We start from the raw sequence: 52,863 nt of genomic DNA on the forward strand, positions 1-52,863 counted from the left end.
TGATTCACAATATAATATATATATATATATATATATATATATATATATATATATATACACACAGTATATATATACAGTATATATACTTTTTAATGTTTGTCCATGAGATTGCAAAAAGAAAAGGCTGGGCTGTTTATAGAATGCACCAAGGTTAAGAGAGTCAATAAAGAGGAATACTGTAAGTGTATTGAATTTTCTCCGTATTGTTTACTTTCAGTATTCCTGTTAATGTTTTGTAAGGTCATATTGTCTGTAATTGTACATTTTCAGTGAAATGCGAATATTTCAACGTGAATGAACAAACAGATGGGGCTATATGTATTTTCTCATGTTCTGCTCATGTGTCGATTGTTGCACTAATCGTTGCTCTTAAACACCAAATTGTGGCTTAATGGTCACAATCAGGCTAATATCACAGAGATGCCATGATATTTATGCTATAAATGCCACCTGGCCTGTCTTCCTCGCAGTTGCCATCCGGTGGCCACGCTGCGAGAGAATGTTTTAATAAGAGCAGATTGAGACATGGAGGAAGTAAACATTAGCCATCTGGAAGCACGATCCAGCATTCAATGGTCCCCTCATTTAGTTTGACGTATCGATTAGTTATCTCTTATTCCGAAAAAAGGTGTACATCCGACACACACACAACACACACACACACACACACACACACACACACACGCAGCAGCAGCAGCAGATCAGACTAGACATTATATAAAGCTGTTTACTGTGAAGCATGTCTGGACTATCTCACAACTTGTCGTCATAATCTTCACAGCCCTTATCACTCACGAAGTGCCACGGTACTATTGAGCTGCTCGCCTGATATGGCACCATAAACACAGAACAGGAAACATCTGACGTAATATTTCTTAAACAAACATCAACTACTGTCACAGTACATCCAACCTAATGCGGCAAAATCCAAACCACCCAGGTCACAGTCTATTGGGTCTGACAGAAAGAATGACAATGTAAACCATCTGATTTAAAAATATAATTTTGCCAGTCCAATATAATATTTTTATAATTATTATAATTTTTAACAGTCAACTGCACAAACAGCAATAACCTTATACACCTGAGCTTATGTGATTATCTATAATGTGTAACAGGTCTTTTGGGTCGGTTGCTGTTTTCCACACTACAGTATATAGTAGTCATTATGAAAGCTTGTTTCTGCCATGGAATAAAAAAAAAAGTAAAAAAGGTACTTGCGTCCTTTTGTCTTACAATTTTGAGATATCAAGTGAGAATTGCAAAATATAAAATCAGAATTTTGAGATATAAATGCAGAATTGCAAGACGTTCATAAACTCGCAAATCTGAGAAGAAAAGATCAAATTGTGAGCTATAAAGTGGCAATTACCATTTTTATTTTTTATTCTGTGGTCAAAATGTGGTGATGTCGTCAACTCAGAGGGAAAAAAAGTCTGAATTGCGAGATATAAACTCAGAATTGCAAGAATATCTCACAATTTATATTATATTATATATACATTATATTTTTTTAAAACTTGTATTTTTTTATATGAACATGTTCATTTTTTAACCTTTTTTCCATTCATGCAAAACATCTTAAAACATACAGACATTTTAATGTTTTGTACTGTTTGTCCTTTATAGTTTTTTTTTTTTTTTTAGTGAGTAAATATATTTATCTTCTAGTGCACTGCTTGTGTATGGCTAATGGAGGATATGATGTCTTACATTATAAGGTATGTCAGAACAAAAACACCTTTAACTTTCTGTCTTCTGGCTCTCAGCGAGCTTCAGAGGAGAGTATATCTAAATTGATCTCTCCTCTGTGGCTCGTTCATTAAAATACAGTCAAAGTGTTTGTTCCGGGTTTGTGTGTGATGCTGATTGGTCTTGAAAGGCAGGAAACCTGCGAACAGATGAAGACATGGTACAGTAATTTGTATTTTTAGTCACGGTTGCTGGACCCATTTGCTACTAATTAAATCACATACTTTATTTACCCAGCTAGCTACTTTTGGTTGTAAGTGTCTAATCTAGTTAATGCAGTTTCAATAAATAAATGTCTTCAGAAAGGAAACATTTTATATGAATGTCTTTGAAAATATCACCAGAAAGGCTACAGTTGATGTTTATTATCAGGTTTAAGCAACAGAAATCAAGAGCATGTAGTCTAGCGGTAAACATGAGGCAACTTTGTATTTATTCTCAGTTTAATTGCTGTCATTTAAAGCCACGGGCAACTAAACTTGCCAAAGGCTCTACCACTCCATATCCATCTGTAAATATTATTTTAGACAGTTTAAAAACAACTTGCATATGAGTAGACAACCTTAGCAAGAGCTTTTCAAAACTTGCTGGATAATGCGTCATGTGGTGGTGTTAAATTCATGCTGATGTTTATGGCTGTTTACTCAGAAATGCACCTGGCAATGTTATTGACCAGTGAGAAATAAACCCTTATCATCTCTGAATAGGTTTCTATAGGAGTTTCTATTTAGAGAGAACTATGTTCACATATCTCTAGAGTTGCCTTTTAAATAGATAGATAGATAGATAGATAGATAGATAGATAGATTGGTAAGATAATATCTGATAAGCTGTTAAATGTCTGTAAAATGCAAAAAAAAAAAAAAAGGTTGGATAAAAATAATAGTGCTGACCAACTGAAACAGTCCAGTTTAAGTCCTGCTCACAGATGTAAATAATTTTTACATGACAAATAAGCATAAATTTGGTGAAAGAAGTTCATATCATTTAGGGATGCACCGACTTTTTTCAGAATGAGTCCGATATCGATACTTTCATTTTTGGTACTCACTGATACCAGTACCTGTATTTTCACAGCATTTGTAGTTTAAAAAAAATATTGGCTACAGAAACAAAATAATAATAATATGAATCATGTTAGTTGGCTTCATTTAGCAAACAGATATTTCCTTCAGTTACTTCCACAATTACACCAGTTAAAATTTATTGTATAAGCTTTTGTTACTTTCACTGTTCATTTTAATGGTCCATTAGAGCTGCTCCATTGTCACAAAACGTAAACGCAATTAAAACATAATCACAAAACGTTTTCCTAAAATAATGCAGGGAACCACTCGTTATACATTATACGAGTACGCGCATACTATTTTGGTGATGTAATTTGCATGACGCGCACTGTACGTGGACCCTCGCGTAAAATACTGAAATATACTTTGGCCTTTAAAGCAAGCTAAACATGTGCAGCAAGCACAGGTTTGTATTGGTGCAGAATGAGAGAGACACTTACAGCCTAGCACATTTCACACAGGCTGCTAGTTTCACTTTTGCTTTAAATAAAGTCGTGTATGCTTTAAAGTAAACGTTGTTTATAATGAATGCACCTATAATTTTTGTTTGTTTTATATTTACAATTTAGTTTTAATCCAAATGCATGCGCGAATGGAGCGAACAGAAATCAAGATCATGTAACAGAAGTGCGTGCTCTCGGACTCTCTCTCTCGCTCTCTCTCTCCTTACCGTCAAATAACTTTATTAACTTGTGTGGAAAGAGTACTGAAAATTTGTACTTAAGTAGAAGTACTGTTACATTGCTGAAATACTCAATTAAAAGTAAAAGTACTGGTGTCAAAACAGTACTTAAGTAAAAGTACAAAGTACTCCTCTCAAAAACTACTCAGAGTACTAGTTACTTTTTAGCCAGCGATATTTAATGCTTACAGCCTAGCACATTTCACACAGGCTGCTAGTTTCACTTTTGCTTTAAATAAAGTCGTGTATGCTTTAAAGTAAACGTTGTTTATAATGAATGCACCTATAATTTTTGTTTGTTTTATATTTACAATTTAGTTTTAATCCAAATGCATGCGCGAATGGAGCGAACAGAAATCAAGATCATGTAACAGAAGTGCATGCTCTCGGACTCTCTCTCTCGCTCTCTCTCTCCTTACCGTCAAATAACTTTAGTAACTTGTGTGGAAAGAGTACTGAAAATTTGTACTTAAGTACAAGTACTGTTACATTGCTGAAATACTCAATTAAAAGTAAAAGTACTGGTGTCAAAACAGTACTTAAGTAAAAGTACAAAGTACTCCTCTCAAAAACTACTCAGAGTACTAGTTACTTTTTAGCCAGCGATATTTAATGAATTACCAAAAAATATTAATTAATATCAAAGTGGATATTATATGTTAATATTAATATAATATGTGGATAATAGCTACTTTGAACAAAACCCACTTTTATCTTATTGACGAAGTACGTGAATTAGTCGTCATGATACAGGAATTTCTAACTTCAATACCTTGAAAAATATCAATATTGAAGTACCCGTGAACCGGAAGTTGCAACTGACTTCAGTGTTGTGATGTATTTCCAAGTGAAACGGATTATTGAATAAAGGGTGGGGCTTTATTGTGGTGCACCTCCACTGCACCTCTTACTCATAGCAGATTCACGGTTGGATAGGAGTGGTTAAGAATATCTGCTTGTTACGTCAGACATCACGCTTCACTGCTTCTGGGTCCTAACACTCTGCCAGACGCCCCAAGAAAACACCAAAACTGTGCATATACACACTCACGATGTCATGTAATACTGAAAAATTATAACCCTAACCTTTATCTCCATACTGAAATCCCAGATGGCCTGACAGTGATTCAGCTAAAATATTAGTGTCTGAGACACTGGGAGCACAGCAAATTTTTAAATGCTCAGCTTAAATATGTAATATTAATTTAATAGTGCTCGAATACTACTATCTCAACAGCCATTTAAATGGCTGTTGAGATAGTAGTATTCTCAAGTGAAACAAGTAGAGGCTTGGACCCGGAAACAGCAGTCCTTACATCATGACCTAACAAGAGGATTCTCCCCAAGCCGTCAAACTGATGTCATCAGAGCGAGAACGCCATTCCAGAACGGAAGCAAATTTTCAGTTTTTGATTAAAGATTACGACGGCAGACAATTTTTTTTCCCAGTGTATTGACTTGCATGGTTCAATTGTTCACCACTGTACATGTGGAAGAATTGACAATAAAGCAGACTTGAACTTTGAACTTGAACTTTTGTTTTCAGGACGACTAATCATTTTCAATACCATTGGCAAAACTACCACATACTGTATACTGCCATATAGATATTTTAATATTTTATTTTTTAAACTATTTCAAGCTTATTATTTCAAGATTTGAAATTGGTTTAATCCAAGTCTTCTAAAAAGACACATTCGATTTATATGATGAACAGATTTTAATATAGGCTTTTATTTACATAAATATAAATATTGATCAATTGCCATTACAAAAATCTCAATCTTAAACGTTTGCTCATTCTGTATATTTGTGTCTTTAAAATAGGGTAACTGTAAGCACAAGCTTACAGCAGGAAAGCTTGATTTCAAATTTGAAACTGAATTGGATTTACAAAAAATGACAAGTACACAGTCAGTAATAAAATTATAAAACAAATGACCTCAATTCAGTTGTATTCGAAAATATGACACTGAATTTTTATAGGCAGTGAATTAAGAGCCATATATGTTGTTTATTTAGATAAATGGAACATCAGATGGCTTTGACCTGTAATGACAATGTAGTGATGCAGTTAGGCAGACTAAGATATTTATATGTACAAATCAGACAAAATCCCATTCCAAAACATTTCTAGCATAAACTTGTAAAGAAATTAAAGTTCCATCTTTGATTGTTGAAAGACTTTCTGGTGCATTTCACTTACAGCCAATACAATATCCAGTAGGATTTTCATCGGTCAGGCGTGGATCTATTCTGAAGGTTGATAACTTTTGACAAAATTTAATCCAGGAGCAAAGAGAAATCATTTCTACTTTAAAAGCACAGAGAGATCGCGATTGCACACAGTCTGAGTGCGCACAAGCTATATCGGAGTGTGAGGACATGCAGTTCATTTGTTAGGCCTATTTGAGAGCTCGAGTACAATTTTCTGCGATTACATGACTGTGTTCTCATGTTACAATAAAGCGCTCGCCACATTTGTGCGGGAATGATTAAAATTATGCGGAATACCTGCAATCCCGCGCGGACATTCAGACTCTGTAATCGACAGGTGGCGATGCATGTCAAACTCACTATCGGAGAGGAAAGAGAGACGCAGCTTGTATCGGTGTATAGGCTACTGTGGAAAATGAGCAATGGAACCGTGTCAGATATTTCAGTATCGGTATCAAAATATAGATATTTATGATAACACTACCATGTAGTTTGTTCCTCCAAACTTTGAGTCCATAAATTACGCTGAGCTCCCTCACTGTCCAATCAGTTCTTCACCTGCTGCAGCGGCGCTTTTCCTGGTTCAGATATCAGTTCAGGGCTTTTATAGGGTATATGTCGAACATCACCTGACCAAACCCGGAAAACAGGTCTCATTGCCAACTACTTAATTACAGTAGTAATTAATTGAGTAGTTGTAATTCGTTACCTCCACCACCGCATTTTACTTACTTGCTTTTGAAATATCCGACCGAACTACAAACTTTCCAGTGATGTCTGTGAGATAGTCACTCGAAAAGCTAGCGCATCTGTGCCGCCACGCGCTCTGCTTATCAGCTCGCGCACATCCGCTATACAGGCGTGGATATTGAATGTTTAACATTATATTATTTACTTACATGTACTTCATAGACATCCTTAATCTCTAATATCTCCATTCTACTCTCTGTTGTTCTGTTGTCGATGTTTCTTTTTCTGGACATAGCTCTATTCACAAGCTGTATGGTATCGGCTTTTGGTATCGAGGCATTTTTACGAGTAAGATCACGAGTACAGGATCGCAGTATTGGGCCCGATACCGATCGGTGCATGATGCATCCCTAATATTATTTGTATGAATGGCTTTTTGTATATTTATATATATTTATATAACTAACAGAAAGGGGATCCAAGTGCTACCAATACAGTACATACAGTGCAAAATCTTATTTTTTCTGTCTAATCACAGTTTGTCTTTATCATTTATTTATTCAACAATCAGTAACTGTTAAATAAATGTTTTCACTTGAATAATATTTCAATAATTGTATAATTTAAACAGGCCAGAATTGTTTGTGGTTTATGAGCATTTGGCTAATTACCTCAGTAATAGTTTTATCATGCTATTATATGTGATCTCTGCTAGTGTTAACCTTTAAGTTTTGCACAATGTTTTGATTTACCAAAAAAAAACAAAAAAACTGGTGACTTGCCAAATAAGTGTGTAGGTGAACATAGTATTTATACAAAATTCTTTGGGGTTATACAGCTGCAGTGATTATTTCCTTTATTTATAATATGGTATGTGCTTATCTTAGAGTTTATTTAAAATGCCCAACTTTTCAGTTGTTTGAGACTAAACATGACATGGATAAGAACTTGAGCTTGGATTTATGATTTAGTTAATACTTTGAATGGTAAAATCTATTAAAATCTATCAAACGTTTTTGAACCTAAATGTTAAACCCTTTTATTTAAAATAATAATAATAATAATAATAATGATAATAATTGATTTCAAATAAATTCTTAGTTAATTGTCTTTTTTTGCAGTATATATGCTGATGATTTCAGTAAATTATTGCTACATTCTAACCTTTTTAAGCCTTTAAATCTGATATTGTCTTATTTGTACTGTTAATGGTCCTCTTTCACATGCCACTTTATCATTTGTGTTCATTCAGGTGCAGTTGATCTTTCATTGTTCGAGAGACCTTTTCATCCAGGTCTAGAGTGATAATCTTCCTGTTCGTTATACAGGAGAGGATGACACGTTTTAGCAAGGTCCTAAACCCCCCGTGATTCAGCCACTTGATCCTGCTTAATGCCATTGGCACTCCCACTCAAATTTGGAGATTAAGCCTCTTCTGATAACAAAGAACAGATGATGTAAACAAAAGCCTCCGTACAAACCAAAACAAGCATCAGTACATCTTAGTTTTTGGAAGAGGTGGACAATTTTTCTCAAAGCTTGGTTTGATTGGCATCCATTGAGCATTGATTGTTTTACCAAAACACACACTATCAACAATCTCTCAGCCATAACGGAAGTGTTTATTTCTCAGATTTTCTTTGATGTAAGAGAATATTGTTTAATGAAAGTTTGTGCAACATAGGCCATTAATGGTGATATTAGAAAGCTTCATTGTGTTTCAAAAGCTTCAAATATTCACTTGTGTGAAATTCCACAAACAGTTTTCACAATTTACCCCTTTTTCTCTCATCCTCCAGCTCTTTTGCTCACCACATTTCATTTTTCTCTCTCGCTTTCTCTCTTTCTCCCCCTTTTATTAATAAAGCTGTGTGTAATAAAAAAATAAAAGGGAACATAGATGACAGGGATAACATGAATTTCGGCAGACATTTATGGCACACAGTGTGGCAGATCTGGCTGAATGCCTGTGGCACAAAATGCAGCTGAATTATTTTTGGTTTTCCTTCTCTCCGTGCGTTGTTTATTACCTTTGAGTTATTTTCTGAGTCCAAATGAGTCTAATTGCCAATTGTTCTCAGTATTCTCTAGATGAATATATTATTGGTGTTGGAAAAGCAACAACAATATAATGTGATATTGTGTCCCACACACAACATAACACGCTAACACACATGAAGACCAAAATAAGAGTGAAAAACAAAAGGATATTTGTAGAGCAATCAGTTCCACTATGCATAATAATGCTATAATATGTCATAATATGTAACATTTTTAAGAAATCAGCCTCTTACTATATTGTTATTATAGTCATAGCTAATTATATAGTAAAGTATCATGGATTTTAACATGGTTGGACTGCTGTATTGACCAATCAGCATCCAGGACCAGGACCATGTGCAAAAAAAATGAGCACAAAATTATATTATACTACTGAATTATGCCCTTTTCCCATAGGCTTTAACAGGTTGTTCACCCGAAAATGAAAATTCTTTCATCATTTACACTCCCTCATATCAAGTCAAGTCAAGTCACCTTTGTTTATATAGTGCTTTTGTGTCAAAGCAGATTACAGTGTTAATCAGGAAAAATGTGCTGATAAAAGGACAATAGAAAAGAGTCAGTTTTTCGGTTAAAGTCAGTTTATTGTTGATTCAGTGATGTCATCATCCATCATGTCATTCCAAAACTTTATGACTTACATTCTTCTTTGAAAACAGTTTCAGTTCCCATTGACTTACATTGTATGAAAAAAAAAATTACAATGGAAGTCAATGGGAACTGAAACTGTTTTCAAATTATTTCAAATATCTTCTTTTGTGTTCCACAGAAGAAAGAGGGTGATTAGATTACAGAATATTCATTTTTGGGTGGACTATCCCTTTAAGGATGCCAACAGATTTCACTTTGAATTCATTTACCTTCAGCTAGCAGGGCTGTAGCCTAAAGACACAGTTTGTTTCCTTTGCTATGTTGTTGTTGTTTTTTTAGGATGTTGAAAGCTTACCCAACATATCAGGTTTAAAATCCAGACAGATGAATGCTTATGGGTTTGCTATCTGTCAGGAAACACTGTCGGACTGCAAAAACAAAACAAGCTTATACCTGACAAACAGGCCCAATTTAGCTGCTCTCTTCTGTTAGTAGGAGTGGGATTTAGTGAGCAGATGAGACCTTGTCAGAACAAAGAACCAAAGTACAAACCAAATTTGCAGTCCTGCTCTTGGCTGCACTTTCAAACACAAATGGGCGTATACAGTGACCATTACAAGTCTCTAAACACAACCAGTGCACTTTATGTTTGGTAAATGAAGCATCTGGAAGTCGTTAAGGTGTTTGGTTAGGACACACAAGGGCCAGGGTGGCATTAGTCCACTTAGGAGGTCCACCCAATCTTAGTTGTCTTAGAAACTTGAGACGAGGTTAAGGGTGAGCAAATGATGACTGAACTTTCATTTTTGGTTGAAGTATTAAGGATACTGTCTCATAAACTTCATGCAACCTCTCTCTTTTACACACACTGACACGCAGATGCAATTAAGCGGAAGTCACGGTGCCTCACCATGTCATCAAAGCAGTGCAAAATAAATGGATGAATAAAGAGTTAAACCAGGTGCAAACCTCTGAGACATCGCAGGGAATTCTTTTTTGTTTGTGACTCGTTCCAGTCTTTCGTCTGTAACCATCTGCTAAAGTCAGTAACTGTGTAGTCCCTGGAGCTATGTTTATTCAAAGCCTCTATTTTGCATCTCTTAAGACATGTTTTGTTTTCTGCACACAGCAATGAGATGATGAAGCTTGGGGCTTCAATTAAATGTACACTTGTTCCCTTTTAATTATTTAAAATATTTTAATACATATTTTAATTGTATTACCTAAAATTATGCAAAAACCCCTCATATTTTTCTTTAATTTTTCTCTCTTATGCACATGTATTCCATTTTTTTATTTGTATTTTTTTTATGTATTTAAAACAAAATTTCCTTAAATTAAGCAACAATCCTGCATATTTTTGTCTTCTTTCTTTCTTTCTTTCTTTCTTTCTTTCTTTCTTTTTCTTCTCTTATGCACACTTGTTTAATTTTTTTTTTTTTACCTACAATTAAGCAACAGCCTCTTATTTTTTGCTCTTTTGATTTCTTATGCAATTTTTTCCTTTTTTAAAATTCATTTAATTATTTTTAACATTTCTTAATGAAAATACCTAAAATGAAGGAGCAGCCTTTTTTGTTGTCTTTCTCGTTTCATCATAATCATGTGAAATTTACATCGCCAAGCTTGTTGCTTTGTTTTTTACACACATATGAGACCCAACAATTCACTTGTTCCATTCATTTATTACGTTTAGTTATTTAATTTAATTATTTTAATCAATTTTAAACTACCTGAATTTCAGCAACAGTCCTAATCTATTTGTTCTTTCCCCCCTTTTTTCAGCTTTTTCCTGACTCTTTTTCTGTTTTCATCAGAGTGCTGTGAGATCAGAAACTGTATTTTCTTAACTGCCATAATTATAATTTCTTGTTGATGAGTGCATATCAGGCTTAAGTAAATGTTCACTTGTTCCATTTTTAAATATTTAGTTTACCTTATTAAATATTTCTTTATTTTTTTAATTAAACATTTACTTTCCATCTGCTCTCTCAGATACACACTTGTTAAAAATATTGCGATTTCACGGACACTTGTAAATGCATTTAATTCTGAGCTGAGTGGCAGCATAAGAGCAGGCCTGCTGGTCCAGCGCTGTTGTCTCTTGCGGCTGTGTTCTGATGCACGCACTTCACTGAGAGGCTGATCAGCAGTCCACCTCTGCTCCTTTTCCATTCCATTAACATTTAATGCTGTCATCCCCATCCTCCGATAAGCACGTCTCCCCCACACCGAGTTGATGAAGGCCACTCACCCACCACACTTTCTGATACTCTTTTATTTGATCGTATGAATGCATTATTAATAGATGGAGAGGGAGAATGGGTTTGGAGGTGAAATTAAAATGGATTAAGTTTAATGAGTTCCCATGATCTTTATGCAACCATCCAAGTAACACATGGATCAACACATTATTTTTTTTTTTTACAATAAAAAGATGAGATAATTATAGTGCCGGACCCATGGCAACATGGTTACCATATTATGTGTATTTTTCTTTTCTTTTTTCTTTTTTATGCTCTCTTTATCTTCTTTCATCAGTGAGGTGAGGTTGGAATCTGTCGTTTCAATTACTGTGGTGATTATGATGGCGATGGGTAGCCTCGCTCAAATCTCCGCTCGACTGATTTCTGTGGTGGTGGTAACAGTGTCCAGTGGTGGCACACTGCCAGCTAACATTGATTCAGATAGGCCTGACATTTTAGCCAGCGCTGTGCCAAAGTGACAATAACAAGGATGCCCACATGTGCTTAGCAGAAGGCTTTAGAGGTTGATTTGGCATTGTGCTGGTTCTCTTCTGTGTTTTTAAGGGAGGTCAAAACGGTTCTGTTTAGAGCAGGAGTGGATGCTGAGAATCTAAAACTCACCAAAAGTCTTTTGTTATTCAGCCTCCCCCATAGCGGGAGCACTGTGGCGTTTTTAAACCTCTCTCCTCTATTACTTTCCCAGAAATACAGTACTTAGAGTGGAAGTGTTATTTTATTACATTTTAAAATACATTATTAGTTTAAATGATTTAAAGAAATAGTTCACTGAAAATTGACAGTTCTGCCGTTCCAAACCCGCATTACATTCTTTCTTCTGTGGAACACAAAAGGTACATTTTTGAAGAATGGCTTGAATCAGTACTTGGGTCAAGTGAATCAGTACTTGGGTCAAGCTCCAAAAAGCACCATAAAGATTGTAAAAATTGTAAGCATGACTCTTTTACTATATTAAAAGTCTATTTATGGTGCCTCAAAACTTGAGGAACAGAATGAAAAGTGTCTAAAATGAAGTGACTGTTCCCTGAAAATCTTCACATATGCTCTAGCTCTTTTCGCCTTAATTTTAAGAGAAGTCGAAAATGTTTGATGTGTGAATGAATCAGATCTTTTCAATAACTGATTTAATCTGATTCACAATATCGGTCTGAATGGCTAATTCATTGATTGGATGGGAAGTCATTGGATGGGAATTTTAGTGAATAACGACTTAAATATCAGTCTGCCAATCACGCAAAGGCTACAGAAGTCTTGGAATATAGAGTACAATTCAAAAGGACTAATTTTATGATATTTTTATTTGATGTTTTTTCACTTTTTAAGCTTCAAAGCACGAGTGTCTATTCATTGTAATTTCATGGACAATAATGACCAGTACGTTATTCAAAATATAAACAGACATGTTTGGAACAACATGCGTGAGTAAATTATTTAATGTGGTTATATATGCATAACAACATGTCAGCTAATTCTAGATTGGTTTCCATTCATCTGTCTGACAAGTAGTGGATGGTGGAGGAACCTGTTTGAAAACAGTCATTAGTTTTGCAGTTCTTTAGGGTGATACTAGTGGTGCAGAAATGACACACTTTAGCTCTGACTTGATGGCTACTGTATTTGTCCTGGCAACACTGGGTGATGTGGTGTCGTAAATGTGCCAGTGTTTGTTTGGAGAGCTGATCTTTCCCAGCACTGTGATTTATGAATTCTGGTAGAACAGTACTTTGATATTTTCATGTCATTTTATCACGCAGAAGAGGCATGATTGGACTATTGGCTGACAACAGAAACCATGTAATGCCCACTGAACACTGAATGAACAGGACAAATATGCTCTGAAAAACACTTTACCACTTTAACATGACCTTTAACCATGTTGGATCATCACAAAATAGGCACTCTCATCAGTATAAGCAAACAGCGTCCCTGTATATGGATTATTTCCAAGAATATTTCCAATGTTATTTTGCAATACTGTCAGACAGTGTGCATTTAAGAACCTCAGGAAACTGGCAACTTTTTTGATGAATAAAAATAAATAAATAAACAAACAAATAAACAAAAAGCCTTCTTGCTTTGTGGGTGCATGCTGCTTTGATGAGTCCTTTTGTGTGCGCTCTGTGTGTCAGGCAGGCTATGTGAGAAGAATGTGTGCTCTCCTCCCAGCAGTGTGACTCGAGCATCCATTAACCATTCTTAATCACAATAAGAGCTTCCAAATATTCTGAACATTGTTGGGAGGATGAAAGGAACCTGCGGGACTATTATTGCCAATGTTGTAAAGATGCCCCACCCTCAAGGGAGAACATCTCAGTTTACAGTTTGCATCAAGGTTTGTTTAACTTACATTGAGGGAAAACATGGGCACGATGCAAGTTGTAGAAAACAGTACTGACCTCCTCCGATTGTTGTGCATTTACTTAAATTCATCTACACAGGAAATGAAGAACGACACGCAGTGTCTTTTTTTCACTTTTTTTTTCCCAAAAAATATTCCTTTCACTTATGTCATAACATCACAGTACTGTAAAAGCACTTCCATGTTCCCACTGAGAGGAAGTGCAATTCATTTACAAGGTCTTAAAGGAAGTGCTATCGTAAAACAATAGTGTCAGTATAATTTTTTTTTCTCTGTGTGTGTGTGTGTGTGTGTGTGTGTGTGTGTGTGTGTGTGTGTGTTTGAGTGTGTGTATGTGTATCCTTGTGGGATAATTTGAGCCAGAATAAAAATGAGAGCAGATATTTAAAGAGTACACACAAAAATACTAATTCCATCTTCTCACCCTCATGTCATTCTAAACGTGAATTTCTTGTCGGTTTTGGTTACCTTTTGGCAACACTTTTCTTAAATATTAGGGAATATAAAGCTGTGGCAAATTCAAAACAGATCACGCCCCTTCACATACAAAAATCCCACTCTTTTTGCCTTTTCATGTCTATTCATGTCTTTGTATTTAAAAAAAAAACAGGACTTTTTAAAGTCCCGATGTCCTCTACGGAGGACATGGCATAACAAATGAATAAAATATTTTTCAAACATTTTATTTTTCAAAATATTTCTTATGCTCTAAACAATGTAATGACATGACAAAATACTAAATTCACAAAACTGTTTTTTCCTGGTAGTCAGGAGGATATTGCGGATTATGGACTCATATTTTGGCCAGAAGTGACGGTTTAAAGATAAAACACCTTAATGATGAATTTGTTTTATGAAAATCCTCATCACAAGACATTAATTGATGGTTTGGAATCGTGAAAAGATTTATTTTTTTTTTTTTATTAAATACTTGGACTCTCATTCTGACGGCACCCATTCACTGCAGATGATCCATTGGTGAGCAAGTGATGTGATGTTACATTTCTCCTAATCTGTTCCAATGAAGAAAAAAAACTCATCTACATTTTTGATGGCCTGTGTGTGTATGTGTGTGTGTGTGTGTGTGTGTGTGTGTGTGTTTTTTTTTTTTTTTTTTTACTTTTCCTGAAAGAAAAATAATCTTTAAGATGTCCACAGACTTTTCAGAGCAAACTGATTATTAGTTATGTTGTTTTGTGTTCCATACTTAGTATCTGTCCTCAGATTCTGAGGATATATTCAGCTGTGAAAACAGATTGCACGCAAGCATCTCGAAGCAGTAGAGAATGTGTTTGTGGTCCTCAGTACTTCACAGAGCATAAAGATAAAGCAGGACAGCCTGCCTGCCTGCTAGCCGTGTACACACGGACACCCTGCTGTAAATCAATTATGCCGTTTAAAAGAACAGGCTAATGTTTCCCTACAGTCAACTCCTTGGCCTTCTAAACATCCCTGTATGGGTAGCAAATATTTATCTTGTTACCATTTGCTCCAATTAAGAGGGAGAGCTCTCATTTGATAGTAGCTAACGATCCTTCTTTCCTTCCTCTTTATAAATGATGCAAGCGAAAGGAAGCATGTTATACACGTTGCATGTAATGAATTCTGTGTCAGTGTGACAGAGCACAAGTACAGTTAAATATCTTCTCGTTACTATCGTTTCATTTTTCATAGACATAGATATTCCTAAAGCTACTAATATTGTGTGAGTCTGTTAAAGTATTAAGCATAATAATATTGTGATTCATGTAACGATTAATTGAAAGGGAAAGAAGAATCAATATCTCCCTCGAAAGGACTTCATTTGATTTTTGCACCTCATCTCATATATTGAAATTACTGACATCCCATAATTCCATTCCTCCGCTATCTGGATCAACTACAAATCTCTCAGCACTGCTGAATCCGGTCCATCTGTGCAGTGTCACTGTAAATTAAATGCTCTGATTACAGGGTCTCACCGGACTATTAAATATCATGCAGTTATCCAGCTCAACAATGATAATGCGGATGGACAGGAAGAGCTGTTTGGGGCTCCGCTGACAAAGTGAGCAATTTTTGGATCTATTATAGCAACATGTGGTATGTGGAATGCCATCTGACCTGAAGTCTGATTTTAATTTTACCCTGACATTGATAGTGAGCAGGATCAAGCAAAGCCAGAAGCAGTGACTACTACTGCATCGTTATTAAGTGTCTAATGAGACTTCAGTATGAAGTGAGTAATCATGTTTTCACGTCCGTGGAGATGTCATAATCATCATCATCAGGTCTGTTATTTACTTAGCAAGCTAAGTCGTGTTCATTTGCATTTGCAAATGAGCAGTCTAGCCAGTTGGGACATTCGCTGAAATGTTCCTAATTATTTAATCGACTTCAGCTGTGCTGATTTAAGCCAATAAGGCCAAGGCAAAGTCAGTCATAGGTAGTCATATATAAAATGTGTCTAAAAAAAGGACTCTTGTTTCTTGTGTCTAAACAATTACAGACAAATCTGAAAAAAAATATCACACATGTGTTTGTGCTTTAGGAGGTTATAAAATGAGGCTAAAATGTTAGCATGATGTTAGCTCTAAACTGCTGGATGATAGTTTGTTAAAATGGTAGGAGTGGGTAATTTGAGCCAAAGGTCCTGGGGTAAGTTGAGCCAGTGGCTCACCCCTTCTTATGATTTTAAAGTATTATTTTATTGTAATTCTGCAGCAAACATTACTTCGATTTTGTTCTGTAAATTTTAAATAGGCCTTGTTTATGAAAATTGGCCACTGAAGTTTTTATGAAATTGTATTTCCCTGCAACATATTTATGAGTGGGATGTTGAGTACTATTAGCCCATTTCTGTAAGGTCAGTTGCAGTCTGTTTTTTTTTCTTTCAATTCTTCAATTTGAACTTTTTGTTCTGAAATGGTTAAATAATTAAAATAAATGTCTTCAGAGTTGTGAACTGTTTCTTTAAATAAAACTTTTAAGAAGTCATCCATCCATCCATTCTATTATCTAAACCTATATGTCCTTATTAGGGTCATGGGGAGCTGGATCCTAACCAAAAAACTGGCTCAACTCACCCCGCTCTCCCCATATATATATATATATATATATATATATATGAAATACAACTTTTGAATGATAGTATATAATGAATAATCAAATCCAGATGGGAGTAAAAAAGGAAAGTTATATTCACTGTCTAGTTGGTTGAATTTAATCATTGGTAAAGCATAACAGGTATGAAATAAAAGTTGCGTTATAAGCTGTACAGAGATAATATTGTTTTACTTAATACTTATTTGTGGTTCTGACTATTCTTTAGAAATCACACAACAGAATCAAAGCGTTAATATCAAATTGAGTAAATGCATTTATTAAATTAAACATTTAATTTATTATAAATTGAACACAATGAATGCATTAAATTTATAAACTTCAAAGGATTTGCATGTCTACATGTCTACAAAGTTGTTCCCACATAAAAGGGTTTAATTTTAATGTCTGTCCAACACTTTCCAACAAACCTGATCTGATACCAACATCAAACTATGCTTTAAAAGCAAAATATAAACTTAACCTTACCTATCCCAAAACTTAGCCTTTTCTAATCTAAGTTCAAATGTGATCTTTCAAACAGGATGTTTTTGCCTCGAGAAGCCAATTTAGACTCTGTCAAGAACCTGTTTGTATTGGGATTGAAATGAAAACGATGCTCATATCTGTCCAGTTCGGCATGAGTCAAAGATGATTTGCGTCCTTTCATCTCCTCACGAAGAGGTGCATGAGTCACAGTGGCATATTAGTGTTTCCTTGGCAATGCAATATCTTTATTAGAACAGGAAGGAACCGGAAACATGGTTATTGGTCTCATATCACCTTCATGTTCTGGGCAACCCATAGGAACTCACAGACCTTGAAACGTATTTTCTTGGAAACTACATTATCTAAAAATCCCCTGTCCAGAGGAACAAAATGTCAAAGGAATGGGGAAGAACATCTTGAGTCTTTTGCAATCTCTTCGTAACATTAGTGTTGGATACCAGGACTGTTGATCATGTTCAAAAGCATTACCCTTTATTTGTCCAGTACATTTTCCAGAGATATTGTAATTTGTATATCAAAGTGTTTCTTATAAAGTTTAAATTTACTATGCACTTTGACGGCCACATTTCCTGTCCTTAAAATAGTTTCCTACAGTTTGCTTGTTACAGTTACATGTACGAGTGGATATATTGCAGAGATTTTGACAACAGCTAGGCTCGACACAACTGATGAGATCAAATGGCATGGAGCGTATATAAATTCACTAAACCTGAGAACAGCATAGGACTCATGTATAAGCTATATACTTTCTGATGGTTGTAGACATTTAGACAGATAAGGAGCAGGAGGGGTCTTGTTGTTGGAATATATTGTGCAATAAAAAGGAACGATCTATTGGTCATCAGTCAACCAACCATGAAGCAAACAGCCGAAATTTGATGCCAGGCAAAGTGTTGTGTAGGCACAGACTTATCCTGACATGTGGAGCTGTGAAACTGCAAAAAATGTTTTGCTGGATATACTGCCAAAATAAATTGGCTAAATAAGTGTCTTAATCAGTTTATTTTAATATCTAAAATATTTACTAATCCATTACCAACTCTTTTTTTTCTTGTTTAAATAATTAACCTCACTAAATTTAGTTTGATGCTTACAACTAAATAAAACTAAAAGTTATATTCTCTGGAATCTGAATTCGGCAGTTTTTCTTATGCATAAAATCCAACTAAAATCCAGCTAACAGGGAACATTCTCAGAACTTTTGCAAACGTTCTGGCAAGGTTCTCTCAAATTTATGAACAAACATTCTTCCAATTTCATTAACAAAACATTTTAAAAGTTCTCTGGTCTTTAATAATGTTCTCAAAACATTAGTAAGAAAACATTATAGATCATTCAGAAATGTATTAGTTGGAAGTTTGTTTTAATTTTTTTTTTTTATTATTGTTACTAGTGTCAGAACCTTCAGAGAACATTTAAAAGTAACGTTCCCATATTGATAAAAAATTTAAATGATAAAATCGAACGTCCCCTTAACATTCTCTTGTAATGTTTTTAAAACATTTAAAAGACTGGTCAGTTTGAACATTCACACAACATTCTGAAATAACGTTTTCATAACTTAATGGTAACGTTAGCGAAATGTTTCTAGGACATATTTTTGTTAGCCTGAAGTTAGTCGCAGCCTCAGACGTCACGCCCACGGACCGATTCATACGGCCCACAAAATTGGAAACACTTTGGGAGTTTCGAAGTCGTCATCGGATTGGTTGAATTAGACAGGATTTCCGGGAGACGTGCGTGTCGCGTTCTTTAACGTTCTGCCTGGAAACAAATATGCCGTGACGCCAAACCCCCTCATGTTAGAACAAAGCCATCGTGTTTACAACTGTGACAATGAGCGCTTTTCAGGATCAACTAAACGCTGGATTTTCAAAAGTATGTGAAATATTTAAAGTTCGCGACACAGAATCTTTAAAATACGTCCAAGAGATTTACACGCCGGTCTGTTATTGTGGGGACATTTCCACGCCCCTAAACATGACGCGGCACAAAACGAAACATGATTGGTTGCCTGATCTGTCAGTCATATGGCCTCTTGGGCAGTCCTTGCCATTCAAAGCGGCCAAGGTTCCCAGACCTTCTGCCGTCAGTCTGAAGGTCTGGCTTCACGAGACTAGCCTGAAGCCTATTTCAAAGACATTAGAGATCCTGAGATAAAGAAGTTTAGAACTTTTTGCAGTGTTCATTAGTTTGTCTACAGGGTCTGAGTGTTTTCTTGAATAATACATGCGTCAGGTGAGAGAATTACGCCACCAGCACAGTTCGGTGATTTAGAGAGAAACTTTCTCCCACACAAGGGAAATTGCTATTTTAATGTCTAGCTTTCCTTGAAATTCCCCCATAGATGGCTTTCAATATAATTTCAGTGGTTCGTTTATCGCTAGCACTTTGATTAAACCATTTTTCATTATTTTACCCACCAAATATTAATAACAAGCTGTATTTCTTTCCCTGGCACAATGTGGCATTTTAGACCACATGATATCGCATGCACAGGAGCATCAGAACCATAATTCCACATGATCCATTCATATGTGAGTCACATCCACGGTTGTTAGTGAGAGCTTTAAGCTGCATGGCATGTGACAGGAGGTTAATGGAGGAGGACTACTTGACATTTGAAGTCTGTCATTTTAACACATGCCTTTACCTGAGAAATTGCCAGGTCCTTAATTACCAGTAGTAATTTCCATCTTGCCATATGTAAGCACAAAATCACCATAGCAGGAAACTGGATAGGAATATATATGTTGGTATTCTGGAAAACTGGTCAATTGCAAGTGTATACAAAGGCTATGCAGTACATCTGTCATGTTACAAATGAAAGAAGTGGTGAACTTTCTGTTTCTAATAATTAATCTTTGACTATATTATAATAATTTTCTAATTCAGGATATGATCAATGATTAGTAATTTTGAACGAATCAGCTGAGTGAAGGATTTAATGATTCCCTCTTAAAAACAGTGACAGTGTTCGAAATCGCAAACCCTCTGAATAGGTACGTTATTTAAAGAAGTAATAACATTGTGACCATTAAAATGTATGTTCTATATAATATGAATGCAATCTGGACATATTACATTCCTTATTTTATCATTGTCATGTGACCTACCAGTGTCAGTTGCATCACTTCACTGCCATTCACAAATCCTAGGGGGTCCCAGTTGTTGTCAATGTTCCAGTGAAATCGCATTCCGGTGGGGGAAGGTTTGGATATTGACCCTTATATTTTCATTTTGTAATCTTTAGGTGTAGAATCTAATCTAATCTTTACCTCCATTTAAACCATGTAGGTTATGTTCTATTTCCTTATAGAGTTACCATACAATAGCAAATAACTCTAAAGGAACTCTAAAGGAGTGTTCATTTTAGACTCTGCATGCAGCAACACTCTGACATGAACAAAAATATACACCACAGCTATTTATTTTCCTTTTTACAGACTTCAAAGGTGAATTACAGACCTCTACAGCTGCTGCTGCTTTTGCAAAGGCCAGACAGAAGAATTTCACTCTTTGACGTGACCTGACAAGTAGCCATTAGCTGAACTTTTGATAGATGAACTCATCAGTATGCAGATGAATGACCTCCAAGCAACTGACTCAAAGCCTGAGGAGACAAGGTCACCACAAAACCACTCACCTCAGCTAAAAGAGTCTAAAGAGGTCAAAATTCAACACATTTAGTCTTCTTCTGTACAGGAGGCTTTTAAAGTAGTCTATGAAACATGAGACCTTAAGGTTATGCAAACGACGAGATCAGAAAGGCTATGACGCACCAAAACCCAGTAAGCAAGAAAAACAGTGGGAGATCTAGGATTCAGCATGACAAAGAAAATATAAAGCCAACACTGGAAAATTAGATTCCAGTGGGGGTCCAGTGATGTGTAATGGATTAGATAATTACATCTGAAATGGTACACACTGATGAAATATGAAATGGTTTTCAGTTATGTGGAATACGAGAGGTTTAATGTAATGCTTCGTATGAGAAGTATAATGTGATCAAATATGAGGTATAAATGAATGCTTCAAAATATTCAAGGCCTGTTAATCTCTGTCTGCATCAAGAGCTTTTGGAGGGGCATAACACTGCAGTTGTTTATGTATTCATTTATTTTTATACATATGCATGAACGAATGGGTTGCAGCATACGTTTAAGACGTGAAATTACTTCTGAATAGATCCATATTCAAGTTTAGCAGACTGTTTGTTCAGCAAAATCTTTCTCATAAGCTGCTTGTGGTTTTTTTGGTCAAGGGATCTGTTGCTGTTGTTGTGGGTTTTTTTTGTAAATATTGTGTTGTGGCAAATGTTGGTGGTATTACTTCTGAATAGATCTATGTTAAAATTATGCATCTGTAGTCTTTGAGTCTGAAATAATCAGTTTCACAGATAATGCTGGAAAAAAGGTAATGTCACTGATTAATTTTTATAATGGCTAAACCCATTGTGTTTCATATAGCTAGAGATGATTAATGTATATATTCCTGTTTAACCATGAAATTAAACATGCATAAAATATCAATATTAATCTTGTTTGACAGAAAAGTCTATAATTGCATTTCATGTATGCATCAGTATTCATTGTTGGCAGTTCATAGTCACTGAAGGATAAACAGTACAAGGAACACTTAAGAAATATTGACATTACAGGCATTTGCTCTGACTTTCAGCTCAGATCCTTACTGAAAAAACAAAACAAAACAAAAAAAACCTTCTGCTTAAATCAACCTAAGCTGGTGAACTGGTCTCAGGCTGATCTGTTGGCTGCTTTTAAAGGAGGTTTTGTGGACCTTTCAGCTGACTCGGGTTGGGAGACCATCTTAAACCATGTATAAAACCAGCAATGTTTTAGTCTGTATGATTCACATTTATATTTGAAAGTGACTTACAGCTGTAATTATATTCTAGGTCATTCATCCAAACTGGATCGTCCAGTGGCATTTAAAACAGGACAATCTCTTTGACTGACCAACATAAGATTAAGGAGTGTTTGAGATCTGATTGAAAATGTTTTTTTTTTTTCATTGATTTTGCAAGTCAGTTTAGTTACACTGAAATTACTGTGCCTAAGAAGCACAAACTTGCATTGCCAAGAATCATTTAATCACAGTAGCCCAAATCCTATTTTATTGAGATTTTCAGAAAAAAAAGACAAAAGATAGGAATTAAAACTCACTTGTCCATGAGCGCTTGTCACCTGAGCCCCCTCTTTAGTAGACGGTTTGCTTTGCAAAACCTTTTTCATAAGCCACCTTTTAGTCAAAGTCATCTGTTGTTTTGTTTTTAAATTTTTTATGTGTGTATATGTATGTGTTAATTTATTTATTTATGTATTTATTTATATGTATACATATGCATGAAAGAATAGGTTGCAGCAAACGTTTAAAGGGGTCCTATTATGCTCTTTTACAAAGTCTTGATTTTGTGTTGGGGGTGTACTAGAACAGGCTCTCATACTAGGTTGTTCGAAAAACATTATTTTTCACATATTTTACATTATTACAACACCTCTCTCCCCAGTCTGGCATGAACGGCTCGAATAGTTCCTGAATCAAATGAAGGCCCGCCTTCTGAAATACGAAATGTGCTGTGATTGGTTAGCTGGGCCAGTGTGTGCTGTGATTGGCTCGACTCGGCATCTGGTCGGGAAATGTCATGCCCCTTACCACAGCCGCCTACTGCGAGCTTCAGTGTAAATATTGCGTCAAAATCAAATCAATTTGTGCGTGATCTAACCCCGGATGATTGTAAACACTCTAAGTTCGTCTGCCTTGGGAAAGCTAGCGTGTCTCCGACATAGTGATAACACTCATTGCCTTCTCTAGTGCAGCTCAACCAGGTCTCGTCCCATTCGTCGATATTTGTGATATCACAAATCCCGGAAAATATGCGTTGTAGTCCAAACGAGTCGTTCGTTGTAGTTTTTGAAAAGTGATTTTTGTTCAATAAAATATCTCCTTTTGAAGTGGACTTTGAGCTTTGTAACTTTGCAGATCTTTTTTATGCTCAAACAGCAACATTACAGACTAACTAAAGTTGAAAAAGTGAAAAAGCATAATAGGACCGCTTTAACACGTGAAATTACTTCTGAATAGATCTTTTAGAAATAGAAAACTTTTTCACAAGCCACTTTTAAGTTTTTGGTCAAGGTATCTGTTTTGTGTGTGTGTGTGTGTGTGTGTGTGTGTGTGTGTGTGTGTGTGTGTGTGCATGAAATATTGTGTTGTGGCAAATGTTTAAAACGTGGTATTACTTCTGAATAGATCTATGTTAAATTATGCATCTGTAATCTTTGAGTCTGAAATAATCAGTTTCACAGATAATGCAGGACAAAAAAGGTAATGTCACTGAATTATTTTTTTATAAACCCATTGTGTTTAATATAGCTAGAGATGATTAATGTGTATATTCTGGGCTTATTCCAAAATTACATTTTCAGCGATACTATGATTTAGGCTAAGTGTGATTTGATTAATCTCTAGTATATGGCTTGTTGCTGCAGATTAGTCAGAGATAATCATGTCTTAATGGATTTGTACATCCATGGTCTGGCTTTTAGCACCTGAACGGACCTATCAGCACTCTCTCGTCCGAGTCCTTTTCCTCCCTTGAGTTTCTTCCACAGCTGTCCACAAGAAACCCATCAACTCGAGCTTTGACGGATAGAATAAATTGTTGCCTAGCAACACTGGTTTGAGATTTGTGAATGCCAATGAGGCTTTATTGTTCATTCATTGCAACATGGGAATGATAGAGGTTAACCATTAATTTTAGGCACAGTTCAGGCTGAAACATCTGCTCAATCTCCCATCCTACAGTATATTATAAGCACACTAGGTGAAGTGTTGCATGGCACTCAGAACTCAGAAATAATCCACAGAGAACGCTCGCTGCTTGATTTCTTAACTAGCTGACAACAAGTATTATTGAGGCGTAATTAGCCTAATTACTGATAAATTTTCTCATTGATTCAGGAAGTAATGCTTGGTATGAAACCAAGATATATATGAGTTAAGCACTTCATCTGCGGGTAAAACACCTGGACTGTTCCCAGGGTCTATTTTTTTGATTATGTGATAACTGACTTGTTGTGACATTGTTTATTACTGAATTTACTTTGCCTGAAAACAGTGCAGGTTCTATAAAATGTCACACAATTTCCTTGAAATGCAAAGGATCTTATTTCCATTGATGTCAGGTTTACGCTTATATTTTTACAGGTTACAGTTAAAACAACCTCATAGGTCAATAGTCACATATGTGTCTCTTTTCACAGCAACACCTCAGAATCTGAGGCACTATGAAGATTTAAAGGGTGAAGCCACCTTAGGGTGAAGCCAGTATGGATAGTATTTATTCTGACTGTGTCAAGTGTATACTTTAGGTTTGAATGGCACTTTTGTTCTCACTTAGCTAACAAAAGCCAATCAGAGGCAACTAGCCAATAACCACCTCAGCAACCCATTATTATACGGTCTTGACTCACTTTGTTGCCCTTGTGATAGCAGTGCAGTGATTGCACGCCATTTAAGGTCTTTTGCATAAGCACGTAACACCGCTTGATGTCATTGCTATAAATTGTTCTTTAGATATTCTTAGAACTTCCTTTGAAAGTATTGTTAATGTGATGTATTTAAGGAATATTGATATTTAAACCTTAAATAGCCCAAATGTACTATAAATTATCATAGTTTATTATTTCTTATGACAATGAGATATGTTAAGAGATGATATGAGAGAAGAAATACATTTTGTCTTAGAGGGATAGTTGACCCAAAAATGAACATTCTGTCATAATTTACCCTAATTCGATTCCAACTCCAGAATTTCTTGGAGTTACTGCTCCGGGTGTGTGTGAGTTCACTGCTGTGTGTGTGCACTAGGGCTGCACGATTAATCGCATGCGATATTTAACGCGCATCTTGTCAGAAAGCCGGTTCTGTAATCAGCGGTAAATCTCCATCACCTGCGTGCTTTCACATTGAGCAGCATTAACTACACAGAGCCGTTGTTCACTGATGAGCTGCGCAAAAAATCGCGCGAATATGAACGTGGTTTAGCGCAGCTTGTCAGTGAGCAACGGCTCTGTGTAGTTAATGCTGCTCAATGTGAAAGCACGCAGGTGATGGAGATTTACCGCTGATTACAGAACCGGCTTTACTGATAAGATGCGCGTTAAATATCGAATGCGATTAATCGTGCAGCCCTAGTGTGCACTTTGGATGGGATAAATGCAGAGCACTAATTCCGAGTATGGGTCACCATACTTGGCCACATGTCATATCACTTTCACTTTCTTTTTTTCTGTAAAGCACCAAAGATGCTTTGGAAAATGTAGTTTTCGACCCCATTGACTTTAATAGAATGAAAAAAAAGACTTTGAAAAACTGAAAAACTATCCCTTTAAGAAAGATGATTATTTTCTGAGAAGTTTATAATATGCATTTGTGTGTTTTGTATAGCTGGATTTAATGAGCAGCATTATAGTAAGGAAATGGGCAGAGATAACACTAATGCTTCAGTAAGTTTGTGAGTGAGGTTTTGTGGAGTGTGTATGTGTGTATCACCCCTCGTCAGCCTCATTGACGTGTTGAGCTAACGTCACACTAGAGACCCAATATGATAATTCCTAGCTTAAGAAACTCAAATATCAACACAGCTTGAAGGATCAAGGTAATATTTTCTGAAAAGGTTATTTTAGTAGAGGGTTTTTAGTGTACAGGCTGGAGCATGGGCGTCGCTAGGCCATTTGTAGGGGGCTATAGCCCCCCTAAAATGATCACTCAGCCCCCCTAAAAATTTTGCGACGCGTTCTTCATTCCGCAGAGGCGCAGAGCGAGAAACGGAGGACAAGGTGTGTGTTTATCGATAGATTGTTATAATATCTGCATCTGTGCAGTTCTTTGTCATAAAGACAGTTTACAAAACATCATGGGGGAGCAATCGGTTTTCCATCTCCTGTGAAGTTTTCGCTGCGTTCACCCCTCATCACACCACAGCTGTTCTCCAGCGAAAATGAAGCCCTTAACACATAGGCTATATAAACACATACTATATATAAAACGATCATGTTGCCATTTTTATTTGAAAATTTTACTTTTACTATAAAACATATTAATTACAGTGCATATGGCAAATAGTTTTGCATACTTGAGCTAAAGAAAGAGGGTTGTACTAGAAATGCAAACAGTAAAATTTTGTTTGTACAGTAAACAGGTGTGTGTGTGTGTGTGTGTGTGTGTGTGTGTACCTACTTAACCATATTTTGGGGACAAATTTGTAACCAAAAGTGAGCTAAACATGACAAAATCTCCAAAAAACCTTCCTTTGGGGACGTCCTCATTTGTAAAACTGGTATAAAAATAAAGTTTTTTTTTTTTTTAATTGTAAAAATGCAGAAAGTTTCCTGTAAGGTTTAGGTGTAGGGCGATAGAATATGCAGTTTGTACAGTATAAAAATCATTACGCCTATGGAATGTCCCCATTTAGATAGCTAAGTAAACGTGTGTGTGTGTGTGTGTGTGTGTGTGTGTGAGAGAGAGAGAGAGAGAGAGAGAGAGAGATCAGGATTCAGGAAGACTTGTATGGCTTATTCAGTACTCAAATGTTATACCTATCTATGCAGTACAGTGGAATACAATAAGTTGCAAAATGCAATAAGTTTAGTTTACCACCTTACCCTATTAGTCAATCATTTTTTTAAATTTTATTTATGTTTACTATTATTTTTTATTATTATACCCTCATTGGGGGCTGAGCCCCCCTAAAACGAAAATCTTAGAATCGCCCCTGGGCTGGAGATATTTATGTCAACCACAAGAGGTCAATCAGCTATTTCATTTTCATTGTGTAATATCAACAGGCTCAACAGGGTTGTGCACAAACTATTAGGAGTTTGTAATTGAATAGATTATGTAACAATTATGTTGTATGATTTTAATTGTGAAAAAGTCTAGAAGGCCTCTGATGTGAGACAGACCAAAAACACCATTTGAATGGAATAGTTCACCCAAATTTAAAATGTTAAAAATGTACTTGACCTCAGGCCATCCAAGATGTAGATGAGTAAAGTTTCTTACAAATAGACAGCTTTTTACTTCACAAGATGTTAATTGATGGTGGATTACTTGTGAATTATTGTGGTGTTTTATCAGTTGTTTGGCCTCTTATTCTTTAATGGTTAATTTGATATTTTCAAAGATATCTTTTGGTCTCACAGAATTAGATTTGTGTTTGTTTGAAACCCATGGGACATCATAAATGGAGTGTCTCTAGCTTGCAATATCAAAGATCCCATGTTTCAGCTACAGATGAGATGTTCTTCATTCTAAAATTTGCATGATTTCATTTGCGTGTGTCATATTTCTGACAGAAAAAACATGAGACCAACAATAATTTAATTTGAGAGGAAATTGCAGTTCCAGTCACATATGACTGAATGTTAAGTTTGACAAGCCTCATGGAGAGTAGTTGACATTTTTATGTGGGCGTTTGGGTCACTGCAGTTTTTATTTATTTATTTTGGTGTTTCATTTTGTTTGGACTGAAAAAAAAAAAATGTACAAGCCACACCAGCAGGTTTCTCTGTCTATTATTCCACTATGCGGCCTGTGGGAGTTTAAAACATTGATTTTCAGAATTTGTCTCATTTGCAGTAGCAAACAGTCTGGGAATGTTTTTTATTCTTAAGTCAATGTTTGTTGAACATATTAGAAAACAGACTGTTAATATTTATCCATGTAAAATCAGGATTATTTCCATCATCAGGTTGTCCTTGTGTTTGATAGAAAGCTATGTATTGAATAAGCACTTAAATACAGCAATTAATTTGTATTTCAGACTCTTTTTATTCCAGAGACCATGATGTTATACAATGCAGCATCCTAAAATAGAAGTGGAGTGTACGTTATCTCCGCTGGGTCAAGTGTTGACATAAGTGCATGAGGTTGAACTGGGCTGTAGCTGTTTACACTAATCAGCCCTGCTGCTAAGCTCTTTTCCTGATTCTTGTGTCAAGAGACCATTGGTTCAGATTAACATTCGCTCTTTCTCACCATATCCGACTCAGGGCTAATGCGAGATGCATTTGTTTGTCTCGTTTTGCGTTTTGGCCCCAGGCACACAAGCCAATGTGTTTTGGTGCAGAAACCCAGCTGGTACATGTATCCAATTAGAAAGTGTACATAAAATGTGGAAAAAGAAAAAAAAATGTCATTTTTTTTTAATTGTTTTGAAATTTACGGGGAATTTCTGTCATCTGTCTTCTATTATTTGTATTTGTTTGTCAATGATGTGCTACGTGTGTTCCTGCCTGCTTTATGAAGATTAACGTCTGTGTTTCGCAATTCTCCTGCGTTCTCCGCTTTCCTTGTTCCTTACTCTGTGCTCCTCACAGTACACTCTAAAAAACGCTGGGTTAAATACAACCCAGTGCTGGGTAAAATAGGGACAAACCCAGCAATTGGGTAGAGTGTAGCATACCGTGACAGAATAGCAGACCGAAACAATAAGCAAGCGGCGCCCCTTCTCCCCGTGTTATTGTTTTCGTTTTAAAAGTCTTTTAGTTTTCCCTTCTGTTCGTCCCGCGGCATGGAGATAGCCGCTCGCTTCTCAGCCCTAGCCCGCAGAGATCTCTCCTTTGTGGAATATGCGTGGGAGTTCTGCGAGATCGCCGTGAAAACGGTTCTGGATGGACCTCCCAGACACCACTGGACTAAGCTGGAGGGAAGGGATCCTCCAGTGTCTGGAGAGTGTCCGGCCCCGATCCAGAACCAGCTTGCCGTCAAGCCTGCCGGCTGCCGCTGACTCAGCGCTCTTGGACATGGCGCTACCTCTAGAGTTCTCGGCTCCTATCCTCACCCCAGAATCTGCTCCAGAAAGTCCTCCTTCGTCCTCCAGAATTCCTCATTTTCCCCAAGAAAATTGGGGGGGGGCATATGCCCGTGGCCGTGGTGGCCGAGCCGGCTAAGGTCACAGAGGATCCGCCATGGCCTCCTGGACTGCCTGATTCGCCATGGCCTCCTAAGTCCCCTGCTCCGCCATGGCAATCTGAACTGTCTGCTCCGCCATGGCTCCCTGATCCGCCCTGGAGGCCTTCCCGTGTCCCTGTCCTGTACCAGCCTCCAGGGCGCCCACCCCCCCTCCCCAGTGGTATTGTCACGGCGCGGGACGCGCCTTCCGGGAGGGGGGGGTAATGTCATGTTTATGGTCGGTTTTGTTTTTGTTTTCTGTGTTTCCATTATTCCTGCCTAGTTAGTTTCCATGGTTTTTGATTAATTAGCTCCACACCTGTTTCTGTTCTCCCTAATTGCATTCCACGTGTTTATAAGCCCTGTCTGTTCTTAGTTCTTGTTCCTTAGTTCTCTGTCTGCTATTATTTGTATTTGTTCGTCAATGATGTGCTACATGTGTTCCTGCCTGCTTTATGAAGATTAAAGTCTGTGTATCGCAATTCTCCTGCGTTCTCCACTTTCCTTGTTCCTCGCTCCGTGCTCCTCACAGTAGCATACCGTGACAATTTCTGCCACCATTTTTTTTTATTGTATATACAGGGAATTGTATTCTTTACACAGATTGATCCCTGCTTTACATTTTGTAGCTTTATAACATATCAAAGGTCATTTTCTTACTCAGCACAAATATCTAAACATTCTTAAATCAAGAAAGATTTACTTGAGATGCAAAACCACATATCAAGTGTTGATTTCTGAGGAATGAGTCAAAATTGATGTATCAAATGTGAGGCTTATGCTTAAAACAAGAAAATCTATATCTGCCATTGTAGTAAGAAAAAAAAATTAAGTGAAAGCAAATTTATTTTTCTTACTCCATTCGTAGATTTTTTTTTTCTTGGTTTAATAATAAACAAGTCATACTTTTAGATTAGGGAACACATTCACTGTTAACGAAATGCCGAATAAGGCATTCATATGTGCTTTACAAATAAACAGTACAAATAAACAGCCAATATGCTACTAATATGCATGCTAATAAGCAACTAGTTAACAGTGAATTAGTGAATAGAAAACTGTTTGAGTTTAGAATAATGACAGAATTTTCATAAAATACAAAGCTTTTTGCCATAGCTTTTTTCACTCAAACAAGCCAATTATATTTCACTTGCAACTGCAATCACTCTAACATTTGTTAGTGCTCATTAATGTGTTGCCCCTTTATGAATTACTTTGTTGATAACCCACTTCTCTGTGGAATGAAGATTTATTGTTACTGGAGGGCAGGAGGGAATGGTAATAAATGGCTGTTCAGGCTCTTCCTCTAGAGCTTTTACATCCATCTTCTAGCTGAGCATCTGCCCTGCGTCGGGGCTCCATTAGCTCGATAGTTTAGCGAGGGTCAGGATTGCTTCTGCAATGGAATGGGCCTGACAGGCAGGAATTTGACCCGGACACTCATAATCTCATAAACAAGTGTGAATCTGGACTGTTTTTGTGTCACTGGGTAATCTGTGACAAAATACGATGTCCAAGCGATGATTTAGAGGAAATGAGCTGAAATCCATTTGATTGGGTTTTATGTTGCCGGATAATTGTCATGAAATTTTCATAAATTGCAGCTTCTCCATTAGCATGATGTCTGAGTGCGCAATCACATTTAGAGGATGTTAAACCATGAAAATTAAATCAGGCAAAGAGGAATTTCCCAAACATTTACTATCAGTTTATTTTAAACAACAACTGTACAAAATACAAATACAAAACATGTTTTAATACAGCAAGAAAGTTAATTTAAACACTAATAATGAGCAAATGTTACCACCACCACTTTTTTTTACTTACATCACAAGAGCTGTACATTTCATCCACTAAAATGTTCACTGATTATAAGGAAAAAACATAAGTGGGCAGTTCGAGTTGTGTTAGGTTTAAAATGTCACATCACAATCCATGTCCATGCAGATAATTTACAGCAGCCAAGTACTGGAAACTACAGATTGAGTTGAAACGTGTTTTTTTTTTCAGGGAGAGATATATCAAATGAGGTATTTACAGCATCAAATAATTCTTAAATTACCTTCCCCTGCATTATACCACAATGATGCAAAAGATACAGATACAAACATCCGAAATCACAGATTATCTTCATCTACTCCTTAATTTTGCAGTTTACCATCTGCAAAATTGAGCTCAGCTAGCAAATCTCAGTGCCACCCAAGCGGCAACCTTCTGGTCTCTCTCGTGAAACCAACACGGAAGTGACTAAAATGGCAATTCATCGACTGGCCGCTAGAGGCTGGCTCCAAAAGGGATTCAGTCCCATAGAACTCCCACATTAAAATGCCCAACTTTACAGCAGAAAAAAATATGTTTACAGCCTGGTACAAAAAGTGGTTTTGGTCTATATAGCTAATTTTGCCCTTCATGACAACTGTGAGGGGGGGTGAAATTTTTTTTTTACAGCTCATCCATATAAATTATATTAAGCCTTAAAGTTCTGCATAATTAAGGGCGTGGCCACTTGAGTGACAGGTGGATTGCCGCTGCTGTCACCACCGTCAAGCTAGGTGGGCATGGTTTCAGCAACCATTTCCCGCCTCTTTGCCCATTTTCGATTATCCGGGAGTGACGCACGGTGACACGCTGCCAAGATGGCGACTGCCGGCTCCGCCCACTTTGAGCTTCAAAAATGCTCTTCAGAAACCTACGGGTGATGTCACGGACACTACGTCCATGTTTTTATACAGTCTATGGTGCCACCGTGAGCATCAGATCTGTGAGAAAACAGCCTCAGCTGATGATGCACAATATATATGACAAAAACAACAGTCGTGTACTCTAGTTTTAGACTGATAAATTTGGGAAGTGGGTGTGAATCATGACTAAAATGCTAAAATTAAGGGTTTGAATATGCAACACCTTTAAATTTTGTGTCACGGCTCTGGGTGTAATATGGTATTTTAAGACTCATAATAGTGTAATTTTAATGCCCCTTTGCAAAAGAAAGTATCATTGGGCAGGATATTTCTCTACAGTTGTAAAATTGAGCTTACAATTGAAACAACTGAGAGTTAATAAGTAATCAGAGTGTAATAAGTAATACGTTTTTTTCAGAGTTCAGTGCTTAACAATGTGACAACCATTCCTGGAACAAATTTTCCAGAGTGATAATTTGGCAGTGCAGCTGTTACGACAGTGACCACTGGCCATTGCTTTGAGACCACAGTGGTACAAATCTTCTGACTGGAAGTACCAAAGAATTCACCCCTCAGCTCACACTTGGGCTGTATGATTTTAGGGAAACATTTAATTTGTGATTTTATTTTGGCAGTGGGAGGGAGCCATTATAAGTGCCCCTTTTATGCCATTTATAAGGCTCCTAATATTGTTTTGCATGCATGCAAGGTCAAAAAATACTTGTGTTTTCTTAAAATAAGCATTTAATATCACCTCATTTCCAACAATTCATTTGAAGCAGTTCTAAGATTCAGTCTCTCTAAACCCCTCCTTTCTGTGAGCCTACTCTGCTCTGATTGGTCAGATGGCCCAGTCTGTTGTGACTGGTCTACGGTGTACAGCGCGTGTCGGAAACCATATGCCCACTGCCATAGTTCCGTAGTCTGAACGCTCGATAGAAAATATAAACATCTATTATTTATCATACTTACAGGTTGTGATTCAGTGGAGCCAGCTGGTCCAAATAAACTGGGTACTGAGCCATCTTTCAAGAGCAAGTGTTTTGTGAATCCTACAAGAATGTAACGAGCTGCTCGCGTGTCACAGCAGAGCGCCACATTTCACACAGGCCATTTGGGACATGCCAGTTGCAATTGTCTAGTTAATTTTCAATGGGAAATATGCAGAAAGTGGCAAAATGTGACACAAGTGGTGCTCGTGCACTCAAAATTCTGCCTCTGTCGTGGGCATGGCTCTTGAAACACACAGCGCATGTATTTATTTAATCAAATCACAGCCTTTGCGATTTGATAATCATGCTAAGCCATATCACAATTGCAGGTTTTATTTCAATTAATCGTGCATTCCCTAGCTCACACACTCACATCCAATACCGTCATGGAGTCATGTTCAATCAGTCATCCAATTGTCTGTTTATCTTCACCCATGATTGCTTCAGGAGCATTACTCCGCCTTCACAGAGTGGACCAGACCTATTTTGGTCTTCAGCTACTATATAAGTCTAGGTTATGGATAGGCTATGAATAAACCTGCTTTGTTTTGAATATGTAAATGAAAGTCTATGATTGTCAAAATGCTGTTTCCATGTGGCAGTCAATCCAATAGGCCATTCAGAGGCACTGTGAAACTGCAAATTAAGCAACCTAATCAGACATACCAACCAAGGATCTAAGCACTAGCTAGTGTGTTTTTACAAGCTAGTGAGGACTCTTTAAACGACAACCTCTTCCTCTCAGGCAGAAGTTCTTCGGCAGCTCCGCGGATGTCATCTAGCTCTGTGGTATAGTGGTCTGGGCTTTCTCCATTGGAGATCTCCTTGATGACGCTGTATGTGAGGGCCACGCTATATGTGGGGGGCTTCTCGGAGCGCTGGGGCCCACAATGCCACAATTTGTGGAAGGCAGCGCGGAACTTCTGAGACATGGCATTGTAGATGATTGGGTTGATGGCGCTGTTCATGTAGATGCAGAGACGGCAGAAAAGAAGGAACCAGGTGTCCAGATAGGCGTCTTTGAGGAAGGAGTTGACCACCACCAGCGTCCGATAGGGCATCCACAGAATAGCGAAGAGGGTCACCACCACTGCCAGCATCTTTGTCACCTACAGAAGAGAGGATGACAGAAGTGTTCAGTTATGTATGTAACTCTGATGCCTCATAATTACCTACATTTTTGTTTTTATAGAAATCCTCTTCAAGCTCATTTTAATAGATCTATATGATATAATGTAATATTTATATATAACTATATTATATAATATTATTATATAATTCCGAGCCTCAACAATGTTTAAAGGGGTCCTATTATGCTTTTTCACTTTTTTAATTTTAGTCAGTGTGTAGTGTGTATGTTTGGGCATAAATTGTAAAAGAGCATAATAGGACCCCTTTAAGTGAAATATGGGCAAGATTTACATTTATTGTTTACCATTAATACTCAGTTTTACATATATACACTGCTTTGTGAATGTGTGTGACTATGGGACTAGCAGGATATTTACTGATTTCTTATTATAGATGTGACAACATGCTCATTTTAATTTGTCACTATTCTTGGCCTTTTGCAACAGTATAAACATGATTGTCACGGTACAGCTGTTGTATTGTTTGCCAGATTGTTCCCAGATGTATTAACACCATACATGTCACGGATCATTTATTGCAGAGATCTGCTACATAGCTGTAAGACTGATTTTATAAAGGTCATGAGAGGTGTGTTTTCTCACCATGTTTGGACAAGTCAAAGAGCCCTAGGGCAACACAACAACAACAAGTACAGTCGTTCCGAGATTCTCAGATGTGGTCTGGCTTCACTATGCATTTGGACTCTGACCTGCTCGAGGCTATGTGAACATCACAACACATCACATTTCTCAAATAATCGGCAAACGCCCGTGTTCTGGTTCTGGATCACAAATGTTTCCTGGAATTCAATTCACCGCAACCGTCCGATTCCCAAACGAATGACTCTTATGCGCCGGCTCTTTAATGTAAATCAATGTGTTCCGATTCTCGAACGAGTGACTCGGTTCTAATGAGTCGGTTCTTTAAAAACACAGAGCGCGACCAGTGCACTTCTATTCCCAAATGAATCTGATGAGTCTGACTTTTAGGGAATCAAAACATAGCGATAAGAATCTCGAACGAATAACTCTTTATATGGTTCTTTTTAAGTGAATTGCGAGTTCGTGAGACTTAAATCACTGTCTGACTGTTTGCTGATATTGTGAAATTAAATATGATTAATTTTGTTGTAATCAGCGTATAAATTGAATGAATTTAAATGTTACCACGATATTGTTTTATTGGTATTTTATTCAATTAGAAATTATTGAAGTGCATGAATGCCGCTTCTAAAACGTTTTAAAAAGTAATTAAAAGTATTTGTATAGCATTTTTGCAAGAATTGTATTATGCTTATTTTTGATTGTTGTTTTGATTTTCAACAGATTGTCCGAGGGAACTAAATGCAATAAGAATTCTATCTATCTATCTATCTATCTATCTATCTATCTATCTATCTATCTATCCATTCATTCCAATATTGTTTTCTTAGAAATAATAAAAGGATCGTAAATGGAGCAGTCAAGAAATCGAAACGAGAATCAACGATTCCCTATGCGCACAATTACGCACAGAAGAAAACTCACTTCTGAGTAAAATAAACCAAATAAAATCAGCATTTTACCTGTCTCCGAGAAGCAGCAGTTGCGTTGCTGGAGGAACTTCTGGAGTTCCCATGCAAGGACGACTCCTTCTTCCAATTTCTTCGACTTCCTTTGGGAGCCGACGGGAGTGGGTTGAGGAAAAGAATCCTTGCTATCAATCCGTATAAAACAGTGGCCAGCAAAAGCGGGATAACATAAAACACGGCAAAATCTGTGAAATATATTGGCAAATACAGGTTTCTAGATACTTTGTAGGCGCATGTCACAAGGACAGCGTTCTCATAAACGATCTCTTCCGTGTCGGAAAGATAAAACCACATAACGCAATAGAGGGACGTTAAAACCCAAACGACAACAATGATCTTTTTGGCTCTGGAGAGGGTGCACATAAACTGCGCTTTTATCGGGTGGCAAATGGCAATATAGCGTTCAATGGTGAAGGCTGTGATAGAACAGGAAGATGCGTTGATGCCCAGGTACTGAAAATAAGTGATGGAGAGGCATCCGGCATATCCGTACACCCAGTGGCCGCCGAACAGACTCTCGGTGATGTTGGGCAGCCCGGCTGCAGTCAGGACCATGAGGTCGGCAACGGCCAGACTCACCAAATAGCAGTTAGTTGGGGTACGCATGTGCTTGGTCGTTAAGACCACAAAAATGACCATAACATTGCCAACAATTCCAACTCCACAAATAAGAATCACTAATAAGATGCTAGCGACCTTGTATTCTATACTGTAGTCAGTCCATATCGTTGCCTGAGTCCCGTTGTTAAGTTTCAATAAAGTGCTGTTCTCCATGCTCCACTTGGTTTTGTTTCCTTGTTTGCGCAAGAAAAAGGATCACTTTTCAGCTCTCCAGGATGCGCGCAAAAAAGACATGTTTCAACATTCAAAAGAGAGAAAAATCATTAAAGTTAAAATCTGTGCAGTTTTGTATGTCCTCCTGGAATAAAACACCGTTCACAGCAGACTTTAGATCTCAGAGATGGAAACGAATGCGTTTGCGTTTGATGCAAAGCCAAGAATGTGTCCGTGGTAATTTGTGTGATATATAAAAATCCCGTCCCTGGTGTGCATAACTGCAGAGAGCTGACAGAGTTGTTGCACCGCCCAGGGCTGAACAGGCTGATATGGTTTCTCAAAGACCCCTGTAACCCCAATATGAGACCGAGAGCGTCAGTAAGGGCATTGTGCGGTGCGTAATGCTGCAGCATGCAGCAAGCAAGGGAGGAAGTGTCTCAAAAACACGTTCTGTTCAATTATAGGTTTCTCGACTAAACTGCCAAAAAATTTAAATAAATAAATAAAAACACACACAACTATAGGCCCATTTCACATTCTAATTACAGTGCTCCTCTGTAATATGGTGTTTGTTTAAAAGTCAGTTTGCTTTGGGTATATCAGAACTAATAGAGCTTGCTTTTTTTAGGTTGTTTGTTTCAAGGGTTGTGATAAGGTTACAGATTGATTCAAGTCCAGGAAGACTGGCCAAGTTTGCTTTCACTCACAGAATGCAGGAGGTTTACACCCGGAGGAGAGCTATTATTGACACTTAACAGAGTCTATTGAGGATGCACAGGTCTATGATGCGAGAAAAATCGCTGTGATTAATCTATGAGTTTTGTACCTTGAGCTATGATATATAACATGTTACAATTGTTATTTTACATTGTATTTGTACAAACAGGTCAAATGAAATTAGAATTTTGAGGAAGTGGATAAAAAGCTACAGTTTTATCTGTAAAAACCCTTTAGCTTTGGAGCATTAATGTCTGTTCACACCAAGATAATAATGGTAACAACAAAGATCACACGAATGCAGGAAGTTCTGGCTATTATAAGCGCGCTTCTTTAATAGATTCTAATTGGCTGTCAATGTTTTTATCGTTCATCAGCTGGAAAAAAAAATCACATTACAACGTTTTAGTTCCTCTGTGCTGTAATAGTTATAGTTGTGGTTGGACTCTGCTGGTCGTTTAAATGTAGAAAGATTTTTAAAACTGTATCTTTTATGGTTATAGTTATCGTCCTTGGTATGAACAGGCCTTTATTGTTTTATTGTTTGTTTGGAGTGAGATTTTTCAGGTTGGTTCATCTTTGCTCGTTCTTAATGTGTTGCTAAATGTGTTCTTTGTCAGAAGCACGGCAGTGTCAATCATGTCACAAAAATAATTAATACATATTTTTTGACAGTTTTTGTACTCTCTGAAGACTTGACACAGATTGCTTTTATATTCTTGAGAAAAGTTAACCATCACTTTAAAGCTGTCAAATCTTCTGGATTTATCAGGATGTTTCTTTCTTATTTATTTTTTTCATAGACTAGTCAACATATTGCATCCTGAAGGTCTGGGGTGGGGTTAAGAATTGTGTTATAATAACCCCTACAAATACAAGTCATTATATACACTATAAAAGACAGACATGTAGATGTTTGTGAAAGATGTTTTCTCTGTTTTGGAGGGATGAGCACTTTTAAAGGGGTCATATGATGCGATTTCAAGTTTTCCTTTCTCTTTGGAGTGTTACAAGCTAATTGTGCATAGATAAGATCCCTGAAGTTGCAAAGTGATCTTTAAAAAAGCATCATATGACCCCTTTAAATTATTTATTTTATCACAGTGTGTTAATACTTTACTATATAGGTTAGGGGTGGATAATTGTATCAGTTTATTCATGCAAGAATACATATTACTGTTATAGTTTTCATTAATAACCATTGCTATATAGATGATAACTTTGCCTAGTGCTCTTATGAATGTTTTTAGCATGACTTTATGAAAATGTAACTCCTATAGCTACTAATGAAATAGCATAGACTTCTTCATGGCTAGTGTTTGCACATTTCATTTCATTTCTACAGATCTGTGTACTAGTGTTAAATGCTACTGTTTTTATTGCGTTTATAACGTTTCTGGCAGATAATATCATGATGTTTTCTGCGTTCGCCTTACCGAATGTGGTATCCTGTCTGCAATAACCTGTCCGTGGGCTTTTTTGATTACTGTCAGTTTAAGAGTCATTCTATATTTAGGGGTAGATTTCATGTCAGCCAAAAAGTCAGAAATTCAGTACTATTTTTTGATAAATAAATTAGGTGGTTGAATAATATAATATAATATCCCCTTAATGTGCTAAATTAATTGTTTGGCAAGCTTAAGCTCTAATGACTTTTTAAATATGTTAATGAAAATTAACATTTGATTCATTATTTTGTCAACTGTGTTACGGACAAATGTTGTGTCAAATGAAACATGAATGAAGTCCCACATGTTTGATTACACATTTGTTTGAAGGTTTTTGAGTCTATTCACCAGAGTGTTTTGAGGTTATCTGTCTGATTTGAAAATATGAATTTGGGGCTTCATAATGGGCGTACTGTGGGATGCTATCATGAAGGATGATACTTTTCTTTAACATAAATCCACAGTATGCTGAATTTAGTGTTATTCACCATCCTTACCAAAGTCATCCATCTCCAGAGATATCCCCATCTTTTTTTCTGATGGATTAGTTCACATTTAAACGATTTATAACATAAAAACCACACATAACACAGTTGACAAAGTAACACAGTTGACAGGTAAGAATGAACTTAGTATCCATAAAGCATTTTAAACGCACTCACATTATAATAATATATATTATAACGTTAATGAATATATTATATAGATGATCACTTTGTCTGGTACTCTTATGAATGTTTTTAGCATGACTTTGTGAAAATTTAACTAGGCCTACTACACTTAATGAAACAGCACAGTCTTCTTCATGGCTAGTGTTTCACCTTGCATATTTCATTTCATTCTGTAACCTAGCCTACTTGTTCTACAGATCTGTGTACTAGTGTTAAATGCTATTGTTTTTGATAGCTTTAACGTTTCTGACAGATAATTTCATGTTGTTGTTTTTTTGCGTTTGCCTTATCGAATGTGGTATCCTGTCAGCAATAACCTGTCCGTGGGCTTTTTTGATTACTGTCAGTTTAAGAGTCATTCTATATTTAGGGGTAGATTTCATGTCAGCCAAAAAGTCAGAAATTCAGTACTATTTTTTGATAAATAAATTAGGTGGTTGAATAATATAATATAATATCCCCTTAATGTGCTAAATTAATTGTTTGGCAAGCTTAAGCTCTAATGACTTTTTAAATATGTTAATGAAAATTAACATTTGATTCATTATTTTGTCAACTGTGTTACGGACAAATGTTGTGTCAAATGAAACATGAATGAAGTCCCACATGTTTGATTACACATTTGTTTGAAGGTTTTTGAGTCTATTCACCAGAGTATTTGAGGTTAAATGTCTAACTGATTTGAAAATATGAATTTGGGGCTTCATAATGGGTGTACTGTGGGATGCTATCATGAAGGATGATACTTTTCTTTAACATAAATCCACAGTATGCTGAATTTAGTGTTATTCACCATCCTTACCAAAGTCATCCATCTCCAGAGATATCCCCATCTTTTTTTCTGATGGATTAGTTCACATTTAAACGATTTATAACATAAAAACCACACATAACACAGTTGACAAAGTAACACAGTTGACAAAGGTACACAGTTGACAGGTAAGAATGAACTTAGTATCCATAAAGCATTTTAAACACACACACACATTATAATAATATATATTATAACGTTAATGAATATATTATTATAAAGGTAAATTAAGTTTTATAATGCATCATGACACTTCAAGTTGTAAGGACTTATACAATAACATCATAACACTTTATCAGTCATGACTAAGCAGAAATAGATATATGCCAAATCTATAATATTATATAGGTTTATGTCAATCATGAGGAATTCTGAATGCTTTTTAACCCTTGACAAATGTGAATATAATGTGTATATAATATTATGGATATGGAGTTCATAGAAAGTGTGGCCGTAATTAGATCAGTTAAGTTTATTCATTGTTTTCCATGGTTTTAGGCAATTCCTATGTAATTTCTGTGAAATGACAATAGTTTGTGAATATATATTTTTATCAACAACACTCAGTGGGAGCATAAATTGACACTGAATTGCTAACATTGTCAACCGTGTTAATCCTTGTCAACTGTGTTACAGTTGATCGGTAACACAGTTGACAGGTAACACAGTTGACATTTCAGCCGTTTTAGGGCCTTGTGCAAACTGCTGACCTTGGAATAGTTAGTACATGACCTTGATTAACTTTTGTTTTTATATTCTTTCTCTACATATTTATAAATATAACATGTGACGCAAGTTCACCAGAACATGTTGATAACACAGTTGACGGTCAATTAATCTACTCTATGTGCAGACAATAATCTAGATAAAATATTGAAGAAGAGAAGTTATGACTTTCCACACTGTCTTCAAATTTCCCTCCAAAAAAGGAAAATACATCAGGTGATGTTGGACATGTGACTTTGGAACAAACCATTGCTGATTTATAGGGGGTTTTATAGGGAGTAACACAGTTGACACTGATTTCTCGGACATACACAAAATGGATGATTTAATGTAAATGCATGGGGAAAATATTTGTTAAAACACCTTTCTCATAATTGAATGATTATTTTGGACAAATATTTATAAGAAATATGTATTTTAGAGCTAATCTGAAGAGCAAAACCTCACATTTACCAAATCGGACAGCACAAAAACAGCAAATTCCAGTATAGAATATGCCATTTTTGCAAGATAAAAGATGGATATCTGTTGGATTTTTGTATTAAATGAATTAGAAATGTCCCCTGATATAAAAGTGCTCATTGTTTGAAATGAAAAGTTATTGAAAAATTAGTAAAATTGATAATAGAGTCCATGGACATGACATGTACCCCTAATTATAGAATGACTCTTAAGTGCGATGCAGTGTTGCCAGATAATTATATAAAAACAAATAAAAACCGAAAAATAAATAAAAAATAAACCAAAATTAGTTCAAATCTTTTGTAAATAAGATAAGATAAGATAAAGATACCGATAACCCTAAATTGCAACATCCCACTTAATTGACTTTCTAAAGTGTCAAATTAAGTGGAAAAGACAAGTCAAACGACGCTTATAATAGATGGATCTGCCCACGCCCATGCAGTGAAGTGTTTTCTCAGCCATTAATCTTTCTAGACCTCAAGCAAGTGTACAGAAGAGTAGAAAAATGGAAGCAAGGTCTGACAGATTTTATGATTTATTAGGCCCTATTTGTTTGAAAATTCTAGATAGATAATTCATTGTTGTACAATATATTTGCAACCATAAATTATCTTCAAATAGGCTAGATGATCGTCCATTACCTTATGTAAATGTTTGACTTTTCACATACTTCTTTGCATGATAAGTGTTTGACTGCCATCTTGTGGGCATTTTGAATTACCACACAAATAGTCCCCATCAACTCTTCTGAGTTAATTTTAAGATTCTAGAATTAATTCTTAGGCTTGTGATTCATTCAGATAAATGAAAAGCAATTAAAATTGCTATTAAACATTTTATTATTTGAATCATGTTATAATATTTAAAATGCCTTTAATAGATTCACAATAGTTATTTATCACTACTGAAAATGCTGTTGAGAACATTTTATGTGACATGACTATGATCAAGATGTTTTTAGACCTTAGGATGAATCCTATTGCAATGTACATCCCATAACAACCCATTCTCAATTCCCACTTTATCTCAACTCTACTCAAACTACGGCTAGGCAAAATAATGAGATGAATAAAATCTGGAAGATATTGTTTGTCAGATCTCCTTGAGAAAGAGACAAAGGAGCCCATAATATTGCATTGATCAAAGTTAACTTACTATAATGGTTCATCACCCAACTTCTACTCTGAAAAGAAGAAGCAAAGCCTGTGAGAGATCAGAGAGATTATCAAGCTGAGACGCAAGAGTTTATGAATATGGGAGCGTGACAAGCATTCATAAAGACAAGGCTGCGATTTCATCATTTGTTATGGAAATGTAATGAATAATTCATTGTCTGCTGGACTGTATGATTCATTCATTGACTAATTGAATTTGATTTCAGCAAACTTCAGAACTTAAAACACAAAGATGTTGTTCTGCTCTTAATCCGATACAATGCCAGCAGACCACTCAAAGCTTGGCAGCCAGCATCTCAAAGGAATAAATACAATTTCTGGCTGCGACTCCGGAATCTCTCATTTTCCTAATGACAAGAGCCCATTTCTACATCTCACTTTCCACGTCTCCCATCCAAAAGGCCGTGCACACAATGAGGTGAAACTAGTCATTCCGTGTGCCCTCATTAGTGGCTGCAAAGAGGGCCCATTCATATCAGAAAAGATGAGATGAGTGCAAGTAGTTGGCGGTGACAGCAGCGACCCATCAAAACCTAAATGTATTAACTCTATGTCCAAGATTTGATTCTCAACTCTTATTCTATAAAAACCTTTTTGTCAATTAAAACTCTGGGATAGTGGACAGTGTGTGGTTATAATTTTAAATGGATAGGGATGAGCTCATATGATACAATAAAAACATTTTGTTACCAGCGAGTAACTATTTTCAACGACCTTCGAGATTGTTTAATAATTAAAAGAGCTGTCCATCATTCTCGTTCAGTCTCTCCCTTAAAAACATTTCTCCTTCTCCACATGTCCTAAAATTTCTGTCTTATACTGTATGTATTTAAGAGGCTTAAGAGTTTAGAGGGGTCTTTGTCAGAGTATTATTCCTCTTTTTTCTTTCTTTAAGAGCTTTCAGACATATACCTCCTTATCTGTGACTTTATTTAGAATAGCATACTACCGTACTATTCTTTATTGCTGCAGTATATAATACTGTGCTTACTATACATATTTTCTATATGCAGCCCACAATGCAATGTGATCAGCTTGACCTTTAAATTCTAGCATGATGGAAGAACTGGAATATCAGTTGTGATTCTGTTTCTCTCTTCTTTTTTTTAATAATTACAAATAAATTAATAATCTGACTGCAAAACCTTATGATATTTTTTATACAAAATTGCATTAAAATGCAAAATATTAAGATGATATTTGGAAACCACTAGCCGAATTAAACTGTAATGTGAGTTTCATTAGTGCAATTTACAGTAAGCATTATTTATATACTATTAATTATTAATAAATAATGTTTTGAATTAGCTTTTTTTTATTTTAATTTTAGTTGAATTAAATTTTAGTTCAAGTAATTTTATGTGCTTTTGTAATTTTTGTTAGTTTTGAAAAGCTTAAATTTATATTTATTTCAGTTGTAGGTTTAGTAATATTAGTACTTCAACTTAAATTTATTTTCAGTTAGTTGCCAATGCGACATTTCTACTTTTCATGTGTTTTTTTAAGTTGATTTTTTAAATCTAATATTTATATTTTATTTTAGCCTTATTTGAATTACCAATTTTTTTTGTTTAAAGTTATACCTTTAGTTAAAAAATAAACACTGGCCATCATGTGACAATGTTACTTCTATAATGTTTGCCATAGAATAATGCCTACTGTTTAATTTACTATTTTAATAAGTATGAAGTATATACTGCACAATATTCAGTGAGTACTACATTAGTATTCCATTCTGAACATAACCTGATATGCACAACTCCTGGATCACATGTCACGTAACAGACATGTTTAGCTCTGTGGGCAGCAGTGATTTCAGTGTGAGCTCAGTTGTAATTGAGTCACTGTGCTCAGCACCAAGGACAGCTCCTCCCTTCTCTACCTACTTGCATTTGCTTACCTTGTCTGAATTTTTCACAAAGACACTGTCATTGAGGCTAATAAATAACTAATTGTCCTCAGCATCTAATCAGTTACAAAATCCCCAAATGATACCCAGTAAATCTACTTTTTTTTAGGACCTTGGCAAAGTAATAAAGTTAATTCTGTCAAAAGTGCTTACTGTGTGTCTTATATCTAACTTCCGTTCAAAAGTTTAGGTCAGTCAGATTATTTATTTATTTATTTAAAATAAAAAACAAACACAAAACAAATTGTATTTATCAATAAGTTGATCAAAAGTGACCGTAAAGACACACACACATACATAAATAAATAAATGCTGTTCTTTTGAAATATCTATTTATCAAAAAATCTTTTTTTTTTTAAACCACAGTTTCCACAAAAATATTAAAAAGCACAACCATTTTTAGCACTAATAATATTTTTCTTAAGCACCAAATCAGCATTAGAATGATTTCTAAAAGACACTGAAGACTGGAGTAATGGCTTCTGAAAATTCAGCTTTGCCATTACAGGAATAAATTACGTTTTAAAATATATTCAAATAGAAAAACGTTATTTTAAATTGCAATAATATTTTACAATATTAATTTTACTGTATTTTTGATCAAATAAATGCAGTCTTGGTAAATATAAGAGACTTCAGACTTTCTTTAAATGGAAGCGTACATGTCTTCATAATAGTCTCCTGAAACTTTCAAAATCAGTGCTACGTTTTGTTTGCACAATGTGCACACCTGTACTATATAGGTCAGCAGACACATAGGTGAGTGTCATGTCAAATTATATTCCAAGTTAATTTCCTCTTGGCTCCTTTAGGCTGAAGTGGCTGTGTGTTTACCTCTGGGAGGCAGCTGTGAAAATACTAACCTCAGTGGCACAAACTGCCAGACAAGCATCACCACCTGGTTTCACATCCCTGGTTCTGAGAATCTGCCTGTCTTGCAGGTCCTAAAACAAAGAACCAAATTTTGTTCTTGTTTGTTCCAGTATAACTCTTCATTACATGGTTTTGTAGTTTAGAAATATTATGTGTATTACATTTGATTTATAATGAGGGATTGTTAACCATTCAATTTGTCTTTATTTAATCTTACATACAGATATGAGAGAAAACAAATGTGACTGCAGATTTGTTGCTGTTGTGTGATGTTGTTTAGTGCCTATGTGTCACTCTTTGCCTGTGTAACCACTTGCTCCAAACAACATGAAGATAGATTGACGAGCCACAGCATGCTTATGTTCATTCCAAGGTGACTTGATTGATGCCCAAGGCTCTGAAACTCAATTTTGTACTTGGCAGTGCATGCAGGATTGGCTCAGCTGGCAGCTGATGGTATGGAAATCTCAGAGGGGCATGCAGCAGAAAATAAGCTGTGCACCCTTCTGGGATCTCTATCCTGTTGAAAATAGTCTACATTGACTGCAGCACACAGCTACTCCACCTATGTTCATAAAGTCTGCAGTGACAGATGGGAATTCATGACTGTGCACCTCATACTCCCTGAGCTGAGCCTCCACCAGTCTGGGACATTAATCTCTGGCTGAGTAAGCCCCACTTCTCTGCAGACTCATCCGTTAAAGGGGAACTTGTCTGGCCTTGAGCTGAAGTCATCCTTTGTACTGGTCAACACAATAGCATGTATCTGTGGAAATAATATTGATTGTTTGTTGTCAAGGAGAGATCGGAAATGCTAGTTAGGGATAATTTCTGAATGCACCTTGAAAGTGTTTGAAATAAAAGATCATGTGGAAGAGATATTCTTCTTTTTTTTTTTCTTCAGACAAATGACTAATTAAAATCTTCATCCTTTAATTACCACAGAATAGTAGCCTATATTAAAAATAAAACTTATTTATTGATGTTATCTATTGATGTTATGATAGTAATAAATGGTCATTTTAAAGAAAATGGTCTGGTATAGGCTGGTTGTGTAAATTCAAATTAGATTATACAAACCTCAAATTGACCAGTAATCTTTCAAGTTTTGAAAGGACCACAGAGCAGATGGTGTAGAATGGGTGTGGTTTAGCACAGTCGCTGCTCCTTACTGGTCGTAGTATGTCTCCAGGCTGCAGTTTTCAGTCATACGCTGGTGATTTGTCCAGAAAATAATTACTTTTCGCTTCCGACAACTTCATTTCCAATACAGTTTTAAATCTCTTATGATTTATTTGAAAACATAAGAGTGATGTAAATCATCGAGGCGTAGCTACCGGAGGAGAATTTAAAAATCTCACTATGGCGAAGGCTTAACTTAATATTCATAACCCGTTGCTTCGCCATTGGAACTTTCGCAAGTAACGTCAGCGACACCTAATTAAAATTCAATGAGCAGGCATTCGCTATTGGACGGCAACTAAGGGACGCCAGCGCGATCTTATTAATATTCATACTCAAGCACTTTCTTATAGGAAGTTTACCGAGGAACGTAATCACGACCTAATGAATATTCATAAATAAGTCTTTGCCATAGTAGAATTAGTAATTTGGCTACCAGGAGCTCAGTTCATCTTTAAAACGGAGCGTGGGAGGGAGAACGGCGGAGAGCAGCAGCCGGGAGGCCAAAATGTGCATCAAACGAGGAGGTATTATCCAAGAACATTTGTTTCTACCAAACAAATAATGTGTAATTGGCGTCTAAATAGAGTGAGATGCGGAATGTGTCCTGATTGTGCCGCTTTCTCTACGGGATATTCTATGACCTATTGATGAGTGTAACAATGCAGTCTAATGGACTCATGCCAGAACTACTGTATATGTGCCCATCTTATACCAGTTTAGCTATTGTGTGTCGTGTTAGATATCGCTGATGATTTGTAGGATGACTTTATTGTCATTTTTTTCCCCGATTATACTGTATATAGACCAATAATCAGTGACGCATTTTTATACTGACATTCGCACTTTTCCAGTTTATCGATTTTTGTTTCTTTAATATTAATTGTAAAGATGAGAATAATTTACATAGATTCCAAAACACTTTGCATAAATATAAAGACATAAATTAAAAATAATATGGATATTGGTTATTGGAACACTTACATGTAAAAGTACTTATATCGGTCGTTAAAATGTATCATGATTTCGATCTCTGCTGTGAAGTGTAGTTCCTATATCGACCACGAGCCATGCGTTTTAAAGGGACTTATAGCTAATCTTGGGTTTTATACGGATTGCTTTGCTAATTGGATATTGAAGAAGTAGGGCTAATCAGTAACTTTAATCGTCTTTCAATAAAGAGGCAAAGGATTTCGTTCAAATACAGTCATTAACTGTTGCTAGACCATTGTAGTGTGCATAAATGGGTTAGAGCAGTAAATAGTACACTTGAGTCAGAGTTGTGCTTGAAATCAGGGACACATGCTGTAGTACACTAGACTGACCTACAAAGGCAAAATCCAGTAACACTTTGTATACAAGTGTAAATTTGGTCATGTGGCAACTATGTCTAGGATTTGAGAAATTTCAGAGCAAATTCCAGTGAGATGTGTAAACAAATGCTTGTCATATAGTATTTCATAATAGACATACAGTAGTTTGTCAAGAGCAAATAAGAATTTGAATTGTAATAGCATGCAACAAAGGTAGACAACAACAACTGTGCGGCCATCTGTAATCTTAAATGATTATTATTAAAATATTCGTAATGTTTTTGCTGCAGTATGCTAATTAGTTATCATTGTGTCAAAAGCAGGAATTAAACAAAAAATGATTGTTGATTGTAATATATATGTTTAAAGGTATAGTGTGGATGGCTTATGGCTTATGTAATTTATGTGTTTATAAGTATAGCGTGGATGGCTTGATGCGACAAGAAACCAAAGTGATCCATGGGAGTGGATCTGATGGCCTCAGTGGAGTTACTCTACATAGATAATAGAGAGGGAAGACCTGATCCTCCCAGAGTACTGGATTGGTCTTCAAGTCCACTTCATGCTCACAGGCTAAGCAGTTCAGTGGAAGAGGCTTCTCCCACTCTGAAGGCGCCTGCCTGGGAGGGACAGTGTAATTCAGCACCAAGGACGGCTCCCGTCAGAGGTCAACATGGCCAGCACCGGCATCAGCCCCTAGAGAAGGTCAGGGTGTGTTGTGACGAGGAGCTGGAGACCTCGTTCACTTACATAGATGAAAACGTCAATCTCAGGTTGGCCACCCCAGACACGAGTGAGAAAAGCGCTCGCCGTGCGACTTCGTTCCATGACTCCTCAAGCGAAATCCGTCCCGAGGGCCTCCAGGAGTTGTCGCTGATATCTGACGTCGACCTCAGCTCAGAGAGTTCGGGGAAATCTGTGGATTACGGATTCATCAGTGCAGTCACGTTCCTCATCACCGGGATTTCACTGGTGATCATATCATACACGGTCCCTCATGACGTCAGAGTGAACCCCGACAACGTCTCTGCACGTGAAATGGAAAGACTCGAGAACGAGAGCGCCAGGATAGGTGAGCACCTTGACAAGTGCGTTATTGCCGGCCTTTGCTTTCTCACCTTAGGCGGAGTGGTGCTATCCACTTTGCTTATGATTTCATTGTGGAAGGGTGAGATGTACAGGAGGAAAGCCTTTGCTTATTCGAAGCACTCTGCAAAGCTCTACGGTTCGATTAATTTAAGAACAAGATCAAGTCCCAGCCGCTCATCGCCACCACATAGTTTGGTCGAGGAAGAGAAAGACAATGCCATTAGTTGACTGTTTTCTCCATTTATCTCCATTAGACTGCCAACATAACATTAACCTTTCCAGCATGGCCAAAAAAGCTTGTTTTTCAACCTTGTATCAGTGACAATTGCTTACTGATGCAGAAAAAAACATAATATCGGATAACAGATTTCTCAGGCTTCAGAAATACACAGCATGATATCATTTATTAATCATAAAGCAAGACAGGTTAGAAACTTAAGGTTGTGTGTGAGGAAGTTAAATTAAGTTCCTTAAGAATTAAGAAAATTTAAATTAAGTAAATTAATAGTATTCAAACCTTTACTTTCCAAGCTGAAAATGAGAGCTCTAAAAGAAATGAGTTCTGTTGTACAGAAACCTGCTGCTAATACTGACAAGCCTACTGCCTCTTTCTTACTCTTTCAGAATACTGAAATGTTTCCACTTCAGCCCTTTCATCATGGTATTTAGAGTGATTTAGGGCTACAGTTTCTGGTTTAGAGCACTTCAGATCCTCAGAAAGCACTGAGAAAATGCCAGCATATAATTGGGATGTTTTTGCCATATTGTTAGTTCATGTGTGGAATGGGCCATGCAGAAATCTAACACTCTCGCCCCCCTCACCAAGCGCTAAAATGTTTTATAAATATTTAATGGAGGAAGCTGCCACACAATGATTTGCTATCTTTTGGAAATTTAAATCCATCTCTGAGAGAGCAAAGCATAACTATTGTATCTTCACTTATACACACAGTTGAACCTATAGGCTCTCAGTATGTAACAAGATATTGACACAAATGGAAAAAAAAATGTCTGCGCTCACAGGATTTATCATAAGACTTGCAATATCAAATACATATCGGTGTCAGTGCATACTCTGATGATTAATGACAGTTCATAAAACTCATAACTTACAACTCACTTTCTGATATGAAAATAAAATTATATTCTTGATTTTGTGTGTCATTGCTTGTGATAAATCATTAGCTTGTATTTGACTGCAATAAGTGTGACTATTTAAAACCTGAATTTGACATTTATGATCATGAATCTGCTGTCTGACTCCTAAATGGTTTTGTGCATATTTTTGAGATTCCATCACAAAGAAAAAAGCAAAAGACCGATCAAAGGTCCGTCTCTAAAACAGTGGCGGATCATAAGTAGTTCCATTGAGACTAGAGATCGACCGATATATCGATTTACCGATATTTTTCCCAATATTTAAGCATTTTACAATAATCGGATATCGGTTTTGTAATATCGGATTCACCGATAAACGCCGCCATCTTGTGGATGTTTTGAGAATTGCGCGCAGGAGCAACATTGCAGCACGTCTGAGGGGAAACAAGGCAACAACAACGGCGTGCACAGGTACTTGATTTACTGTAGTTAGTAAACTTTATTTAACATAACAGCCATTAAATAATTGGTATCGGTTATAAAATATCAATATCGGTCGATCACTAATTGAGACTTCTCCTAAAGATATTTTAGCTTTAAACTCTACTTAACTTTATGGTGTTTTCACTGTATATTATGAGTTATCAAGCACTAAAGCAGCGTAGATGCTTCAAATTTATCAATAACATAAAAAGCAATGTATGCGTATCAGACTGACTGTGATATAGCCTAATGGATGTTACAATTTTACTGGAAAATTACTTTGTGCATAACATCTTCCTCACAATGAGTGAGATCCAAATTTAAGGCCTATAAGAGATGAGTCACTGGTAATTGCCCACATTATCTAGGACGGTCCTACCGGGCGTCTCAAAGGGAAATCAGAAATAGACAGATAGTTAATAGAATGACTTTTAATGAGCTGATTTGAAGGTAGCATGTAAATGGAACAATTAGCAAGATAGCCAGAGCGCATATTTTTACCCGTCACACACTGTAAATTCCAATTAGTAAACCTTACTTAAAAAAAGCATGCAAACCGATTGCCTTGAAAAAACCAAGTAAAGTGAAATAAGAATAATAATTTGTAATAACAAAGGTTTATTTAGTGTTGTAAACTTACACGCAAGTTCTGGTAACTCAGAATCACTATTTTCAACAACTAAATGAATAAGTACAATATACTATGTGCGTATTTCAAACAACTCTTTTATTTAAGTTGAGCCAACTCATGTAACATTTCCTGCAACTTGGAATTTCTAAGTTGTATTTACTTAAACAGCAATCTGATTTACTTGCTAAAAGCATGCAAACCGATTGCCTTAAAAAAAACAAGTAAGCGTTACTCCACTAACTTAAGTGCTTCAAATATCCATTACAAATTACTGACAACAATGTTCCATTCATCACACACATACAATTACACATAAATTTAAGGTAACTGAAAGTTCAAAGTTAAAGGTAATGTTTTTAGTTTTTTTTCTCAGTGCAGTTTTAACTTGTATTACAAACATTTTGAAACAAAGCAAAAACAATCTGATTTAGTGGAGGTAGCAGTACAATGAATAAGTATGGCACTGGGTTGGCCGCACATGTTTCCAATGTTTTTTTTTTTTCCTGTCCCAAGTCAAGCATCACACTGCAAGTTGTTTTCACAGTATTAGGGTAATCCAAATGTACTGTACCAGTGATCCAAACATAGCACATGGAATTTCTGTCTATTTACCCAAAACATTATAGACAGTTGATCATATAGTTGATCTATATGTTGATCAATCAGTTGATCAATCATGTCTCTTCCAAAGATTTGAGCTGCTATTCCACCGTCAGGCCAAACCATTTTTGTTGCTTAACCATTCCATTTTGTGCTGATCCGGCCCAAGGTAATCAGTCTTTGTCCAGTGGTAAAAATGCAAGCAGTCTCAACAAATTCGGCGCACAAATTAAAAAAAAAACGTTGCTTGTTGTGCATGCTCTCTAACCTTCCGTATTTCTTCTTCTGTTGTTTTGTTGCACATTAGCAACACATTAGCGCACTGCTGCCTCCCACTGGTGTATTAATGTCATCGGTTTTGTTGTGGCTACTTGAATATTTTAAGTAAGAGTTACTCATTGCAGCAAGTAAGTTGTTTTATTCGCCTAATTATATCTAAGTAAGGTAAACTATTGGATTTTACAGTGCAGAATAAATGCTAACAAGTCGTGTTTGCCTGTTGAAGATAACCATAATAACAACAGTATCGTACACTTTCTAGTTTAGTTTGGCGCGTGGAATTTATATAAAGCATGGCTGTCTTTATTTTTTCACGAACTAATGTTAAACTAACCATTTACACATATTTGAGACCGACTGTATGATTAGTCAAAGCACACATTTGCAGATTACAAAATAGACGCTAACAGAAGTCATGTTCGACTGTGAGGTAACCCTAACAGTTAGCGTGCTTTCTATTAGAATTTGGCGCGCGGTAAGTATTTAACACATAACTATTATTTTTGACGAACAAATGTACAATTTACCATTTGCACATTTTGACGCATTTTTATTTGTTCTATTTACAGTTCTATTTAGAAACAAAGTAATTCGCTCCCGTAACCACTCTCTGCACCCTAGGTAGGCCTACTGTAATAAAAATCGTGTTTCTGAAGTCCAGCATGTCAGTGGTAGGAATGCTGAAAATAGCAATGCTATTCATTTCAAACCACAATGTCATGTAAGGGGGACACCTAGTTTGTGACTTCCATGACAGCTTGCCTCCATCATCCATATGTTCTAAAAAAGAAACCTGGGTTCTCTTCCTTTCTCCAAGATCATACATCATTACAGAGAATGAGGGTTTTTCTGGAAAAAGTGCTTAGCACTGCAGACTTTACGGACAAATTGAACCAACTTAAAGGGGTCATATGATGCGATTTCAATTTTTCCTTTCTCTTTGGAGTGTTACAAGCTCTTGGTGCATAAAGAAGATCTGTAAAGTTGCA

The 52,863-nt window shown here is 36.4% G+C and overlaps 2 protein-coding genes across 3 annotated transcripts; one reads left to right on the plus strand and one right to left on the minus strand.

Moving 5' to 3' along the window:
* Nucleotides 1–33,323: 33,323 nt before the first annotated feature.
* Nucleotides 33,324–36,414, minus strand: LOC107679641 (thyrotropin-releasing hormone receptor-like). The gene is made up of 2 exons (XM_016475253.1): nt 35,622–36,414; nt 33,324–34,035 (listed from the first exon to the last, which is right to left on the minus strand). The coding sequence occupies exons 1-2, from the start codon at nt 36,399–36,401 to the stop codon at nt 33,604–33,606; spliced, it is 1,212 nt and encodes a 403-aa protein (XP_016330739.1). The 5' UTR covers nt 36,402–36,414; the 3' UTR covers nt 33,324–33,603.
* A 10,438-nt stretch (nt 36,415–46,852) lies between these two features.
* On the plus strand, nt 46,853–49,893 carry LOC107679640 (transmembrane protein 74-like). Of its 2 annotated transcripts, none has more exons than XM_016475251.1 (2): nt 46,853–46,908; nt 48,116–49,893. In XM_016475251.1, exon 2 carries the CDS (start codon nt 48,154–48,156, stop codon nt 49,009–49,011), a length of 858 nt encoding a protein of 285 aa, XP_016330737.1. In that variant the 5' UTR covers nt 46,853–46,908; nt 48,116–48,153; the 3' UTR covers nt 49,012–49,893. The 2 variants fall into 2 exon arrangements, with proteins under 2 accessions (XP_016330737.1, XP_016330738.1); XM_016475252.1 differs by having other exon boundaries at nt 46,885–46,908; nt 48,111–49,893.
* The last annotated feature ends 2,970 nt before the right edge of the window (nt 49,894–52,863 follow it).

The sequence above is a fragment of the Sinocyclocheilus anshuiensis genome, unplaced genomic scaffold, assembly GCF_001515605.1.
Source record: "Sinocyclocheilus anshuiensis isolate Anshui unplaced genomic scaffold, SAMN03320099.WGS_v1.1 scaffold2170, whole genome shotgun sequence".
Lineage (NCBI taxonomy): Eukaryota > Metazoa > Chordata > Actinopteri > Cypriniformes > Cyprinidae > Sinocyclocheilus > Sinocyclocheilus anshuiensis.

Coding starts and splice junctions, on each gene's coding strand:
- LOC107679641 (XM_016475253.1), bottom strand. CDS start 36,401: ATGGAGAACAGCACTTTATTGAAACTTAACAACGGGACTCAGGCAACG. Junction 34,036..35,621: donor CTGCTGCTTCTCGGAGACAG/GTAAAATGCTGA, acceptor TCTCTTCTGTAG/GTGACAAAGATGCTGGCAGT.
- LOC107679640 (XM_016475251.1), top strand. CDS start 48,154: ATGGGAGTGGATCTGATGGCCTCAGTGGAGTTACTCTACATAGATAAT.